At 36.5% G+C, this 57,527-nt stretch overlaps 6 protein-coding genes and 3 long non-coding RNA genes across 9 annotated transcripts in view; 3 read left to right on the top strand and 6 right to left on the bottom strand.

Moving 5' to 3' along the window:
- Positions 1 to 2,903, bottom strand: part of LOC136253080 (uncharacterized) — a 6,644-nt gene extending 3,741 nt beyond the window's left edge. Inside the window, exon 1 of the long non-coding RNA XR_010699943.1 lies at positions 2,713 to 2,903. This is a non-coding gene — a long non-coding RNA (uncharacterized lncRNA). The remainder of the gene's footprint in view (positions 1 to 2,712) is intronic.
- A 12,560-nt stretch (positions 2,904 to 15,463) lies between these two features.
- On the bottom strand, positions 15,464 to 15,994 carry LOC136252852 (fibrinogen-like protein A). Its single transcript, XM_066045428.1, has one exon. The coding sequence runs from the start codon at positions 15,992 to 15,994 to the stop codon at positions 15,464 to 15,466; it is 531 nt and encodes a 176-aa protein (XP_065901500.1).
- An 8,421-nt stretch (positions 15,995 to 24,415) lies between these two features.
- LOC136252851 (fibroleukin-like) lies at positions 24,416 to 25,213 on the bottom strand. The gene has a single exon (XM_066045427.1). The coding sequence runs from the start codon at positions 25,211 to 25,213 to the stop codon at positions 24,416 to 24,418; it is 798 nt and encodes a 265-aa protein (XP_065901499.1).
- A 1,153-nt stretch (positions 25,214 to 26,366) lies between these two features.
- LOC136252850 (fibroleukin-like) lies at positions 26,367 to 27,098 on the bottom strand. Its single transcript, XM_066045426.1, has one exon. The coding sequence runs from the start codon at positions 27,096 to 27,098 to the stop codon at positions 26,367 to 26,369; it is 732 nt and encodes a 243-aa protein (XP_065901498.1).
- A 3,973-nt stretch (positions 27,099 to 31,071) lies between these two features.
- Positions 31,072 to 33,409, bottom strand: LOC136252960 (TNF receptor-associated factor 4-like). Its single transcript, XM_066045543.1, has one exon. It carries the CDS (start codon positions 33,318 to 33,320, stop codon positions 31,629 to 31,631), a length of 1,692 nt encoding a protein of 563 aa, XP_065901615.1. The 5' UTR covers positions 33,321 to 33,409; the 3' UTR covers positions 31,072 to 31,628.
- A 67-nt stretch (positions 33,410 to 33,476) lies between these two features.
- On the top strand, positions 33,477 to 36,610 carry LOC136252959 (uncharacterized). Its single transcript, XR_010699879.1, has 3 exons — positions 33,477 to 33,586; positions 36,169 to 36,295; positions 36,355 to 36,610. It is a non-coding gene; the product is annotated as an uncharacterized lncRNA (long non-coding RNA).
- A 2,002-nt stretch (positions 36,611 to 38,612) lies between these two features.
- LOC136254004 (uncharacterized) lies at positions 38,613 to 40,822 on the bottom strand. Its single transcript, XR_010700239.1, has 3 exons — positions 40,315 to 40,822; positions 40,164 to 40,259; positions 38,613 to 38,944 (listed from the first exon to the last, which is right to left on the bottom strand). It is a non-coding gene; the product is annotated as an uncharacterized lncRNA (long non-coding RNA).
- A 622-nt stretch (positions 40,823 to 41,444) lies between these two features.
- LOC136253095 (uncharacterized) lies at positions 41,445 to 52,014 on the top strand. The gene is made up of 3 exons (XM_066045697.1): positions 41,445 to 41,839; positions 51,385 to 51,699; positions 51,752 to 52,014. The coding sequence occupies exons 1-3, from the start codon at positions 41,536 to 41,538 to the stop codon at positions 51,877 to 51,879; spliced, it is 747 nt and encodes a 248-aa protein (XP_065901769.1). The 5' UTR covers positions 41,445 to 41,535; the 3' UTR covers positions 51,880 to 52,014.
- LOC136253094 (protein NLRC3-like) lies at positions 51,870 to 54,971 on the top strand. The gene is made up of 5 exons (XM_066045696.1): positions 51,870 to 53,183; positions 53,988 to 54,125; positions 54,235 to 54,614; positions 54,659 to 54,703; positions 54,757 to 54,971. The coding sequence occupies exons 1-5, from the start codon at positions 51,977 to 51,979 to the stop codon at positions 54,793 to 54,795; spliced, it is 1,809 nt and encodes a 602-aa protein (XP_065901768.1). The 5' UTR covers positions 51,870 to 51,976; the 3' UTR covers positions 54,796 to 54,971.
- The last annotated feature ends 2,556 nt before the right edge of the window (positions 54,972 to 57,527 follow it).

The following is a 57,527-nucleotide window of genomic DNA, read 5'->3' as shown; positions in this document are numbered from 1 at the left end:
AAATTAAAGCACAAATTATAAAAAAGAGAACACACTTTTCCAGTTTGAAATTAGATGGAAGCAGCACACATTAAAGCAGGAGCGGATCCAGACTTATGGAAAGGGGGGTCAATATGAACTGAGGCACTACATTGTCTGGGGAGATCAAAAAAAGGTCACAGTCAGCTGACAATAGCTGACAATAGCTGCCCACCCCACCAACTATGCATTTATCGCTAACAAAGTACATAAAAATCCTTACATAGCTCGCTACACACTGCTCTGATACTGTGACTGCTTTATTATAGTGATGATTCTATTAGAGTATCTTGTACTAAATACCTTTGGAGGGGTTCAAAGGCCCCCCTTGACCCCCCCCCCCCCCCCCCCCCATATTCGCCTCTGCATTAAAGAAAGTATTGGGATTATGCGTGCTCCTGCAAATACAGTATAAGTACAGTAGGACCTCCATTATCTGAACAACTGTGTGCCAGCTGAATCACAAGTGTTCAGATAAGTGAATTTGTTCGGATAAATGAAGCCCATTGATTTATATACAGAGCTCTGTTGAACTACTCTAATAAAACATACAACCGTTGACAAAATACCCTAATAGAACAGTCACCACTACTGTTCGGATAATCGAGGTCCTACTGTACAGAGAATTGTGCAAGAAAGGAAGGAAGCATCAGCCATTTTAGCAATGGTAGGAAAGTTTTATCACAGTATGTGTCATTATACTTATGTGATTTGATTATCCATTACATGTAATGTTAAAAAATCAACTAGTGTATGCAAGGAAATTTTGATGTAAGAAAAATTTGACCAATTCATGCTTCAGCAGATTTGATGAATAAAATGTTGACAAATATCAAGAAATTGTAGGAAAAAACCTGTACTTTTAAAGGCGTTTAAAATTATTTGACAAATTTAAAATCAACGAATTAACCGATTTGTCAAATTTTCTGACGTAAAAATTTCCTTGTACACAGTACAAGTGTCATTTTATATTATTGCCAATAACCGTTTTTACAGTTAATAAGTAGGGATCCCTTCAAAACTTTCGTGTACCGCCCAAAATTCACCTTCAAAAATCACCTTAGAGACATTTTACACTATGAAAATCACCTTTACGGAATAGTACTAGTCCATATGATACATAATACAGCATTAAATATAACAAAACAGGCAGCTGGATACAGAATTTTAAATAAATTACCAAAAATTGAATTTTAGTCTCACTGACTGCCTCACTGACCACAGTCACAAGGCTAGAGGCCAAACGAAGCAGCGCATGGTCACCATTTTACGCCACAATAACAAACTCACCAGGGGGATGTGCCTTTGGGGTTCTGACGAGTATAGGCCCTCTGCGCCTTGTCTTTTCTTTCATCTTCAATCAGGCTGCTTGTCTTCTTCTTCATCCAACAAAAAAACCATATCGAGGCATTAATTTTCCGTATCAACACTTTCTTTCAGCAACATATTTAGATGCCACAGAATTATTTCAGAGCTGGATTTCAGAAGTGCTTCAGTCCTGGCACTACTACAAGAGGTATACTTGCTAGATATCTGCAACTTCATGATTGGGACCTGGTTTGCGATAGGTTTGCGACTACACCCACCAAATAAAGATCTAGGTGGACTAATAGCAAAAGAGTACAGAGATCCCACCTCTTAACAATCTAGCTATTTACTTAACAATTAGTACCTCAATCCTTATTGGTCTAGCTAGCTGCATACCCCTTAGCTGACTCGAGATATACTCTAATACAGCAATCACTCTAATACAACAGTCATGTATGATATAACAGTTACTAGTTACATTGTTCTGGTAAGACACATATAGCTATTTTTATAAAAAAAGAAACAAGCACAATATAAAATTAATATATTACATTATTGTTCTAAAGGAGACAGGTACCCCTCAGCAACAGCAAGGTTGACAGTTGGAGGCACAAAGGGACGCTTGGATCTAGAACGCGATCCCCTAATACACATTACTGAACAGTGCAGTAAGAAGAACCCCAAACTAGAGTGAAGCCTGCCCATAACCACAGAATATGGGGAACTCTACTTCTCACTAAGCAAATGGGCAAGATGTTTATAAGTGATGGTATCTGCCTTCCCCATACACCTACAGGTGTGGAAATACAAGTGGACTAATACTAGTTACATTGTAGTTGCTGTGCCACAATAAAAAAAATAAACAGATTAGTGCTTTTAAAAATTGTTAATTTAAAAATGAAGTAGGGATCTATACAATAAAAAGTAGTGAAACAAGAGATAAATGATGGTGTTACAGCATAGCTCAGTGGGAAAGTCCCTCCTTTGGATTATTTTGTTCAATGCCAAAGTAGGGACTTCCCACTGAGCTATGCTATAATACCATCATTCATCTCTTGTTTCACTACTTTTATTGCATAGATCCCTACTTCAGTATTAAATTAACAATTTTTAAAAGTACTATGTTAATTGAACTTTTGGCAAATTTGTTGAAGTTATAGTTCATGCATTAATTTACCATGATTACTACTCTCCATTTGTAGGTCATGATCATCAGTTTTGACCATGTCAAATCTGATAATAAGGTGTAACATAGTGTGCATGTATAGGAGAATACATATATATAACTGTATTATTACTGGTGATCAAACAGTTACACGTACTAAACTTTCCATACAAAAGCAAATTAGCACAATAAATTATTGAACACTCAAGACAATTGCTTACCTTCAAACCACCACACACCAGTTCGGCTTTTTGTGTTACCACAGAATACGGGACACGTATGCGTGTGTGAGACAGGTCAAACTGGACAAAGCAATCATGACTGCAATGCACATTCAGAAAATGATCACACTGGCAACTTTGCTGTATCATCACCATACCAGCTATATGAAGTATAACAACAAGTAATAGATGGGTGCCAAATGATACAATATTATTAGGGGCTGTGATAATGATCCTCGTAAAATGGTACAATAAGTGAACATGGTACAATATTATACTATAATGATTTTCATTCGTTTCATATGTGACTATACTTTAGAAAACCAATCCAAATCACGTCAGTAGTTTAACTTAAGCAAAAGATGAACTCATGATTCAAGATAATAAGTTTTAATCCTTAAAACTCGCAGCTGTGTTATAAAACGCAAGCACTGAAAACACACAATCCAGTAAACCGGATCATTCCCATGCTTTGTAAAACAAAATTCTATAACACAAAAACCGTTTAAGCTATCTAAAAACAACAAACACCATCTTACTCACTGTTAAATTTTGGTTTAAATGGTCTCATACTTTGTCACATCCATCCAACCCAGAGTTTCTCATTTTACTTTGAAAGAACACAAGAACTATCCCTCCATCTTCCTTCTTCACATAACAAAGTACAAAAGGCCATAACTCAGCCGTACTTCATCACATCGACTGATAGGCGGTGGAGGCAAGAGGGCCAGGGGACCATGACCCTTCCCTCCACTTATATTGGACAATTTTTGCAAGAGTAGATCGAGATACTCTAATAGAGCAGTCAAGATCTAGATACTCTAATAGAGCAGTCATAGTATGTATGTGTAGTTATAAATAAGGAGATATAGTTGGTGGAGGACAGTTATTTTCAGCAGGCAGTTACTTTTTTTTTTGGTCTTCAGCTTACAGCTGGCCTGGCCCCCTCACTCTTTGGCTTTCTCCACTGCCCCCGTATCGACTTTCTCTTGATCTTTTTGATGCCATGTTGCTCCTCACATGATGGCGATTCAGTTGATATATAGATATCACATGATTGATTAAATGTCAGATGAGCACAACGATGATACGAGGCAAAAGGATATGAAATGATTCAACACGTCATTGCAAAGTTTAATGGAGTGTAGCAGTATCATGAGTGTTCACAGTAGCTGAGGGTGGACACTGCCTAGTGTTCAAGATGGCTGTGATTGAAATCTGTGGACAAAATTTTAGGGCTGTGCTGGCTTTTTATAGTGGTGGTAAAGTAGTAGAATCAATATAGAAATAATCTGGCAAACTGTTTAAGGTCACACTACGTTACCACACTAATGTACTATGATTTATATGTTTACATTAGTCCACTCAGGGCAGTTGTAAAGATCAGAGATTATGTTATCACAAACTGTTATTAGAAAGGAATGGTGCTGTTCTAACATATTACTATAACTTTAATTTCACTTTTACGGTTCATATGAATGTGTATGCAACTATAGTCATAATTGAAGTTGTGACAGGTTAGAATATGCATGAAAGCATGAAAATTAATTCACATGCAGTATAATAGGATTTCAGAAAGGGGAGTAAGGATGGAGTCCACTGTCGCGTCATGGAATATATAGTTTACAGTCTTTATTGGTGATATAACAAAGGCAATGAATACATGCAGGTACAATACAACTCTATAATTTTATACTATAACATGAATACATATAGATAAACATGTTAACAAAAGTGTTAGTAGGTATATTACAAAAACAATTGTGTTTACCTATCCATAAAAATAATGTGTTAATGCATATGTAAATTAAACCAATAACAGTGTGTACTGCAGGCTTCTATCTACTTAGTGTGTGCGTTATGTCGCATCCACCACAAGTTACAGTGGGGTAAATTATTGTGAAAATTAGCTTCCTGAGATTAAATTTATCTAGTTCCAAGTTTGATGATAGAAAAAGCATATGCATTGTGAGTTACTTCATGCTTATCATTAACAGTCTCTGCATCATCATCTTCTAGCAGTGGTACTGCATGTGGCACAGTATAAAGGCCTCAGCATGGTTTATGATTTGAAATTAGATTTTAGAGGGTTGGGGGTGCAACAGCCAGAAACTGTAATATTTTTAAGTATACACTGAAAACACTATTGAAAAATGCTACCAGTGGCCAACAAAGACAATCCATGTTACAACTGTTCTTTCATTTTACTCATAGATTTTTGTCTGGCTTCATACTATAACATACACAGGTTTAAGGTTCTCCAACAGCTATCAGTGGTCTTAGTTATTTTCTCTCAGAACTAGAATAAATACTGCAAGCAAAACTGAAATTGAAGGTGTACAGGGGTGTACAAAGTATACCATAAGCTTGCACAATTGGTGAAAAACAATGTACAGAGAGAGATTTAGAGGGTTTAGGAAACTAGTGTATATTCAGGCAAGATTTCGCACTGATTTGCAAAGGTATCAAAGGTTCAATTAAGTTGAAACACTCTAATAGAGCAGTCAACTACCCTAATAGGACAGTCAAATGTTAAAGTTATTTAGTATACATGTACCAGCATGTTTAAAAAATAGTCTAAAATCATATCTTAGGGTATTTAACACGTTACATTTTTCCTGGGGCATGTCCCCAACCCTTATGCTTCACATAGCTTCACCTCTTAATCTTTAGATACTATGCCACAGAAGGAAATATAAGCAACCAATATCAATAAATTAAATTTCTTAGATATGTTTAAAATGTCAGCTTTAAAGATTTGTTTTTGGGAAAAAAAATTGTTATTAGAGCACATCGATGTGGGGAAGGTCCTGCACTCCTACATACACTGGTGAGAGAGCTTGAAATGGTTCTCCTTTTGTATTCATTCCAAGGGAGGCTCCAGGAATTTTAGTGACAGGTTTCAAATTTTCTATTGCATGCACACTTTAATCTATCTATTATTACATTATATTTTATTACATCATTCTTATAGCTTGTGAATGTTCTATAAGAGTGGTTGATTGTTCTATTACAGTCTAATTATTTTTGCTTATTTTTGTTAAGAAATTATTTCTCGAGTTCCTTTGGCTTTTCTTTGTCTATGCTTAGCATGTAATTACACCCATAGCTTCTACAAATAAATTTAGCATCCCAAGCGCCCCTACTGAAACTGCTCTGCTTACAGTGTTCTATACTTAAAGTACACAATGAATGCATGCTCATGATACCATAGCCTTGCATGGACAAACCTGTGATTCTTTTAATTATTGTCATAAGCATACCAGATGAAAATAAGTCTACTGAAGCTGTTCTATTTACAGTGTTCTACATGGACAATACAAAAGCCTTAGACAATCTGATGAACAAGAATGCTATTGCTTTGGGCAATACTGTTTTGCTATCTCACCTAGCTGTGTGTGATGCATATCAAGGGTTTTGGATACCGAAACCAATTAAAAGCTTGCCACATCTTTGCAATCTATCTAATATTATTTGCCACTGAAACAGCTGCTAAATGCGTACTTCATGTCTTTTTTCAGTTTTTTTGCATATACATCTTGTATCACAGCAAAAAGCGACAAAACAATTCTGAAGGAAAATAAAATCTATACAGAAGCTATGTTGCTTACATCCTCAGAGTGATGCATCTATTGACAACAAGCCATTATTTGGAATAAAAGAAGTACATATCTTACTGATGATGAACAGAGCCTGTAATTCTTACTGTCATAAGCACACCAGGTGACACTGACTGACTCACTGAGATTCATAAAGTCACTGATATAATAACATAACAATTCCAAGTAATCTTATAATGTATATAGCCATGTATGCTTCATTTACACTAAAGGTTGGTACCTATTGAGAAGTTGCATGGGTCAAACTGTAGAGTTAGTGCTGATCTGTACACTTGGCAGAAGAACTATTGTTTCAGTAATCAGTACTACTGACAATAATGTGTCCTATTGGAGAGTGTCTTACTGACAATATTGTGTCCTATTGGAGAGTGTCTTACTGACAATATTGTGTACTATTGGAGAGTGTCCTACTGACAATAATGTGTACTAACACAGTGGCTCTTTAGTCACATGATATTACCTCAGCTTATTGCTAATAGTAGAAGTTTAGATAATGCTTTATTCTGAGAACATGCTCACTCAAAGTTTCTCTGCTTGACATGCTCCCAGACCACTCTAGATAAGGTGATTGCATGCTAGTGTCATTTCTACATAATTTTAGTTTTAACTGATGTGCTAAGTATTAGGTACTGGCATCACTAAAAAATCTGGACTGGAAACCTGTCAACTACCCATCATATTGAGCTTATATTAGTAGCTAAACTTATAGCTAGTACCTTTAAAACATTTTTGTACAAAACCTTGTCTACCTTAAGGTGACTAAATTAAGTGATATACTAAATTTAGCAATTTTGTATATTGGAGAAATTAGTGCATACAAAATTTAGTACTTTTATGAATTTGTGAATTGATGTAATTAATTGACAAACATTTTGCAGGTTTGGCGTGTACTAAATTTAGCGAAAAAACCAAAATCACTAAATTTGGTATATTGCTAAATTTAGTCACTTTAAGGTACATTATGTATATCATTAAATGCTTGTTTTGGCTTTTTTGCTTTCAATAATAACAATGTCATACAATATAACAACACCTGTAGGTATAATTGACCTCTATTTACTATTGAACATAGTATTATATTATTTGAAACTGAAACCATGTTATAGTAGCTAACGCTATGTTGCTTTTATACACATAGCTAGCTGCAGAAACTTGTTCATGTTTATTGGTACACAGCTGCAGCTATTGTTGTTTTAGCTGATAATTATTTGCAATAACAGCATACATGTAAGTTACAATTAACCTACCATAACTATGCTAACTGGATCACATCAGTTGTTTGTAGTTGATTAATGCAGTATGTATTGTACTTTGTGTGTTTTGTATAATTATTTAGTATGTATTAGCTATAAGGACTAGAGGAGTAGACTTTTTACTACAAAATGACATATATATTTATAACAGTGTATTAATAAATAAATACTTTCTGGACTGAGGAGAACATTTGATTCAAAAGAAAGTTGCAACATGAATTAGGTCAAGTTCTCTATTTTGTACATACTTTACAGTATCACCACATGACAAATGATGTGTGCTAGGACCCCCAATGTTGTCGTTTTTGCATGTAAAAAGTAGATACAATTACAATGACGTATTATTATTTTGCTACAGCCACTTATATTTGGGAACAATGTGGTTATTACTTCTACTGTTGATGAAGTTGAACATTACAACTGGTAATGTCTACAATGTGACACCTGATGATCACTACTATCCTAACACTACATGTCATCATTGTCATAACCTACAACACTACCTGCTCAATACGACCAAATATTTCACCTCTAACACTCAACTACTCTTCCTACCAGGACTACATCACCTTCACACTGATCTCATCATACAAAATGTTCACAACATTTCACTCATTGGTAGTACAACTAATGGTATAACACCAGACACAGTCATCCAGTGTAACTCATCAGTTGGTATTGTAATGACTAATATTACTAACTTGATAGTAACTAATATAACAGTTAGGAGCTGCTTGGGTAATGAATATAACAATGCTACAGTCTTGATCAAACAATGTACAAATGTTCAACTGAGACATGTAGTGATAGAGGAGAGCCATAACTCATATGGTTTAGTTAGCATCAACATTTTAGGTGACTCACACTTCTCCTATGTTACAAACAATGTCTTACATATTATTTACAAGGACACTATAGTGGATATGGAGAATCATAGTCTTTCTATAGACCACTATCATATAAATGATGTTGATAGATGCTTTGAACAAAAAGTGAAATTTGAACTCAAACAGCATACCTACAGAGTAAAGATGCAAATATTCTATTCATCTTTTCAACAGCTCAAAAATAGCATTGCAATTTCCATCAATTTTAATAGTAAGAGCGTAGGACAAAACATTCTGTTGGTGAAACATTGTCAGTTTTCCAACAGTAACATGTCTTTTATTAATAGCACACTTATAAATATGCAGGTCTACAAAGGACAGCAAGATGACAGTGTATGGCTTCAGAATTGTGAGTTTTTTAATAATCAAATACCAGAAGGAATTGTTCATGTAATAGCAGGCCCAGCTCTACATGTAAGTCATTGTAGATTTCATCACAATGACTATTCTCAAGCTCTGAGAAGAAAAAGATACGATTTTAATTTAAAAATAAAAATTATCATTAGCAATACAACATTTTCATCTTCTACACATGGTATGAATCATCATTTTGTAAGGTTATACTCAGTTGATTTGTACTTGCAAGGTCCAGTAATATTTTGTAACATCGGCAATGTTGATAGCATTATTAGATTACACAATGGTACTATAACATTCTCAAACCACATTGAATTTGTGAACATCACAGCAGGAAGAACTATCCTTCACAACTCGTTCTTTTTAAGTGGCTATGAAACTATTCATGTATTTGTAATGGAAGGTACTATTATCAATGTTACTCATAGTAAGTTTGAAACTTTTGCACACAGTGAAGAACGTGCAATGTCATATGGGATGCGTGACTACCCATATTGTTATTTTCAATATTTGAGTGATGCAAAATCCAGTTCTAAAGGGAAATATGGCAACTACTCCATAAGATTTGATAACAATGCTGAACGTTTAACACCGAAATTTGCATACAAAAATCTTCCTCTTATTCACTGCAGATGGTTACCACAGTCAGCATTCAATACTACAATGCCACTGGAGGTAAACAAGAAATACATTAAATATATAAACAAATCAGGTACATTTGATATGTTACCAAAACATATTCGACAAAAGACCTTGTGCTATTGTGATACAAACAATCATTATGATTGTAATAAGGAGCTACTTGATCCTATATATCCTGGACAAACAATGATACTCAATATTTACACAAATGTGATAGACTTCAAGTCATTTGATACAACAATCACAGTTATAAATGATATCACTTGGTTACCACCTACTGCTTGTGTTATCACTAATTCTTCTGAAATGGTACAGATCATCAAAACCAAAAATTGCAGTGCAACTGTAAATTACACTATTGCATTTCCTGCAGAAAAGTGGTGTGAACTGTTTTTAAAAGGGTCTCGTGATGGTACTGACAAAATAGACATTTATTACATCAAGGAAAGGCCTTGTCCATCTGGTTTCACTAAGATCAATGGAATATGTCAATGTTACCAGTTTCTCAGACAGTTTGGTATTAATTGTAATATTAATGGTCAAATTATACTACGTCCTGCTAATTATTGGATTTCACCATTACTTCAGAACAGTTCGTGTGCCTACAGTCTTTCACTACATTGTCCATTCCACTACTGTCTACCTGATTCATCACATCTTAACTTCTCTGCTCCTAATTCACAGTGTCAGTTTAGCAGATCTGGCATATTGTGTGGACATTGTCAACAAGGTCTCAGTACTGTATTTGGTTCCTCTCACTGTCAACAATGTTCAAATATCTACCTGTTATTAATTGTACCCATTGCAATAGCAGGTCTTGTGTTGGTCTTACTACTCTTTATTCTCAACCTCACAGTAACTGATGGAACTGTCAATGCATTTATATTATATGTTAACATAGTTAGTATTAACACTCCAGTGTTCTTTCCTGAATCAGACAAACTTACACCAACTTACACTTTCATTTCACTAGCTAATCTTGATTTGGGTATTCAAACATGTTTTTACAATGGTATGGATGACTATGCTAAGATGTGGCTACAATTAGCGTTTCCCTTCTACCTCATCTTCATTGCTACATTGCTCATCATAACAAGCCGTTACTCCACTACAATACAGAGGCTCACTGCATCTCGAGCACTACCAGTACTTGCTACACTCTTCCTATTGTCGTATACTAAAATACTTCTTATAGTGTCCAGTGTCTTGTTCTCTTACTCTGTCATTGTTCATCTACCAAGTAGGGATACTGCAATTGTGTGGTCTATTGATGCTAATGTCTCTTTACTTGGGGTCAGATTTATCACTTTGTTTACAGTGTGTTTCATCCTATTTCTTGTACTAGTCCCATTTAATTTCATCCTTCTGTTTACACGGTCATTATTAAGATTTAATATAATTACAAAATTTAAGCCACTACTAGATGCTTATCAAGGACCCTACAAAGACAAAATGTATTACTGGGTTGGATTACAACTTGTGTTAAGGGTTGTACTGTTTGCAGTGTCATCATTGGATAGGAACATCAACCTTCTTATTGGTATTGTACTGTTTAGTTTAATGGAAGGAATTCATGGAGCTGTGAGACCTTTCAAGGAAAAGCTCAAGAACTACCATGAACAAATGCTTATCAAAAACCTTCTAATCTTGTTTGTAATAGCTATGTACAGCCAAGATACTCCGAACATGATTGCTGTCAATGTAATGATTGGATTGGCTATGGTTCACTTCAGTGTGATCATTTTTTATCACATAATTAAATATGTGTTAAGTGAAGTGACTAGAAACACATTACAGCTACACATTAATACATTCATTGGATGGATAACAAGAAAAGAACACGTAATTTCAGACCTGCAGTTTGAGATGCAAAATTATTTAAAAAATGAAATACCAGAAGCCACTGAACACGATGGGTACCGAGAACCTTTAATATTCCAAGATTAAATTGTTATTGTATAGTTTCACATACAAAGTAAAGTTATACAGTAGTTACAAACATAATAACATACATACATAATAATGAGCATGTAACACACACACACACGCACGCACGCACGCACGCACGCACGCACGCACACACACACACACACACTATTTAGTATGTATTATTTTGAGTAGATTGTCATATTATAAATGGAGTACAAATTTTTCTAACTTCTGCACAAAAAGTAATAAGCCTCGAAGAAGAGTATAAAGGTAACTACCATTTTGTTTCATATGGTTTTTAGTACATACATATGTGCAAAGCTTGCACACACAGCAGAGTCTAGTATGTACATTCTTATTGCTATTCCATATGTATGCCTATATTAGTTAATATGACCACAGCTGCATGAGCATTATGTGACTTAAACAATGCCATTTTAATCCAATTTTCAAGAGAAAATTTTCTCCTGAGAAAAACCCACCATACTGCATGCACTTATAGTGATGTAGACAAGCTAGTATAACAGTCAGTGGTATAGTATGTAACTAACTTAAAAATTAGTTAGTGTGTGTGTGTGTGTGTGTGTGTGTGTGTGTGTGTGTGTGTGTGTGTGTGTGTGTGTGTGTGTGTGTGTGTGTGTGTGTGTGTGTGTGTGTGTGTGTGTGTGTGTGTGTGTGTGTGTGTGTGTGTGTGTGTGTGTGTGTGTGTGTGTGTGTGTGTGTGTGTGTGTGTGTGTGTGTGTGTGTGTGTGTGTGTGTGTGTGTGTGTGTGTGTGTGTGTGTGTGTGTGTGTGTGTGTGTGTGTGTGTGTGTGTGTGTGTGTGTGTGTGTGTGTGTGTGTGTGTGTGTGTGTGTGTGTGTGTGTGTGTGTGTGTGTGTGTGTGTGTGTGTGTGTGTGTGTGTGTGTGTGTGTGTGTGTGTGTGTGTGTGTGTGTGTGTGTGTGTGACACTGTGTGTGTGTGTCTACATTGTATTTTTGTTCCAAATGAACTTCTGTGACATCCAGCAAGAGCACACACATTTTCAACACTATGCCATCATAGACTCTTGCCATCTCATAACACAGTTCTTTGTTTGTTGTTTCTACACTTTCCCACAGTATACACAATGATAGCTCTTGTTCACATGTTCCATTATCCATTCATCTTTCAACGCACCTTTCATGATTTTGAAATGCTGTACAGATGGTCTTTTTTCAACTACTCTTCTCTCATATATAACGTAATGGTTTTACCATAAATTTCCAAATCAAATCTCCATTTTTAAAATTCTACATCACTCTGATCGAAAGTGCTAGCTATTAGCATATAATTTTCAGGTAATGTACCGTATTTCTATACGTAATTATAGACCGTTCTTTGCTGCAGTCTTTAAAAAACAAAGGTCTCCCTGATCCTAGGAGAGAGGGGTTCGTCTCGCTTCGTCTATTCCGCTGCACATTGGTAATGATGCCATTCCGTGATAGACAGCTACTACAGGACACATTAAATAAAGTATATTTATGTAAAAATGTGCAAGTTGCATGGAATGAGCTTCTACCACTCCAGTCCATTGCTTGATTTGTGACGGACAACTTCTAAATCTGGGGCGCAGCCTCCATGGAACGGAGATGCCACACTTCAGTTTCGCTGCTTGTCATTCTGGTTCTCAAAAAATGGCCGTATAGAATTAATAAAGTTACGTAATTCATTGTTAAAAAAATTTTCGTCGCTTGAGGAACCGATGAAAATTTTTTAACACGAAAATTTATCTCGTGAAAAATTCTCGCAGCTTATATTTATAGAAATACGGTATTTAAATCAATTGATAAAATCACTTAACATGTGCACCAAATTGCAAGTGTTTTCAAACATTTAAGGGGTGGGGGACTGCTGTCTTGTCACCTCAATAAACCCATTTTTACAAAAAATTGTCAATTCAATAGCAGGATATCCTACACTATTATTAATATGATCACATGTGGTAAAAGGGAAAAGTTACACAGGCAGTTTTTGATTGCTGCTTTAGTAACTATAAGTTATAAACCAGGCGATTTATGTAGAAACACTAAAGTGGAATCAATCGCCACACAAATGCATGGATCCATATTCTAGTATACAAAAAACGTGTGGGGTTCTGAAAGACTGTTTAAAATGTTCTTAAAGTTTCAATGTATAGTATAATTATAAGAATAGCTACCATGGCCAGCATCATGACTTTTGTCACACGATAATGGTCCAGTCATGGATTTTTTCTCCTTTCTACAACTTTTCAAACTTACTCAATATAACATCTTTAGCCATGTTAGGTAGGACCAAGTGTCCTACAGACCTTCAGTATGCACTTCTGGTGTAAAGCCTTAATAAATAAAATTTAGTTAATGCTTTGCCACCACACATACCATTACTGTGCTTAATGAGTCTCAAATTATAAACACAAGATGGAATATTTATTATGTGCAGTGCAGTTCATCTACTGGATACAAATATTAAACTGTGTATAACTACAATTACCTAATACGCTTACTGATACAAAAGTTGTGGTGTATTATGCAAATAAAATATTCATAATGAAGTGGTTAAACATTTGGGTTGATACTATAACAGCTGAAAACCATTTACATCTATAGATGCTATAGATGCATAGAGCTGTGCAATACTATTGATACTCCCCAGTATCATGATACCAAGTGACAATACTCTACTCCAAGATTTGATATAGTATAGGTATCGATTTTGCAATATAACTAGATTGTTGATGATGTTGGGTCACATTTTCAATTGATTCAAGTTAAACTTTTTATAGGATCCTATTAATTTGATACATTGTTTGCATCAAATTATGAAAAGGCCAAAGTTTATGTACACATTAGCTTGGTTATCTCATGTAAGTCACACACATCATGTGTAATATTGATACCTAATGGTGATACCCCAAATATTGTATCATGAATTTTGTGATACGTAAATCTAAGGTGGTATCCCACAGCTCTAAATCATTGTAATTATCTACATATATAAAGGTAAGCACAGTCTGATTCATTTCCTCCAGTAAAATCTCCTCTTATCTGTATGCCCTCTATAGCTATGATATTGTGACAATGTTTTTTATTATTTGTTTCATAATCCACCCTCCATCAGCAGTGGTCTTGTCACAGTAGACATTAGCAGTACCAAATGCTCCTGTACTCATCTTGTACACTCCAGATGGTACTCTTACTAGCATATGGATAGATTCTGAGGTCACAACAGCTTTAGATTGGTACAATGGATGCAATGGATTAGAGGTATTTTGGTTATGATGGACATTGCACTATTGATCATCCTGTGCATTCCAAGTGTCATTAAAATACATTTTACTCAAGTTGTACAATCTTATCTACTACTGTACTTCTTGCCCTTGCATGGTGGCTAATAATATTATTTTACTAAAGCACAAAGTTCATGCTATAAAAATTGTGGCTGAGGTATATCATTTATACCATAAAAATGAAATAATTAGATATCAATGATGTGTCCAGGAAATGTGGTAGCATCATAACAAACATCAGCAAATTATTTAGCGTTCTTACCATAAATATTTTTCAAGGAGCTTGTTGATCACATGATGCTTGCCTGTACATACAGTGTATTTAGTAACTATTTGTGTGACTTGACCATAATGTTCCTTCAGTTTATAACTACAATCGTATGCTTATTACTATATACACAATACATTAAGTTGTGGTTTAATACATATTTGGTCCAACAAAATTTTGTGTGCCCACCTATGATACTTGCTTATGACACGCACTTTCTTGCACATGTATTATGGGGTAAGTGTTGTCTTCAGTTGCCTGGTGAAGCTACATACTACATTGTGTTTAATACATGCTGCGTTAGAACCACCTAAGCAGAATGCTATCCATGCTACTTAAAGCCACCATTGTACTCATGTAGCTACAGTACAATTAGTGCTTTCACATTTTGTACAATTAATTATACAAATAAACTTGTTAAGGCAACTCAATCAAATTTACAGCAATAATGATGCACTGTATAAACACAAAAACTAAATAGTATAGAGTTAGTATGGATCACACTGGCTAGACACAAGTGATGCAATCTTTAAGGCGAATCTTCATTTCCATTACTTCAGCAGTGTTAGGCCAATTATAATAAGGTTTTGGTGCATTAGGGTTAATATCAACACAGCTGTGGAACCACCATCCACTTCGGTAAGATGTATGCACTGCACAATTATCATGTGAAAGATCATTATCATTATCAAAAGTTGTAAACATTTTACTATTTGCAGGCTCATTTCCTCCAGCAAAATAATCACCATCTCCACCAGTGTACCCCCCAACTGTTAATTTGTACCTTTCACCTGCACTTCCAACCTTGAACTGATTATAGTGGATGTAAGACCAAGAACCATCTTGTTTTTTGAAGTCCACCCTCATCTCCCATTGGTCACTCTGTGTCAGTATATGCATTAGTTTAAGGCCAGCCCAAAAATCTTTGCTAATATCTCCAAAACCATCTTCATACTCTCTCCAATTCCTGAAGAAGCTGACAGGACTATCCTTAATCTTTCTTTGTATCACAATCCATCCTCCATCAGCAGTGGTCATGTCGCAGTGGTCATGTCACAGTAGACATTAGCAGTACCAAATGTTCCCATACTCATCTTGTACACTCCAGATGGTACTCTAGCAGGTGGGTAGATCCTGAGGTCACAGCAGCTCTTGATCAGGACAATGGATGGATTAGTAGTGTAGTGATTGGGTAGACCATCATCACCATTGACCAGTAGCAGTGACTGTCAGTATAGCAACTCCATAGATTATCCCCATGATTTCTACTCTGCTGTTGTATGAAACAGTCCAAATGCTGTATAGTGCCAACTGCACAGGTTAAAGATACATACAGCTTATATAGGCAGTCACACTCTGCTATGAAATAGCATAGTCATTGTGGTCAGTACAAATTTTCAGATAAACATTTCCCACTCTGCTGATTCAGCACTACACACATCATACAGTGTAAGCAATTTTGTTGCTGGCCTGGTAACTACAATGATTGTTGATTGTTATCATCATGTTTTACCATAGCAACAGATAAACCTGCGCACTCATCAGTTGTAGTGATAAACTTTTTAACCATAGGTATGTCAGTAGTTCTATATGCTGCTAAAGAAGCATCATAATATTATATTGTTGTATTATGGGTCCACAATAATAGCCAAAAACATAGTTGTCATGCAGTAGAAAGTAAAAGTCTACAAATCATATAGTAGGTACTTTTACTGTTGTAATCATTTCTTATGTGAATGAATTAATAACATAATATGAAATAAGATGCTTAAAGCTAACATATTTTAGGTGAATGCGGCAAAGGCACCAATCTTTCCCTATATGTATGTGTGTAGTATTAGTTTTTTGATAGGATCTATCTCATTCTAAAATGAACACTTTTAATGGAACTGAATGGGGCTTTAATGAGCCACTATCTTGTTCTCTTGCATGAACGAGGTAAGTACGTAGCTAACACATTGTGTAGGGTTGTAATACAGTAAGTACAATACACAATAAACTAAGACCTGATCATGATAAGCAGTAATATTAATCCTGAAATCTTTATTTAATGCAGACAAACATTTTTGTTTCATTTCATGGTGGGCTACTAATTTAGTATAAATTTCATATACAATTTTCAGATTGTTTACCTGTGTTTTTATACTCCATGTGAGGTTTTTCACAGTTATAAATAAGTATAATAATCACAACATGTTTTATTGCTGCATGACAAAAGTGTTTATCTAAAATAATTTTTTTTTGATCACATGCCTGATCAAAGCATTAAGGTTCGCTTGTGAACTTCTAGAACCATTAGCAACATAGGTACAGTATAAAGTATATTTAAAGTTAATTAAGGTATGGTTGTTTTATTATTATTAACAATATGTGTGTAGAATCAATTGTTTGGAAATTCCAATAAGGTTGCAAACATCAAACAATGAAATAGCTATGTAATAACATGATCTCATGGGTACTTTTAGCTATGTAGCCTGCTTACAAATCAAATTTACTTGGTCCTTTGTATGTCATTCTATTTTGACAATTTACTTTATGCTCATCACTCAAATCATGACTGTCACCGATCCCCACATGCTCCTGTTGATCATTGTAGACCACTTTGAAGGTTTACTTTGATTTAGATATTTGTGCATAAAACTACTCAACAACAAAAAATTTAGTCCTGAGTCATATAAAATACCGTTAGGTTCTGGCGGCTGAGCCCCCCAAGACTACCTACTTTATATAGCTATCCTGTTCATGGTGCATCCCCCTTGTCAAGCCTTGGATCCACCCCTGGAGGGGTTCCACACTCTATTATCATAATTATTGTTGCAATACCCAAATTTGGGAGCTAGTGTTCTCACCAGTTCTTATTTTGCAGTTTAACAGGACGAGACTTTGTATCTGCTTTCTATGGAGATTAGCATGAGAGGTATACACTCTTTCCTATACATGCATAGCACTCCATGTATCCTCATACTGAATTAAATGTTGAGTTTGTACATTTGCACTGAGCTTTTAATGCATAATCAAATTAAGCCAGACTTGTCAGGAATAAACAATGCTTGGAACTCTAGGATGCTACGTATGCTGTGACATGCAAAACATTTAACTTCAGCATATAGTGGAAGGATTTTTCACAAAGGTTTTACTTTTTTGTGAGAGCTGTAAGATGCGAAAGGTTTACCAAGTAGTATTTTCCTAGGCAGCTATACTGTTAAGTTTGTAAATGACTGAGAAGCACCCAACTATATGCTACCACTGCCTGACTTGTATGGTACTGTATCTCCAGCTATTGTTACTTAGTTTTAAAATTTTACCAGATTCAAACTGCAGAAGCATTTCAAACTTATTTAATCATGGGCAACAAAAGAACAATAATTTGTATTACCAAGGAAACCCTCTTTGTGCAAGATCATGTGAAAGCACATGTTTATACACGTTATGGTTAACCACTTGTTATTTGTACGTAGTAAAAGTGTTCATTAGAATATTGATACAAATTCGTTGTTTCTTTGTGATCTTGTTGTATATGTAACAACTGCTACACCATACATTTGCATCCCCAACAACAGTCTCAATGATGTTTTTATTCCTCGGTTACTGTCAACTGAAATCATCTGTGTATCACCTAACTATAATTAATGTACATCAGTATGTCCAAGTGTATAAAGTGAATAAGTTGTCAGGCATGCAATGTCTACTTGCTGAGATATAATCAGATAGAGTTGCTTTATGGTACGGGCGACTAGTATTATACTCTTAAGATGTCAGCATATGGACTGCTGTATATACTACAACTGTGCTGTCTAATGTAATCCTTATCAAAGCCATAGTAGCCACTGGAATGATATCATCTGTGTTGCCTATGACAGTAAAACTTCAATCATATCATGTTAGTTGGTTTTTTTTAACTTGAGAGACATCAAGCTGATGATATGTTTATTAGGCCACTATTTACTGTTTTCATCAGCACCCACATGTTTTATTTACTGCCACACGTATTATTTGTGGAAATTACTAGGGATAATGGATAATGGTAATGACCCACCCTCCTGCACTCTACATTTGGAAAATTCTGATGAAAAACAGAAAATCACCAAAATAAATAGTGGCCTTATACAGTGCAAAAAACCTTTATTTTTGTGCACATTTGGAAACTAAGATGATTGCACAGACCTGAGACTTCAAGCAAGAGATGGCCATATCCAAAAGCTCATCAAGGGATCGGAGGTGTCCATCCAGGTCATTCGCTTTGCAATGTTAAGAAGTACAGAAGGTCAAGGTATGCAAAGCCATAGATGTGGAATGTAAATCTTTTGGATTGTACCTGTAATTTTTACACAGAAATATTGGCTCCTTAAAAGTGTTTAAACTTTAAAAGAATTTTCTGGTTGCACTTGTAAATTTGAAATACAATTCATGCTATTTAAGCAAAAACAAAGATTTTGAATGCACTTGTAGCTAATAGATATAGGCTTATAACTTAGTTTAAAGTTACATGCCCTATGGCAATGATTTTGACATGGCACCGTATCTCAGTATACTTCCACAGAAAATTTGGTGCTTTTATCACAATGTGTGAATGATTTCATCATAATCTGTCACTTAGCCACTTTACTATAATTATAAAGGTCAATGGTAAATAACTTTCAATACACATAATGAAAATACTTTATAATAGGGAAAGATTTAGAAATTTAGAAGGCGTGTTACAGTTTGGCTCTAATAGAAAATGACAAGTTTTTATAGTGTCGTATACATACAAGAACGGGAAGTGTATTTTAATGTAAAGATAAAAGCTACACAAGTACAATTGTACATTTCAGGCCATAGGAAGGAGGGCTCTAAAGAACCGTCCTCTTGGAAAAATGTCCACAATTTCACTGAGTAGAAAGGCCCACAATTTTAGCACAATAGGCCAAATTTTCAGTAACAAAAGTCCATTAGCTACTATACAGTTGACGAAGTAAATAATTTAATAAATATAAATAAAAAGATTAAATTAAGTGCTCCAAGTTGCTTATTCAATACTTGTAATGTAAAGTGGAGATACCCTAATAGAGCAGTCAACCACTCTAATAGAACAGTAATGCACTTTAATAGCTGTATGTAATAAATTTATTTACAAAAACATAGTGAGATCATCTAAAATACACTCAGAGTTTTCAGTTACAGCACTCAGGTTTTCACAACCATATATTCACTGTGATGTTCCAATACATTTAGACATAGATGGTATACTTGCAGTAGCAGTAAAATATACTTTTGCTAGATGTCATCCATATAGCTGGTCTTGAGCTTGAAAATGCTGTCTAGTAAATTGTGTTGGCTGAAATGTCACTAAATCTAACCTTTTAGCATCCATTTTCTGAATTTTTTCCTTCCCCCAGTCCCTCCTATAGTTTCAACATGCAGTCACACACCCTAATATAATCTTGCATCATGCCCCACAAAAAGGTTCACTTTTTCTTCTAAAAGAGCATACCCAGATGATTCTGGCTACAGCCCTGCATTGTTAGTAAATAGACTTAATAAGTTAGTAATCTTGGGATGTTGTATATCTGTAATGAACACACACACACACACACACACACACACACACACACACACACACACACACACACACACACACACACACACACACACACACACACACACACACACACACACACACACACACACACACACACACACACACACACACACACACACAATGTGTATGCATGCACACGCGGTGTTAACTAGCTCACAGGTTAATGTGCTTCACATGTACAGAATCACCAATTACCATGCATGGACATTCTAGCCTCACTGGTCTCAATCAATACAACTCCTTATAAAGAAAACAAAATTAATGTCAATACCACGTAACCACAATGGTATGGTTTCTGTGCAGTTATTTCAATATGATGAAAATACATAATCCATATGCTGCTTTGAACTTTTTACAGAACCACTTCATATCAAACAATACATGCTAATTTGTTACATGACTTGTGATCATCTCCAAATCTACCCAAAACATAATCATGACAATAACCTACAGTGCTTGAACTAGTAACTACATAGCTCACAACAACTGAGGCTTAAAATAGCTCGACAAATTTTAGCAGATACACTTTCATCATTGACAATTTTAATGCATTCATGCATCCAAAGTATCCTTGCCATTGTACATAGCTACAATGTAACATGCAATTCATTATCACATTGTACCTCAGAGGTACATATATCACCCAGAAATTTCCAGTGAAGCCATTTCACAACGTGCCATGCTTGTACATCGTCACATCATCCTGATAAGTTTTAACAACTAGTAACTATGGCTTGTTAGGGTGGTAATTCCAGCTGTTGTATCATGTAACACTTTCACCATGTATGACATCCTTTGTATTATGACATGTACAGTAGCTATTAAATTTTATCTCAACTCTCAGCCTTAGGAGTATTAATACCGGTAATAAAAGGTGTTCCCTACAAGTGTTACAGCTAAATTAAGTATTATATAGTCAAATAAATAGTTGATGCATGGATATTTGTATATATATGTGTAAGTTTTCTAATAGTGGATATTTGTGTGCTGTATTAATGGCAGTAGCAAAATATCATTTTTGAAGTGGAAATTTAGCAATGACCACAAAATAATTTAAAAGTGCACAAATGATTGAAAATAATAATGGAACTAACTATATACTGAACACAAAATCAGAGCCTAAAAGATTGGAATTGGAGATGTTTTTACTAGACACAGATGATAGAAGCTACTCTAAAGCACAATTTTTAGGGCGTATCTTTATTTCAATGTTGATAGCAATATTAAGCCGATCATACCAAGGTTGCTGTCTGTTTGGATTAATCTCATCACAATTTTCACTGAACCACCATCCAGACCTTGTGATTACTGCACAGTTTACTGCTGTATGCAGATCATTGGTACTAACCAAAATTGTAAACATTCTATTATTAGAAGATTGTTTTCCTTCAGTGAAATTATCACCATCTACTCCAGTGTATCCTCCAACAGTTAATTTGTATGGTTCACTGGCACTTCCCACCTTGAACTGTTTGTAGTGGATGTAAGATGAAGACCCATTTTCTTTAGTAAACTCGACTCTTATCTCCCATCTGCTATTCTGTGATAGAATGTGGATTGCTTTAAGCCAGTACCAGAATTCTCCAGTCAGGTATCCAAATCCATCTTCATATTCTCTCCAGTTCCTATTAAAGCTTACTGAGCTACCATTTCTATTTCTTTGTATCACAATCCATCCTCCATCACCAGTGGTCATGTCACAGTAGACATTAACAGTACCAAATGTTCCCATACTCATCTTGTACACCCAGATGGTACTCTAGCAGGTGGGTAAGCTCTGAGATCACAACAGTTCTTGATTGCTGCGATGTTTAGATCAGCATTTACCATGACCAGTACTAGCATCACTGTCAGCATTAGTACAACCAAATTCATAAACTTCATAGCTTCAAATATATGTCATACATTTAAAAAATAAAATAATGGACTGGTAGTTCACATTTTAAGTACTGTATGCATGTAGCATTGTTTATGGACTAGTTTAGTATTCCAAAAAAATGTACGTAGGTTGAATGAACTGCAATTACATTCAAATAATACATTGGTTATTTTCAATGCACACACCCAAGTATCATGACTACATAGGTGTGACATCAACGTAACACGATACATTACCACCATCATACCAACTATTGATATAGTTTAATTGATAATTACAATTTGTAGCTTCATAAGTCTTGAAAACATCAATACTAACACGGTATACCCATATATGCTTTACAAGTGTCATGCAGGTGTAGTGTGTAGTCAATAATGATGACTGGAAATTAGAACATCTGCCAAGGCAGCAAAAATTCGTGAGGTGAGTGATACAAGCAAATACATTGACATTCCTACTCATGTAAAAATATGCATAGTTTTTTGTTATTTATTGTGGATTGCATTGGATCATTAACCAGGTGGTTAAAACTACAAGATCAAAAAGTCATCACTTGCCAGTTCATACCATTTCCCTTTCTGTGGTAGAAAAACAAACCATCTAATTCTGTGATGCTGTAGTTGATAGCATGTAAAACACACTTAATAGGCAATATACTTAGCTACCTGAAACAGTAAAGACTGTTGCTCTATCAATTTCCTATGTTGCCTACTACATCTTTTACACACTGCATACACTAAATGTGCATAGTGTACATAAACACAATTCATCCACTGTGAACACACATGCACATGCATGCCTGAACACACACAAAACTCTACCTAAAGCCAGTGCATATGTACAGCGGCTCTATATGTATCACAAACCCATAGAAATGCATGGATCGAAAACAGACTCAGTAGCAGCCTGTATTACAGCAATTGTGTCATCCTCTTTATATTTCCAAGGGCACAATGCAAATATTATACCATAGTCCACTTGCCTACAGAGCACTAATCACATTACACAGATCAACTGCTAGAGTCCACTGAACACCTCTGCCAAACTCTGATAGGTGAAAGTATAGCTTGCACACATACACACTACACATTACAGACATGCACACACTAGAGACACACATACACACTACATCCAACATACCATACACATACACACGCAACATGCACAACACACAGAAAACACACACAATGTAGCCCTCACATTGACTCAAAAATACATATATTGTTCAAACTAATGTTGTTTTTAGATATAGAAACTGAAATGTCAATACTTCAATGCAGTCATAAAAGTACAATTGCATATTAATTGCTGATGACATACATCTACAGTAGCTGGTACTTTGGTAAATTCCCTATGCACAAATATATATCTACGGAGAGAGGATTCAACAAGGTTATAATTTGTAGTTAAGATTCACCAGTATACCGCAGCTGCTGCTACAGATAATAAATACATACCAAAATGAAATGATGATATTGGACAAAGACAGACCTCCATTAATTTTGTTCTTCAACTCTTCACCTACTGTGAATACACATGTTACATGCTTGTACCACTATTAAAAAAACAACAACAACAACAACAACAACAACAATAAAATGGACACAGGAACAATGCTGCACTTCAGTCAAATAATCATTATGTTAGTGCTATAGTAAATATATACCAGCTACAATGTACTTATAATGTATATACCTCTACTCATTAGTCAATTGAATTGCTGCCATTGTTGTATATATGCATTTAGTAGCCAAGTGAAATATATTCATAGATTAGAAATATCAGCAAGTATGTATCAATATTGAAAGCTAAACATACAGAAAGAAAATGCTAAAATGCACCCTACATACTATTATTCTGTAAAGCATAAAAATTTTTATGCTTCTGTTTTTGGATGGAAAGAGATATACGTATGCAGTATATTATGTCTTGTGAAAAAGTTTCATGCTATGCATGAATGAGTGTGACAAGCAGTAACACTTGGTATAAAGTATATCAGCTATTCTATGATACAGTCTTTTTGGCGTATCTTGATCTCAATGTGAGTTGCGATATGGGGGTAATTGTAGCGAGGAGGTTGGATGTTAGGGTTGATATCATGACAGCTGTGGAACCACCATCCACTCTTCCAGTATATGGCACAATTGTCATCATTCCACAAGTCATTGTCATTGTCCAGAGTTGTAAACATTGTACAGTTTGGTGGCTCATTTCCTGTTGTGAAATAGTCACCATCTCCGCTAATGTACCCTTTAACTGTCAATTTGTATTTCTCAATGGCACTAGCCACCTTGAACTGGTTGTAGTGGATGTAAGACACAATTCCACCTTCTTTTTTGAAATCAACTCTCATTTCCCATTGGCTACTTTGTGTTAATGAATGCATTGCTTTAAGTCCGTACCAAAATTCTGTACCAAGGTCCCCAAATCCATCTTCATATTCTCTCCAGTTCTTAATAAAGCTAACAGCACCATTTTTCCTATTTCTTTGTATCACAGTCCATCCTCCATCAGCAGTGGTCATGTCACAGTAGACATTAGCACTACCAAATGTTCCCATACTCATCTTGTACACTCCAGATGGTACTCTAGCAGGTGGGTAGATCCTGAGGTCACAGCAGCTCTTGATCGGGACAATGGATGGATTAGTAGTGTAGTGATTGGGTAACTCATCATCACCATTGACCAGTAGCAGTGACAATGTCAGCAAGGCAAGTTCTAAAATCTTGTTCATTGCTTTGTACATATAACCGCTAGCAACCGAAGCTTCGAAACTCGACGGATTGACAGTTCGCATAAATTCTAAACACTGAACCTGTGTAGCAATTTTTATAGATAATTTCATTTGCCATATATAGGCAATTTTGATTAATAGAGTGTAATTAAATTCCTATATGTAGCTTAGGTGTAATGGATATGCACACACACTTCCAAAAATGTCACCAGGGTGTGATGTATCCACTTACATCATGACCATATGAATATCTGTAACAACCACCAGAAATTAATTGAGCGTATACATGTAGGTCAACATTTGGTGGAACTAGAAAACTGTAAACCGATGATTAATCATGGTATAGGACCTGTTTGTGTGTTTGTATGGTTTATTCCCTGAGTAGAAAAATACCTGTATATGCCCATTCATAAATTCAGTATACATGTACGTAGATATAGATTCACTACTGAGCACTGAAAAAGAGAACAGCTATTGATTTTAAAACATCCTTAACAGCACAATGGAGATTGTGGGGCCAGCATCACAGTTGGTGTGGGATATTACCACAGAAAAGTCCCTACCAATTTGGGGTGAAATAAAAATTATAGTGGTTTGTACATATGCATCCGCTGGAGTGAGTCAATATTCTTGAGTTTTGATAACCTTAATTAAGACTACACGGGTGTGTTTGTTTGGATCTTGTTTGTGGGCTACTAATTAAGGTAAACTTAATTTGGGTGTATGCAGAAATAGACTAAAAATACCCCAGGATGCATATACACCTGTATCTCCATGTAAGGCATATTAAACTACATTGTTACACTTAAGAGTAGTTTTGCATGGCATTGCAAAAGATTTGTAATGTAACAGTGACTAAAATTATGTGGTGCAGCTTTGCACTGTACTAAGGCAAAGGTAAATTCTACACAATTATGTGAATTTGCATTGAGGAATTTGTCATTGGCATAGTGGGGTTATTGTGTATATGTTGAAGCCATTTTCATGTGAAAATATTATCAAAAAGTAAGATCCAGACTGTAAAATTTTGAATATAATACTGTTACAGTATCAAAAAGCAAAATATGTACTTGTATAAATAATGTGGACTTGAGAGTTTCAGTCTTGTAGCTTTTGTTACTAGCATTCAGCTGTGCAAGAGAACTATTGTTACAGTATCAATGTGTACAGTAATGTGATGTGCAGATAATGTAAAGCAGACAGAGTCCTACTTGTATTAACAAATAATGCAATCTTTAGGACGTATCTTGATGTCAATCATAAGTGCAACACGGGGGTGATTGTAGTAGGGTGGCTGCAAATTTGGATTGATGTTAAAACAGCTATCAAACCACCATCCACTCTTAAACCTTATGGCACAGTTGCTGTTCCAAGCATCATTATCATTATCCAGAGTAGTAAACATTCTGCTATTAGCAGGCTCACTTCCCCCAGTAAAGTAGTCACCATCTCCATCAGTGTACTCTTTAACCGTCAGTTTATACCTCTCACTAGCACATCCCACCTTGAACTGATCATAGTGGATGTAAGCCAAAGATCCATCTTTCTTTTTAAAATCTACTCTCATTTCCCATTGGCCAGTTTGTGTTAAAGCATGCATTAGTTTAAGTCCATACCAAAATTCTGTAGTAAGGTCTCCGAATCCATCTTCATATTCTCTCCAGTTCCTATTGAAGCTTGCAAAGCTACCATTTCTATTTCTTTGTATCACAATCCATCCTCCATCAGCAGTGGTCATGTCACAGTAGACATTAGCACTACCAAATGTTCCCATACTCATCTTGTACACTCCAGATGGTACTCTAGCAGGTACATAGATCCTGAGGTCACAACAGCTCTTGATCAGGACAATGGATGGATTAGTAGTGTAGTGATTGGGTAGCCCATCATCACCATTGACCAGTAGCAACGGCAGTATCACTGTGACAAGTTGCAGAACAGTTTTCATGGCTGACACTGGCTATAATTTCACTGCATAGAACAATACTACTTTAGCCGCTACTGCTGGGACAAACTAACAATCTGCTCAAGGGTATACCTTTTATACCTTCATGGTTGTTGTATGTATACAATGATTTTGAAGGGTGGATGTTTGTTAAGTGAGTTACTGTACAACCCTACTGATTGCAGTGTATGCTTGGTACCAAAAATTAGAAACCTCACATGATAAGTTAGTACATCATTTTTGCATACCAATTGATACAAATTATGTACCCAAGCAAGCATTGTTGTTGTGCATGCACCAGAGGCTGCAGTGTATTCCATGAAAATGTTATGATTTTGAAGTACATACTGCATACGTACATGTGTTCTCAGAGATAACCAAATGTTTGATATCATGCATACAGTGAGTGTTCAAGTTATACAGAATAATTTACTTATATTCAGCAAGATTTACTAATACATTTGCAACACACACCCACAATGTGTGATTACTCAGTATATTTGGAAAAGCTACATACGATGAAACAGTGGTGACAGAGACCAGCAAAAGGAGTGGTATAGAAGCCATGTATTTTGCTGTCAGCAGGATACAACTACTAGACACCACTAATACATATATAGAAGACCACACACACAATTACGCTATTGATAATTATACACAGGATGATTGCACAAGTGCTGATGCTACAGTAAAACTGATAATATGGATGCACTGGGAGTATGTAGCTACATACTGTATTAATTGTGTACCACATCGAACTTTCTTACGTGCACCACATGTCATGATGTACAGTACTATTATTATAACTGGCAATAAAATTTGTCACATAAGATGTGCGCCACAAACTTGCATATAAAATTACAATTGTCAAGAGTCCACAATATATCATTTAGTTTACATAAACAACTCACATGAAAATGTAACTTCACAAGTGTTGCGTCCGTGTACAGGAAGGCATAAACTTTAACATTACAATGAATCACTACACTAAACAGTGTCGTGGCACTGAGGTGCATACCCCAATTGGGACCCATGAGAAAGCTAAAGTCTGTAAAAGTAGCAGCAAGTCAAATTTTTAATAATGAAATGCATGCAGCTAGGATGGCTCAGATTATCACACTTGAAATTTCATGCATGTGATTGTGATGAACAGCAGCTCTCATGGAAATGTAATGAGAGTAAAATAGATACTAATAATTAGGGTTAGTGTATGTATGTATACAAATTAGGCTTTTAATTTTAACCAGGTTTAATTGTTCGTTTAAGTGAGTTACTGTACTGGCATGGCTGCCCCTTCAATTAGATATTATACTACACTAATTAAAATACACTGCACGATTGCAGTGCTTGCCTAGTAACAAAAAATTAGAAACCATACATGCATACACATTTTTATATTTTCTATTAAGACTTTACAACACAAGTGCTGAAGGTCTGTAGGTCCTACAGCCTGTTTAAAGTTGTTATATAAAGTATGTTTGAATAGGTGCACGAAGTAGTCAAAATCCATGATTGGACCTGATAAGTTAGCACATCTTTGTTTCCTTATTTTGACTTAATTATGTACACAAGCCAGTGTGCAAACAGCCAGAGGCTGCAATATTAATCTGCATTCCCAGAGCTGATATATATATTATAGTGATAGACGCAGTGCTCAATATCATACATAAGTATGCATTGCTCTACAAGAATCATTTTGTATGTCTTCAGATACCGTGATCCACCACTTGTATACAGAGAAAATTAATAGCCTAACACTAGGCCTGAGTCAAATATGCTCAAAGTTTTTCCCAAAATACTTTCAGGAATTTCCCACTTATTATGCTCTTTCAATGGTCCAATTATGCTTACATTATACTCCTAGATTAGCAGCATTCCTAACTATTATCTTGGAACATTTCAATCAGTGAATGTTCCATTGTAGTATTTCACTACAAGTGACCATTCCATTAGAGATTATTGATCCTAGGAGCTGTGTACAATGTAGTTGAGTGCTCTACTGCAGTTTGTAGTTTCTATTGACTGCTCTATTAGGGAGTATCAGCATAATTTTTATTTTCATGGAATTAAGTTCCATAGTTTGAAATATCCACCTAATATGCTAGCATTATGCTGACATAGTATTATGCATTAATTTATGATGCTGGCATAATTGATGCAGGCCTACCTCTATGAGTCTTAAATTTTTCTGGTGGTATAGGTATGTCCTCAGCTCACTCAAAATGCCATTCAGATCTGGTGTGTGCTCCAAACTAATAACTGTTATTTTTATTGCCAAACTTGCTTTCTCTTCACTTGCTCCACCACTTCTGGTTACGTTGACTTGATCACTGACTTCAAATGGCTCTAGTGTAGATACTCATACTGTAGGTGTGCAGCATACTAAGTAAGATGTTAAACAAGCAGCCAATGCAATACATGGATGTAGGATGCACAGTTTATGTTTACAGTTCTCACAATACTACACTGTAAAAAAATATTAGTGAATTTCACTACTAATTTCTGCCGCAATATTCACTATTATATTTTGTGTAATAAAGTTCACTACTTTTGTAGTGATCCTCAATAAATAGTATATAGTGAGGGTCGCTACATAGTATACGGTCATTACAAAATCAAAATTAACATCACTACACAAAAGCAGTGAGTATTGTGGCAGACATTAGTAGTGACCTTCACTAGCTTGTTTTTACTGTACTAAATAACTATTGAAAATGCCTGTCATAGAGTACATTACATTTACTATACCAACAACATTCATGCCAAATCCTCATGGTTGACTGCTTGTACAGTAGCCACCATTTATTATAAATAGATAAAAATGTTATAAATACTGTGTACCATGAACATTTGAAGGTTTTAGTGAGCATGTGTCATTGCAAAATTTCATACAGCCATACACAGTCTATGGGTAGCTACAAAATTAATGAAATGTGGTGAGAGCTGCTCATCAAAACCACATGAAATTGTGATTATAGTTTGAGCCAACCTAGCTACATACCTGTATTAATACAGTGGTAAGATTTGACTTACTACAGTACTTTACAGTTTAGTATCATAAACACATGCTACTTCTGCAGGACAGGACCGAAGATTCTCATTTAGAGGAGTAGAAACCAAATAATTAATCTGCAGACATATTAGATGAGATGCCAAATACCTGACTCATGTTATGTATATACTGTATACGTATACTGTATATCAGATTTTTGTGAGTAAGGGTTTCCCACATGCAAAAACGTACGCTTACATTATTCACAACTATACAGATTGGAAAAAGCAGCTATTCAAAGTTTGTCCACAGATTGAATGCAACACAGGATAACTACTGTTGGAGTTTGCAAATGCATTGACATAAAATTTCTTTCAAGTGCATTTTCAGTATAAAGTGCTAACTGTCCGCCTTGAGAATTCCATTTGTGTGGAGAGCCTTTTCTTAGGTAGATATTTAAATAGGGATACATACCTGCACATGCACCCTATAATAATAATGCTGTATATAAAATTAATTATGAAGAAAATAACCATACAACTACATGTATTTGGCTTATTGACTTTTGAAGCATTCCTTATTCTATATATGTTGCTCCTGCATTATGGTCTATAATAATAATATAAATTAGCTTATTATGGCATGAGGTTATTGCAGACAATATTGGCCTTTTATACTGATATTCCATTTGCAGGTCAGCCAGTAATTAAACTTTCTATTTTGATAACCCCTCATCACAAAGAAATTTAGATTAGGTGGGTTATGAAGGGTGGTATATACGTAGTTAACTGATTGATACATGTTTCATAGTGTGCAAGGCACACTCTACATGCTCGTTCTAGGACAGTCTGGAAATGTTCCCATGGGAAATTTTGGAAAAAAATAGCTTTGCATGTTATAAATCAGCAATCTATTATAACTCAATTCCTTAAAAACATTATCAGTTCTGAAATCATTGATTTATTCTGTGAAACAAACGCAATACTTTTTGACATCCAATATTACTTTCAAACATAATACGTTATAACTATGTATGCCAAACCACAGCAAATAACATACTGTTACAACTAATTAAAATAATCTGAAAAAGAAGTCACTTACTCTAATATAACAGTCAGAAAATATTGATACTAACAGTCTTCTCTCAACCACAATCTTGAATTAGTTTTAAATTACTTGATGTATGAGCATTGATCAAAAGCAAGATAAGTTATTTCAAAACAAATTGTTTTAAGTTTAATTTGACACCAAGTATTTTTGTGTGGATTTTAATCATGAATAATCTGATCGAGACGAAAGAAAAAGGATGAATTTTTGAGATTAAAATTGGGTCAGTATAAAGGTCATGATATGAACCAATGATGATCAAATCTGGTATGAGGTGTCTCTCTATCCTGAAATAACCTGTTATTATTATCTACCCTGATGGCTGTTCACCATTTTTAATAATATTGTGACAATAATAATATACTCGTTTATTGTATGGTGTAACATTTAGTTATACCGCTTGCAATTCTACAATAATATTATGGCATATCTGTTTACAATTTCTGAACTTGGAGGAAGATACAATCATCTTTGAGGTACTGGCATGTGGGAGCCACCTTGTGAAGGTCGTCATTAGAAACAAACTCCTGGCTTCCCCATCCTTTAGTTTTTTCATGATCTGTTACTCTAACAGCGCAGTCATCAGTTCCATCCTCATAGTAATCTATCGTACTTGAATAATGCTCACAGTCACTGATCTGGTTCAACAGTTTCACTTCAAACTTTTCCCTCAGTGGAAATGTTAGCTCATCATCATGTGGACCCTTCATGAGGCACAGGAACACTGACAGGTGAGTACCTTTACCATCACCATTACCAGCAGGGTAAACAGATAAGCACATCTTGTACCCCTTATTATAAGCAAAGAAAGAGTCACTGTACCATTCAACATGATTTACCTTCTTTGTGTTGAATTTAGTGATATTCAAAATCACTGGACAAATTTGATTACCAGATTTTCCCGTTGCTGTCAAAGCTCGCAACTTGGCCCACCACTGTGCAGCTGATGACATTGATGCCGCACCACCATTGTAGATGGTTTGCCTTTGAGTAACGGCTGACTGGTGCATCAATATCATAAGGGTGTTGATTTGCTCAAATGCATTATCAAGCCGTGATTTAGTATTGGTTAATTCACAATCCTTCAATGCCAATTGCTGCTCAACATCAGCTAGCCTTTGTCTAGTGATACTCTGCTCTTGGGTACTGATAAGAATTTCAGATTTAATCATTGATAGGTGATCTTGTATCTTATCACTATTGTGCTGCTCCAAATCCTTACGCATCATCCTCTCCTCACACCCCACATTGTGATACTCACACTGGACCATCTCAAGAGGACACTCTTTGTTGTGTGTTTCCATGTCCTTACGAAAGACTGTGCCTACCTCACACCTGTTGGGACAGGGTAGGGGAAGCATAGGACATTCTTCCTTGTAGTGTTGACCATAAATGACCTGATGTTCATCTGTGGTTTGACAATACCGACAGACAACCTTACGACATGGACACTCAATCTCAAGATGCTTAGCTAGATCCTGTCGTTTTAACATTTTCCCACATTCAAAGGAGCATTTAATTTCCTCAAGTGGACACTCATTTTTGTGTGTTTCCATGTCTTCACAAGGGACACTTCCTACATCACATTTGTTGGGACAGGGAAGGGGAAGTTTGGGACATTGTTCCTTGTGTTCTCCCTCAATAAACTGATGTTCTCCTGTAATGTGGCAGTACTGACAGTCAACCTTACGACATAGACACTCAGTCTCAACATGACTGGTCAGATATCGTCGTTGTAACACCTTCCCACACTCATTGGAACAATTCACATCCTCAAACTGACAACCATCACTGTTTCTAAGGTGATTGTTGATGTCATTCAGTTCACCCTGCCATTCACAACCTTTCTCCTTGTTAATACACATCATATGAAGACTCCTAATCTCTCGATCAACTTGCTTGTTGGGAAATGTAATAAACTTTTCATCTCGACAAAATGGGCAAGAAAAAACATTGGCTTTCTTGGCATTTTCTAAACAAGAGCTACAAAAAGTGTGTCCACAACACACGCTGAGATAGGGATCTAGACTAGTAAGGTGACATATTTTACAAATAAGTCGGTCTGGAGGGGAATCTACAAATTTGTAGTCGTATCCCCCTATGTCAGTGGGCTCACGTGCATCCATCAGTATCGCTAAGCCACGTAGCGTGGAGCCGTAGACTATCAATACTTTATTTCTACCTTTTCGAGGGAGTTCTAGTCCGTCCTACTAGTCTCACACTTCACTATTTCAAATCTCACGTGTGCCCTGGCGCTTAGTTAAGCACTAGGCACCAGCGAAATTAATTATATAGGCGTGGACCCCTCTTATAATTATGTCACTCGACTCTGACATTGCCGTTGCAAAAGCGGAACAGTCACGGCAGGCACAGCAAGCCCCCCATAGTACAGGTAAGTTAATCCATAGAGTAATGTTGATAATTTGATTGTAGTCGTTAGCCCCATCTCGGCCCCATCCCACTATGAGTGTACATATTCGAGTACATATTCAGGGGCGAAGGGAGGGGGGGTTCCGGGGGGTTCAGGAACCCCCCTGTAAAATTTAGACTTCTGCAAGCAGGATCCTAACACACCATTTAGTGTGGCAGGACAAGTTGATAAAACTTACATTCATCTCTCAGGGAAGGATTTACAGAGGTAACATGAGCCCTTTCTACAAAACTTGTTAAAAAGATCGATATACTATAATAGAGCAGTCAGGTATATACTCTAATAGAGCAGTCAGGTATACTCTAATAGAACATGCATGTAAATATCCATGTCCATATGAAGTTTTCAGACATTCCAACATTAAATGCAAAACTTAGCATGACCTTATACTGCTATAGCTTTGGTGTGCAGTGTTTAAAGATATAGAGCTCCAGTAATTTATCACTTTTGTTATGCAAAATTAATTCATGTTATGCATATTTGTATAGTTAGTTATATTGTTTTGATTGTCATTTGTATCAGTGGATTCATGGCTCCTATACCACAGTGAGATATAACCATCACTTACAGATTACTATATGTGTCTCTATGTGTTATGCTGTCTGTTTCCACTAGGAGACTTTATCTAGTACTACCTTCATCCCTGGGGCACTTAATGCATCATAATTAATATACTTTTTTGCATAAAATATAGTAATTTGCTGAGTTTGATTTATTAAAATATTGAAAGTCTCTCAGCGGCTGGGGGCTGTGACCCCAGACCCCTGCTTCTAGTAACTCAATGCTGGTGCTGGAACCCCCCTTCAAAAAATCCTGGCTACGCCCCTGATCTCCACCAAACAAGACATACCAGACAGTATCACCCCCAACATTTCATTATTCCAAATTCATCTACTGTAACGTATCAACAAAGCTTCTACTCAAATGAATGGAACAACTTACCCACTGCAATAATTGATCATGATGATTTAAACTTATTTACTAGCTAATAACTTACTAACATTGTTATAGACCCTTAAATCATTGTGTGTAAATCTTTGTAAATTCTTTTTTTCCTGGGCACATCAGAGCTGCCTGCCCAGTAATAATAAATAAATAAATAAATAAATTGAAGAGCCTTTCTAAGATGATTACTCCCCATCTGTACAGCGATTTTCAAAGCATTACTCCAAGCGGCTTTTCTGGTAGGCCTGGCAAATATTCGTGTTTTTTTATCGGAGTGGCTATTCGCACAGTCACGTACTAATAGCTTCGTGCTATTCGCACGGCAGTCACGTGATGTTATTATTTTACGGATAGTACACGGTTCATTCATCTCAGAAAACTACACGTGGCTTTGAGCGGGGTTTTTTCTTTCTGAACCTTTCTCTGTGGTCTTTCGTCACATGCCCGATGTTTTGTATAGGAGACGAGTTCGAGAGTTACGATGATCTTAAAGAGACAGTCTCTGCTTTTGAAAGAACGGAATTTGTCCAATTAAACGTTCAACGATCAACGTCGATCAAATTCAGCAGCAAAACGTGCACCATCAAAGGTATACAATGAAAATTTGAGGTATAGAGAAATAAATTTTCTTTGTGCACACGGAGGAAATGTTCGGACTGCATTTAAGGGTGATCGGCTGTGGAGGATACTGGGAGGGGACAAGGTAGCATACCAAGATCGAGGTACTCTAATAGAGCAGTCACTCTTATAAAGCAGTCATAGTATTAGAACAGTGTGTAGCGAGCTTCTTAAGGATTTTTATGTTCTTTTTCAGGAAGTGATAAATGCACAGTTGCGTTTTAGGGTGGGCAGCAGGCTGTGACCTTTTTTCACTGGTCTCACCTTACCAAACCAGACAATGTAGCATGCCATTTCATTGGCAGATCTAGGATTTTTAAAATGGGATTTCTGAAAGTTTGTATAACTGAATAAGGAATCTGATAACATTTCTCCAGAAATCTTTGAGATTTTAGAAGCACTGAAATTGGATTTTAGGCTATACCTGTAGTTAGCAACTACAATAAATCTGTTGCTTTAAACTGTAAACACTAGCTGTAACTAGGCAAAGATGGTAACTATAAGCCGAGCTATAAGCTGTAGCTTTGGTTGTTCTATTAGAGTAGTTACTTGACTGCTCTATTAGAGTATCTCGATCGCTTTTAATGCAGTGGGGGATGAAAAGTAAAATGTGCATGAGGGTTTTTTAATAGCTATGAATGGTGTTAGTTAAGTACAACTGCATGCATACTACTGAAATACAGTGGTATATAGTTTGCTATGACAAAATGTCAGTACAACAATGTTTATGTATTTAGACTGTCATTGAGCTAAATTTAAAAGGGGGTTTCTGTCGAAACCCCCAGAAACCCATCTGGATCCACCACTGCATTTTGACCCCTTTCCAAAAGTCTGCATGGTTCATCCCCTGGTGTACGCTACTTTTGCTATCACATTATAGGCTCAATTGTCTTGACATTGTGATTTGACAATTAATGCCCAGTGAATCCTAGTGCTGACTCCTGCTTGTCAGGTATTACAGAAAATTTTTCCTATTTTAGAATTGAATTCTGTCCATTAAATTGTCATGATTCCTCAGAGTTGTAGACCCCCTAGCCACAGTTCAATAGCTAAACAAGGGGATGCTACTTGTTCTACTGGAGAAACAATGTATGTGATGTAATTAAGGTAAATTTCAGCCTTGTCTATATTTGTATGCTAATGATGAATTTCTTTGTTTACTGTAGGATGGCATCACTCTTGTGTTCACATCACTTTGGAAGAGGCCAAGAGAATGAATGATGTTGGAGAAATGTGGTTTTGTAACTATAAGGGATGCGAGGATGCATTTTTGGCATTGTTTTTGACTCTGACTGCATGACTCCTATTGGATTATCTAATTAATCTGCTACTTTAGTGTGTGGTATTTTTTGTAAATCTCTACTTATTAATTTTACCACATCATTTTATAAACCCTGACTAATTGATTATGAACTTCATAACAGCATGCATTTTACTATTCATGCAGTTGGTTATAGCTATGAGTGTGTCTAACATAGATACATGCTTGCATATTTTACAACGATGACTATAATATGTAAGTACACAACCCACAGCTAGCAGTCCATAGTAGAGAAAATGCATGTGCATGTATGGTAAACTCACATGACCAATTGGTGACGTATCCACTATACTTCCCACATGCACGTACACACCCCGAAGATGTATGCCATAGTAAGGATCTATGTGTACACACATGCCAACTGCATCTGTGTTCTCTTAGTAACCGTGCGAATAGCTCTGAACGAGGTTCTGTGCTATTCGCACGGTCACGTACGAATGAGCTTTATCCGAAATTACACCAGACATAAAAATGGCCGCTGTAGTGTGGGGACATTCGTAACTGAAATTTGTATGGGCGACTTTGAACGGCAATATCTCAGCCAAAAAGGAAGATATCGAACTGGGCTTTGCTAATTAACAATAATAATAATAATAATAACTCTAACTAGCAAGTATGGCTATAAGACATTACAATAAGTACGTAAAATCGATTTCCGGTTGATTTTCAAAACAACGCTAAATTCCTATTCTTTCAGCTAATTTATAACCATACCTGCTGGTTAGAGCTCGATATCTTCCATCTTCGCTGAGATATCACCGTTCGAAAATTTTGTTCCCATAGTGGCCCATACAAATTTTACAAACGTCCCCACACTACAGCGGCCCTTTTATGTGTGTGACGTAATTTCGGATAAGGCTCATAGCTCCGTGCTATTCACACGTGACCGTGCGAATAGCAACTGCCTTTTTTTATTGTAGCCATGCAATCTCGATTACGTAATTGTTACACACTGCTGGTTTTTTCGCTGTATCTTCGTGGTTTTTAGTACGATTTCGTAAAGGTTTGAGGTTCAATAGGTAACTTATTCACCCACCGATTATCAGCTTCTTCCTATAAGCGATTTACTCTGTAGGCGTGACAACATATTGGTGTTATTTTCGTGAATAACTGCTAATAAATCCATGAGTGTTTATCGTATTTCAGCCAAAGTATGTACCAAGATCATTCTCCAACAAGACCTAGATCAAATCTCACATTGGGTCAAAATATGGCAGCTTAGACTAAATGTTACAAAAATGTACACTAATTCGATGTAGCATATCCCTAACACCAATAGTTCATCACTATACACTTAATAATTCTTTCCTAAAAGAAACTGACCAGCATCTCTACATGGGGATCATGTTGAATAAGACATTGTCATGGTCGTCACACATATCAAACATAGCTAAGAAAGCATCTAATACTTTAAATTTTATAAAGCGTAATCTGAGTGATTGTTCAAGAGAAGTAAAAGCACAAGCATATCTTACCATGGTAAGACCCCAAATGAAGTTTGCCTCAGTTGTTTGGGACCCCTGTTATAATGTTGATGTTGGAAAAAATCCAGCATAGATCAGCCAGGTGGGTCATCAGTGATTACAATAGAACTAGCTTCGTGACACAATATTAAATCAACTATCCTGGCCTACCCTACAGACACGACGAAAGATATCTAGACTGCAACAGCTCCACATAATCCTCCATCAAGACATATACAAACAATCAACACCACATTAGTTAGTATATATCAGTGATGTCATTGTTGGATGCTTTTATTGTCCTCCCCACTCAACTGACACAGTTCTTGAGGACTTGCAATCTTCTATAGTGTCCATAAAGCAGAAATATCCTCATGCCCGTATCATCCTCGGTGGTGATTTTAACTGCCCTGGTACTGATTGGGAACATGGTACTCTAACTGAATCATATAATTCATGTCATTTCCGTCAAAAACTTATTACACTAGCACATGATACCCAGATGTCACAGCTAGTCACCTTTCCTACAAGAGCCCATAATACATTAGACCTATTGTTTACTACTCATCCTGACTTTGTACTATCCTGTCATCCAGCACCAGGGTTAAGTGATCATGGTGCAGTATTAGCAACCATTCAAATTCCCTATCATATTTCGAAGAAACCTTCCCGAACAATCTACCTTTACAAATTGGCAGATTGGGACACAATCAGAGAAAAACTATGCAACCTTTCTCATACCTATTTTGAATTAAATCGCATGTCATCTCCAAGCTTGGAAGAAAACTGGACCTTTTTATGCAGAATCTTCAGCAAATTATTGAAGACCACACTCCTACCAAAACATCAAGTACTAGAACTCACTTACCATGGATGTCTAACACTTTGAAACGGCTAATCCGAAAGAAGCAAAGACTGTATAATCGAGCCAGGCGCTATCATCGTGACACTGATTGGTCCGAATACAAATTGCTGCAGAAAGAGGTAAACTTTAAACTTAAACACCAGCACTAAACATATGTGACAAATCTTGTATCATTATCACACAACAGAAAATCTCTTTGGCACTACCTGAAAACCCATAAGCAAGATAACAATGGCATTGGTACATTAATACATCCCGAAAATGGCAATGCTTTAATACACCCAATTGAAAAGGCAACTGTTTTAAATGATCATTTCAAATCTGTATTCACAACTGATGATGACAGCAGTACCATTCCTGACAAAGGTCCTTCATTACATCCATCTCTACCAGCATTTGAAATCACTGAACAAGGAGTATACAACATTGTAACCAACTGTGATCCATCAAAATCTCCTGGTCCAGACTCCATACATCCACTTGTACTAAAGACAACAGCAGCTGAAATTTCTCCTATGCTTACTCACATATTTAAACAATCGCTAGAAACTGGAACTGTACCATCCCAATGGAAACATGCCTATGTCAGTCCAATATTCAAGAAAGGCCAAAAATCTGACCCAAAAAACTATCGCCCCACCTCATTAACATCAGTAATATGCAAATCAATGGAACACATTATAGTAAGTCAAATAATGAAGCATCTGGAAGATCAAAATATTCTTTCTGACAGACAGTTCGGATTTAGGTCTAAGCACTCTTGTGAGTCACAATTATTTATCACCATCAACGACATTGCCAAACAAATAGACACAAATTTACAAGTTGATGCTGCAATACTAGATTTTTCTAAAGCTTTTGATAAAGTATCTCACTCAAGACTCCTCTACAAACTAAGGCACTATGGAATATATAAGAGGGAATGTATTACACTGGCTTGAATCCTTTCTTCATGGCCGCACACAGCAAGTTATAGTAGAAGGTTCTAAATCATCCACTTGTGATGTAACATCTGGTGTTCCCCAAGGGTCTGTTCTTGGACCAGTTCTATTCTTGATTTATATCAATGACATCATTGCCAACATCCAAAGTGAGATCCGTCTTTCTGCAGATGATATCCTTATTTACAAAACCATTAAAACACCTCAAGACCATAAAATACTTCAAGATGATTTAAACTCACTGACAAGTTGGGCAACTGACTGGATGATGGAATTCAACATCTCCAAATGTAAAATTTTACAGATAACAACACACCATAACAAGAGTACTTTCACATACAAAACGTCCGACATTCCACTGGCTACAGTATTAGAACACAATTACCTTGGAATCCGTCTCCACCACAAATTATCATGGGATCCTCACATCAATTACATCTGTAACAAGGCAAATCGACTCCTTGGATTCTTAAAAAGAAATCTCCACAATGCACCATCAGAAATTAAAGAACACGTCTAAAAACAATTGCTCTTACCATCATTAGAATACTGCTCAACCATCTGGGACCCCTATCATCACACTAGTATTAGTAAACTAGAAATGATTCAACACCGCGCTGCTCGTTTCGTTTTGAACAAACCCTGGCACAGATCTAACCAAAACCATGATAGCATCACAGACATGTTAACCAGTCTTGAATGGCCTACACTTCAAAACAGAAGAACAATTGCTAGACTCACCTTCCTATTCAAGATTGTCAGGAACTTACTAGCAATACCTGATCATTGCTTACCGTTACCAACTCCAGTGTCCTCCACCCGTGCTCAACATCCTCTCAAGCTAACTCAATTGCAAACAAGAGTTGATGTGTACAAATACTCCTTCCTCCCTCAAACAATTATTCAATGGAACTCCCCTCAAATTCCTAACATCGACACAATAGATCTTGAAACATTTAAGAACGCTGTAAGTAATATAATATAATATGTGATTGTAATGCTCATTAGCGTGTTGCCCCTAGTGGGCTTTGCTAATTAACAATAATAATAATAATAATAATAATAATTGTACCTAATACTGTGATTCCCTTTTTTTTCCTGGGCACACCAGCTGTGCTGACTGCCCAGTAATCATAAATAAATAAATAAATAAATAAATAAATGCGCCTTTATACCCACCTTCTGTGTACCAGGCAATCAGATATGGCATTCGCGTTTTATGGCAGTTTTTGTATTAAAGTGTGCGAAAAGAGGAAGAAAATAAGAAGAGAAGAAACTATAACTAATTTGCGAAGTAGCATATCTCGAGAACGCTTGAAGCAAATTCGCTCAAATTAATTCGGTTATGTGGAGTACTGAAGTTGGCGGGCGTGTCCACAGCAAAATTCGTCTTGTTTTGTAAAGGCAGCACAGACCTACGGAAATGCGAAAATCGCGTTTTCTTTATTCCCGTCAACATACTCATGGGTGTTGCGTACTAGCTTCTTCGCCGGAAACATAAAATCAACAATAAGTGGGATAGTACATACGTAGCTGCGGCAACACAGAAGTGCATAGTGTCCTTAGAAGGAAGCATCACGATGATGACCTGATGATGCATTTGACCACACCCTGCATGGATTTCATGCATTGACCATAGAAGGATATTTAGGAATCATAACGTAGCTAGCTACACGAGTATCAGAGGACAGAGGGGCAGAATAGTGGCTTGTCGTAGCTAGTTCTGAGAGTTTCGCAGCAACCGTCTAGTTGGCACGATGGCTAGCAATCAAATGACTCGAGAAATGAGTTTTCAGGAGCAGAAGAAAGTGTTGGCTAACTCTAGGCAATTCATCGTTGATAATCTGGACGCTGACGACGTGATTGACGAGCTTATTCAAGCGAAGATTTTGGGCCGTTATGCCGCGCAAAAGGTACAACTGGTGGGGATGACTAGAGTGGACAAGAATCGAATTATTGTTGATCAACTAAGCATTGCAGGACCAGGTTCGCTGGATAAGTTTTGTGAGATTTTGAGGAGGAACAAGAGACAAACGTTCATAGCAGAAGACTTGGAAAAACGTAAGGAAATTGAATCGCCTATAGTTAGCTATAGAATAGCTCTCTCGCGATCGATTGTTGTCTTTCGTTTTTCATCAGCAAACAAGCAATAAAACCATAAACAAGTTAAATTACAGTAGCTCTAGTCCAACACTGGGTCTGGGATGTTTTTTCAGCTACATGTTTCTGACTTCAGGCTTTAAGCCTTCTCACAGGTCCCTAGTGGGATCACCAAAAACACGACTAACAAGACAATACCACCATCTTCACTATATCTTACCTACCTCATCCACCACAGCATACCAAAACAGCTATTTCTCAAGAGCAATAAACGACTGGAACATACTACCAACTGATACAATTGAAATTGCAGATACTGATCTATTTACGACTAGACTCCAATCATATTATTGTGCCTAATGTATTTGTGTTTATGTGATTTCTGAGCACACCAGCAGGGCTGACTGCTCAGTAAACAATAATAATAATAATAATAACATTCACAGAATAATCCACATGCATATGAAACTTTTATGAGCTTGTGAAGACCGAGGCCCTGCCATTGTATGGTTCTCATGGGTAGCTAGGATGTCATAGAAGACACAAAGAAAACAGCATTCTAGCAATTCAGAAAATCATGCAGTCTTGTTTCTGTACAAATTTTGCATTTTTAAGAATTTAAAAGGATGGTTTCAGGGCAATGTTTCTAAAATCTCTAAGCCTTAAGCATTTTAAAGCGAAATTACATCATGAAATATTACAGCTAGCTATATAGTTATTAGCTACTGTACATATAAATTTTTTTAATCATGCAGGTAGCTATAGCTAATTCCTAGATCTATGCTATGCACCCTATGTAATATGACTATGCTAATATTTACAGTAGTAGCAAGAGTACATAATATATATGAACTCTTGGTAGTAGCTATAGCTATTATATCTGAGTGGTTATCAGGAATATAATGACAATTTGTCAAGCTATAAAATGAAAACAAGTTTGGTGGCTTGTCATATCAGTTTATGGACGCATTCCTGTTTATTAGACTGCTTATAGGATTTCTTGGTATGCTGTCTTACTGTACTATGTGTTGCTCTGAAGTGCTTAAGTCACAATGTGGATAATTGCTTTATTCTGGCTGATTGGTGTTTACATTGAAGAGCATGTAGTGCAGTAAGGTGAACTCTTACCTTGATAATATCCTATGGAAAGCCATAAAAATGTACTATCCATTATGACAAACTTGTAGTAAAACCAAACCACACATGTCTATTTTCGACACCTGTACTGTCACCACTGATGATCTGGTTGGCTGAAATGTTAATTCTCCTGAGAAAAAATCCACTTTATACTTTTAGCTGTTTTTTTTTTCAGGATCCAGCTCAAATTGTGCTGCTAACTGTCTTACTGACCACCTAACACCAGAGTAGTCCTTGCCTGTACATCATGTGTTAATTAAATCCACACAAAACAGCCAAGCTGTGAAGAGTGGTGCAGCCTTAAAAAGCTTGGGTAAAAATAAAGTTGAAAGGTGGCAGCCAAGAAATGAATACAGAATTGACTCAATTGAACATTGGGAAGAAGATCTAGAGACTAGAGCAATGCATGATAGTTGATCCTTCTACAATATCATACAGCAAGATAATCTTTAAAAGTTCTGGCTATACAGGGTACCAAGTAAATGGATATGAGTATATGGGCATACACTGTAAAAGTATAAGTATAGGGCAAGATAGTGACTGTAAATGCTGCCAATGTTGCATGTGACAGCATGTCCCTATATTTAATTGAATTGAAATTACTTTAGCTAGCCGGTACAACATTTACTAGAAATATTGTTCTTATAGCGTTAATAGATTGCTGACTCAGTTCCATCTCCAAATGAAACCATATACAGCTATTCAAACAAAGATACCACATGGCTTGACTGTTGTGTCTGAGTACATAATATAGTTAATTACAGATAAACCATGTGGGTCTTCAGTATACATGCTACATGATGATTCATTGCTGCAAGCAAGCACGTATATATGTACATAGATATACGTATAAGATGAATGATGATACGTACGTATGTATATACTTATGTACAGATGTATATATGTGTATACATATACAATTATGTGTATGTATGTAAGGTAACCTTGCCACGTTTCTAAAGATACCACCTGATTTGATGCCTCTTCACAAAGATAAATTTTAAAAACTTGGAGAAGTTAACCTAAACAATCGCTATACAAATATACAAAATTTAGGTTGCTAGGGACAACTGCACATGTCTTTATTTTTATGTCATTGAGGAGTTCTTCTATAATTCTGACTTACAATAAGGATGACTCTCCAAAATTCAGTCACCTTTATTAATAGTTATATTTTATAACTTGCTATTGCAACAAAAGGTCCCTTAAAACAAAATTTTATTCTTTAAAAGATTGCTTTCAAACCATGTCATTACTATAAACTTGCATAGTGCGTTCTAAAATCCAGCAATAATTACTTCCAGATCTTAATCATTTATATCAAATTGCTACCAGATTCAATCACATCGCAAAATGTTTCAACAATTGAACATACCCATTGCCCTCCCTATGTGGCAAAATCACCATTCAGCATACCCCTTCACTGTCATTTTAATTTGTTTTAATTTGCATATAGTATGCCCTCTCTTCACTTAAACTGTTTAGGCAATAATGATAACAAAATATATAATTATTTCAAACATAAAACATGCACCTCCCCTCCCCATTCTCAGGTTAGGCTAATTGTAAAAACATGGCTTTTTAGCCAGTATGAAATTTAACATAATTATGTTACATGGACCGACAAATTAAACCAGTGTTATATACATATCCTTCCAGATATCCAAGCTTGGTAACGGTGTCTTGTAATTTCCCATGTATATGCCTTTGCATCAGGCTTAAATAGCTACTGTATATACAAGACACATTATGAGCTGTCAGGTTGTGCCGTTCGAAAGGCTGTACTGGTTTTGTCAGACTGGATCATGCACCTGAAACAATTAGAATTTTTGAAACTAGCATGGTGCTGTTAATAGCAGAAAACACTTTTCAAATATTTCTAAATTTTTTTTGTAATTCAAGGTATCTATGGTTTATTCTACCCTTAATGGGTAGGAATAATTTAACTCATAATGCTGTGTTTCAGAACTAAAATTAATATTTAATGTGTTGAATGTACCCATAAAAGTGATTTTCCAAAATTCAGTCGCAAGAGGACTATATATAGGTTGACCATAAGGCAATTTGGGGGGATTTTTTTTTGAAAAAAAAACAAAAAAAAAACTCAAGATACAGTACGTGGGGCCCTGAGGTATACTTTTAGTTAGTCAATTCTCGATCTCTAAAAAGATGTAAGGTGTACACATACTGTAGTCTGTACATATACATTTCTGTTCTGTGGTGTAGCTCACTATTTTAGTCTGACTTTTTACTACTAGTCCAATCACTAGTATTACAGCATAAGTAGCTCAGTGGGAAAATCTCTACTTTGGCATTGAAAAAGTAACTAACGTGCCGATGTATCATCACCCATATACATCTCCTGTTTCACTACTTCTTATTGCTTATATCCCGATTTTCATTTAAAATTAATGTAGCAGTTGTGCAATGTGATAATGCATGCATTCAGTATGTATGCTCCTTTACATAACATTACTGTACTATTTATTTCCATATATCTTTTGAAGAAAGTATAGCTATAATTATATCTAATCAAAAACAGCCAAGCTGTAAAAAAAGGAGTGCGGCCCTTGAAAAGGCTACGGTGAAAAAAGATGTGAAATCCAAGGTGGCGGCCAAGAAATGGCTGTGATGGTAGGTTAATGGTAAAAATTTTAATAACAACAATTCAGGTGAATTTGGTGCTGCTTGGTCAATTGGTACAAAATTCACCTGAATTGTCGTTATTAAAATTTTTACCATTAACCTACCATCACAGCCATTTCTTGGCCGCCACCTTGGATTTCACATCTTTTTTCACCATAGCCTTTTCAAGGGCTGCACTCATTTTTTTACAGCTTGGCTGTTTTTGATTAGATTTCACTTCTTTTTGTATTTGTATACCCAAAGCCGGCCTATGGCCAGCTTTGGGGCTTTTTAACCTATATTTTTTCTTTACCACAGGAAAAAAAGATGAAGCAGATTTTATAAATACTTTAACTCATTCTGATTTTATCAGTAAATGTACAAATTATATATACAGTATAATGCATATATCAAGAGTTCATAATATAAAAAGAGAGCATATATTTATTACATGTCAATTAATCCCCACAGGATAATTTGTAGCTGATCTCTCTACTGGGTGACTTGAAATGTAGCTGAACTCTCTACAGGGTGATCTGCTTGTACGTAGATGAACTCTTTACAGAATTCTCTCTACAGGGTGACTTGACTCTAGCTGAACTCTCTGCAGGGTTATCTGTTTGTAGTTGAATTATCTACAGGGTGATTTGTTTGCAGCTGAACTCTCTACAAGGTAACTTCTTCTAGCTGATCTGTCTACAGGGTGGCTTGTTTCTAGCTGGTCTCTCTACAGGGCGATTTGTTTGTAGCTGAATTCTCTACAGGGTGATGTGTTTGCAGCTGAACTCTCTACATGGTGGTTGCTTTGTAGCTGAACTCTCTAAAAGGTGACTTCTTCTAGCTGAACTCTCTACAGGGTGATCTTTTCATAGCTGAACTCTCTACAGGATGATTTGTTTGCAGCTGAACTCTCTACATGATGATTTCTCTGTAGCTGAACTCTCTACAGGGTGATTTGTTTGTAGCTGAAATCCCTACAAGGTAACTTCTTCTAGCTGATCTTTCTACAGGGCGATTTGTTTGTAGCTGAGTTCTCTACAGGGATTTTGTTTGCAGCTGAATTCTCTACATGGTGGTTTCTTTATAGCTGAACTCTCTACAAGGTGACTTCTTCAAGCTGATCTCTCTACAGGGTGATTTGTTTGTAGCTGAACTCTCTCAAGGTGGTGATCTCTCTACAGGATGACTTGTTTCTAACTGAACTCTCAACAGGGTGATCTGTTCATAGCTGAACTTTCTACTGGGTGATTTGTTTGCAGCTGAACTCTCTACATGGTGGTTTCTTTGTAGCTGAACTCTCTACAAGGTAATTTCTTCTATCTGAACTCTCTACAGGGTGACTTGTTTCTAGCTGATCTCTCTACAGGGTGATCTGCTCATAGCTGAACTTTCTACAGGGTGATTTGTTTGCAGCTGAACTCTCTACATGGTAGGTTCTTTGTAGCAGAACTCTCTACAATGTGACTTCTTCTAGCTGAACTCTCTACAAGGTGACTTGTTTCTAGCTGATCTCTCTACAGGGTGACTTGTTTCTAGCTGAACTCTCTACAGGTGATTTGTTTGTAGCTGAACTCTTTACATGGTGGTTTCGTTGTAGCTGAACTCTCTACAAGGTAACTTCTTCTAGCTGATCTTTTTACAGGGAATATTTGTTTGTAGCTGAGTTCTCTACAGGGTGATTTGTTTGCAGGTGAACTCTCTACATGGGAGTTTCATCGTAGCTGAACTCACTACAATGTGACTTCTTCAGGCTGAACTCTCTACAGGGTGACTTGTTTCTAGCTGATCTCTCTGCAGGGTGACTTGTTTCTAGCTGAACTCTCTACAGGTGATTTGTTTGCAGCTGAACTCTCTACATGGTAGGTTCTTTGTAGCAGAACTCTCTACAATGTGACTTCTTCTAGCTGAACTCTCTACAAGGTGACTTGTTTCTAGCTGATCTCTCTACAGGGTGACTTGTTTCTAGCTGAACTCTCTACAGGTGATTTGTTTGTAGCTGAACTCTTTACATGGTGGTTTCGTTGTAGCTGAACTCTCTACAAGGTAACTTCTTCTAGCTGATCTTTTTACAGGGAATATTTGTTTGTAGCTGAGTTCTCTACAGGGTGATTTGTTTGCAGGTGAACTCTCTACATGGGAGTTTCATCGTAGCTGAACTCACTACAATGTGACTTCTTCAGGCTGAACTCTCTACAGGGTGACTTGTTTCTAGCTGATCTCTCTGCAGGGTGACTTGTTTCTAGCTGAACTCTCTACAGGTGATTTGTTTGCAGCTGAACTCTCTACATGGTAGGTTCTTTGTAGCAGAACTCTCTACAATGTGACTTCTTCTAGCTGAACTCTCTACAAGGTGACTTGTTTCTAGCTGATCTCTCTACAGGGTGACTTGTTTCTAGCTGAACTCTCTACAGGTGATTTGTTTGTAGCTGAACTCTTTACATGGTGGTTTCGTTGTAGCTGAACTCTCTACAAGGTAACTTCTTCTAGCTGAACTTTTTACAGAGAATATTTGTTTGTAGCTGAGTTCTCTACAGGGTGATTTGTTTGCAGGTGAACTCTCTACATGGGAGTTTCATCGTAGCTGAACTCACTACAATGTGACTTCTTCAGGCTGAACTCTCTACAGGGTGACTTGTTTCTAGCTGATCTCTCTGCAGGGTGACTTGTTTCTAGCTGAACTCTCTACAGGTGATTTGTTTGCAGCTGAACTCTCTACATGGTAGGTTCTTTGTAGCAGAACTCTCTACAATGTGACTTCTTCTAGCTGAACTCTCTACAAGGTGACTTGTTTCTAGCTGATCTCTCTACAAGGTGACTTGTTTCTAGCTGAACTCTCTACAGGTGATTTGTTTGTAGCTGAACTCTTTACATGGTGGTTTCGTTGTAGCTGAACTCTCTACAAGGTAACTTCTTCTAGCTGATCTTTTTACAGGGAATATTTGTTTGTAGCTGAGTTCTCTACAGGGTGATTTGTTTGCAGCTGAACTCTCTACATGGGAGTTTCATCGTAGCTGAACTCACTACAATGTGACTTCTTCAGGCTGAACTCTCTACAGGGTGACTTGTTTCTAGCTGATCTCTCTGCAGGGTGACTTGTTTCTAGCTGAACTCTCTACAGGTGATTTGTTTGCAGCTGAACTCTCTACATGGTAGGTTCTTTGTAGCAGAACTCTCTACAATGTGACTTCTTCTAGCTGAACTCTCTACAAGGTGACTTGTTTCTAGCTGATCTCTCTACAGGGTGACTTGATTCTAGCTGAACTCTCTACAGGTGATTTGTTTGTAGCTGAACTCTTTACATGGTGGTTTCGTTGTAGCTGAACTCTCTACAAGGTAACTTCTTCTAGCTGATCTTTTTACAGGGAATATTTGTTTGTAGCTGAGTTCTCTACAGGGTGATTTGTTTGCAGGTGAACTCTCTACATGGGAGTTTCATCGTAGCTGAACTCACTACCATGTGACTTCTTCTGGCTGAACTCTCTACAGGGTGACTTGTTTCTAGCTGATCTCTCTGCAGGGTGACTTGTTTCTAGCTGAACTCTCTACAGGTGATTTGTTTGCAGCTGAACTCTCTACATGGTGGTTTCTTTGTAGCTGAACGCTCTACAAGGTAACTTCTTCTAGCTGATATTTCTACAGGGTGATTTGTTTGTAGCTGAATTCTCTATAGGGTGATGTGTTTGCAGCTGAACTCTCTACATGATGGTTGCTTTGTAGCTGAACTCTCTATAAGGTGACTTCTTCTAGCTGAACTCTCTACAGGGTGATCTTTTCATAGCTGAACTCTCTACAGGATGATTTGTTCGCAGCTGAACTCTCCACATGATGATTTCTTTGTAGCTGAACTCTCTACAGGGTGATTTGTTTGTAGCTGAACTCCCTACAAGGTAACTTCTTCTAGCTGATCTATCTACAGGGCGATTTGTTTGTAGCTGAGTTCTCTACAGGGTTTTTGTTTGCAGCTGATCTCTCTACAGGGTGACTTGTTTCTAGCTGAACTCTCTACAGGTGATTTGTTTGCAGCTGAACTCTCTACATGGTGGTTTCTTTGTAGCTGAACTCTCTACAAGGTAACTTCTTCTAGCTGATCTTTCTACAGGGTGATTTGTTTGTAGCTGAATTCTCTACAGGGTGATTTATTTGCAGCTGAACTCTCTACAAGGTGACTTCTTCTAGCTGAACTCTCTACAGAGTGATTGATTTTTTTTGCAGCTGAACTCTCTACATGGTGGTTTCTTTGTAACTGAACTCTCTACAGGGTGATTTGTTTGTAGCTGAACTCTCTACAGGGTGATCTGTTCATAGCTGAACTCCCTACAAGGTAACTTCTTCTAGCTGATCTTTCTACAGGGTGATTTGTTTGTAGCTGAGTTCTCTACAGGGTGATTTCTTTGTAGCTTAACTCTCTACATGATGGTTTCTTTGTAGCTGAACTCTCTACAAGGTGACTTCTTCTAGCTGATACAGGGTGACTTGTTTCTAGATGAATTCTCTACAGGGTGACTTGTATGTAGCTGAATTGTCTATCAGATTTACTGTTTGTAGCTGAATTCCGTACAGAATATCCTGCAATGTAATATAATTCTGTAATGGAATAAGTTATAAACGTAGCTGAATGCTCTATTAGGGTGACTGTTCTATTAGAGTATCTCGATCTCGCATTTGCTACACGTACTTGCCTTTCGAATCATAACTCAGTGGTTTGTAATCCGATTCTTCTGTACTACTGCAAGGCCTTTCTATGACGATTATTCCAGCTACATACTGATTTTTAGCTCATTGCTCTAAGCGTTTGCCTGATAGACACGAAAACTAATAGTATTTTTATTCATAAAAATCGATCGCGTAATTTTGACACGGGTCGGGTTTTGTGTCATATCTCCATGGTCTTTATCCCGATTCCTTTCAAACCACAAAAAGGCACTCCTACGATGGTTGCTCCATCTACATAGCAATTTTCAACTGATTCCTCAAAGGAGTTTACCCTGTAGGCGTGACAGACCTTCGACCTTATTTTACGCAAATAATTCCGTGAATGTTCATCGGATTCCTACCAAAGTGTTTTTTTATTTACTTTTTTTTTTATTCCTACCAAAGTTGGTACTGGGATCCGCATTAATCAGCCCTTTAAGTGTGCCAAATTTCAGCCCGATCCGAGCACGCATTCGTGATTTATGGCGGATTTTGCGAAGTGTGCGAAATGAAGAAGTAGAAGAAGAAAAAAACGAAGAAATTAAAACGAACTTTTGTTCGCTCGTATCTCGGAAATGGCTAGAGCGATGTTCTTTAAATTTGGTGTGTAGACTCCCCTTGTTGTTCGGCACCTCTCTAGCAAATTTGGTTCCAATCGGATAAGAGATCACAGAGCTACATAGGTGTGAAAATTGCGTTTTCTTTCTTCCTGTTAATATACTCACGGGTGGCACGCCGGCTTCTTGGGCCGCACGACACACTACCGTGTGTCTTGATGCAGTCTCTATCATCCTTAGACATTCAATATATAAATGCAATATTCAATAGTGTATTTTCCAAAGATAAAGAAGAATCCATTTTGTATTTCATGCCATGATTTAGTGAAAGGGAATAAGACTAAGACAAAAATAATTCTGATATATGTATAATGGGCTCTACATCTTTGGCAGATTCATTATAACACAGTGTTAAATCATATTGCAAGTTGTACACAGCTAGTAGAGGCTCTGCACTTCAAAAATGCTTTAATGTGTGTAATTTGTACTTTGCAGGTGCCCATTCAACTACTAGCCTAAAATATGAATGTTCTACTGTGAAATACAGTCCAAGAGATGTTAGGAGGTTACAGGCCAGGTACCTCAGATATTTGTCCACAGACTGGCCACACTATTATGTTCGATTGGCTCTGGTGAAAGGAGAAAAGATTACAAGAGCAGATAAGAACTTGGAAGAGATAACAAGACTAACATTACAAGGACAAGTTGATGAAATTTTGTTGAAGAAAGAGCAACTTAGTGATCTGAGGGATATCTTTCACTACCAGAATAAACCTTGTCCTCGACTGATATTAGTAATGGGAGCTCCAGGTATTTTTTGAAGTACTAGTAGATTATTGTAATATCTAATGTGAGTTTGCAGGTATAGGCAAGACCACCCTTGCTAATGAAATCTGTGTGAAATGGGCTAAGGGGAATGGGTTTCTAGCTGAGGACTTTGATATTGTAATCCTAATTCCATTAAGGTCAGTCCGGGAAAGGTCAAATTGAAGAAGAGATTATAGAGCATATTGGAGAGGAAACATACAAACATGTGAATAAGTCAGCAGGTAGCAGATGTCTGCTGATTCTGGAGGGATTGGATGAAATGTCAGCCGAATGTCAAGAGAGTGATCCTTTTTTGATGCAAGTAATAAAGTGTACGTTATTGGAAGAAGCCACAATATTGATTACATCAAGACCACATGCTTGTGAGATGCTGGATGCAGGCAGGAGAGTAGAAGTGGTGGGATTCGTTAAAGAAGATATCCGGGAGTTTGTAGAGAAATCATTTCCTAATGATGGGAAAAGTGTTGAGGAGTTTTCAAAGCAGCTTAAGGAGTATCCTCATTTAGAGAGTTTGTCATATGTGCCTATGAATTTAAAGATGATAATTGATATATTTGAGTGCAGTGAGAGGAAACTTCCATCCACCATCACAGAACTGTATAAATTATTCATTGCAATGACTCTAGATAGACAAGTTAAGAAGGAGAATCACAGAGAGCATGTGTGTTCAGCTGTAGCAACAGCTAACAATGTTGAGAAATTATATGATGTGTTAAGAGGTATCCCAAAAGAGGCAGTGAAGACATTTTTACTACTGTGCAGGTTAGCCTATCGTGGCTTTTTTGACTGGCACTCCAATAGAGGATGGAAAGAGAAGGATCCAAAAATTATTTTTACTGCAGCAGACCTGAAGGAGTGTGGTATAGAAGTGACAGCTCAATGGGATGGGTATGGCCTTTTGAAAGCTACACACACGCACCAGTTACCTACAGACACTGTCACATACAATTTTTCTCATCTAACTATCCAGGAGTTTTTGTGTGCTGTTTATATTGCAACATTATCACAAGAAGAGCAGCAACATCTATTAAGTGAACAATTTAGATACTATTCAAATGTTTTCATATTTTTGTGTGGGTTAACAAGATTAACATCCAGTAAAATGTTCCAGATGGTATTCTCCAGGTTATTAGGACATTTTGTTAGTGATGTAACAGCACTGAAGTGTTTGTATGAGAGTCAACAGCTAGTCCCACCTCAACCAATCAAACCAATTATGTTGTGGATGAATATGACCAACAATTTACTACCTTATGATTGTTTGTGCATCTCCCATTTGTTATCATTTTGTCCTGTTTCAAAGTTGATCATGGACTGGTGTCATTTTGGTGACAAAGGTGCTGAATTTTTAGTAAAGTATTACCCAAGCAAAACCACTATCAGTCAACCACTGACTGAGTTAAGCCTCACATACAATGATCTCACTATTGATGGATTAGGACACATAATGAAGATTATGAAAACAAGTAAGCCTTGTATACTGTCAGCTGTGGATGTTATGGCTGTACTGATACCAATACCAATGCCAGGTATTGGTGTCAAGCCTATTAGATCATTACCAATAGTAATTTAAGTACTAACATAAATCCTGTTACATTTCAAGTTAGATATAGAGTGATTTGGTGGGTGAGCTCCAGCTGGGTAGTGTTTGTGTTGTGTGTCTGTGTCTGTGTGTGTCTATGCAGATGCAGATGCAGATGAAAACATCTCTTGAACACTGCTAGCATAAAACTGAAATAAAAGATCAAGATCCTCTAATAGAGCATTCACCTACCTTAATAAAGCAGCACTCAACTGTAATGCTTGCTAGTTATTGTCTCTACAGTTGCAGAAGAAAGCAGATGTAATTAGCTGTATTGGTGACCAGATCTGAAAAAGGGGCTTTCCAAATTCCAAATCCTAACTATACCCTATCACCCTCATATAGCACCAAATAATAGTGCTATGCTAGGGCTAGTATTTGACCAAATTTCAAACTGGAACCGTTTTCCCAAATCAAGTTATGTGCTGCCAAGTACATGCAAATAGAAAGGCTATAAGACCCCACATTTGCAGATTTGATCACATTTTGAGATTCACTCCAGGACATTTATCTTTAGGGAATAATCTCAGGAATAATTTCAGGAAAAATAGATGAAGAACAAACGAATTGCTAGAAAAGATAATAGGGTGACTTAAAAGCATGTTCCATAGGTTTCTGTACATTATATTATATTATATTATAGCTATATGCATTTATGATGACTTTAGACAGTCTGTAATCATTATAGGCAGTACCTCATTAGAAGTGCTAGGTTTCAGCCATAATCAAATTGGTGATGATGGGATGTCATTAATATCAAGCGAACTCCAATATAATATCGTCCTAAAAAGTCTAAGAGTGGCAGGGTGTGGTTTATCAGTAAAAGGTACTCTAGCATGTAAATACTTGTGTTAGTAGATAACCATAACACCCTTTGCTATGCATGTTGTCAATTGATTGTGTTATAATGTATAATTATTATGATCATCATACAGGTGCTATGTCTATTAGCAAAGTATTTATGGTAAAATCTTCACTGCAAGTCTTTAACATATCATCCAATAACATTGGTGATGACGGTATCACTGCCATTGCAGGAGCACTTGGTAATAGTCAAATTAGTGAACTGTATGTTAGAGGGTGTGGCATTACTTTTACTGGAGTCAAGGTACTTAGACAAGAATTTCTAGCCAACAAAAGTGTCAAAATATTAGATGTAAGGGATAACCCCATACAGTTGGATGGAGTTCATTTGTTACTACAAGCATCTGTAGACAATGGAGTCTGTCAAGTAGTATACATTGATGAGGAATGCAATAATAATTATGAAGTGAAGAAGATGAAGATTATATTAAGGGAGAGGAAGAGACAAGAGGTAAATAGAACATTGCATCATAATGGTTAATATGTTAATAACAGGAGTTACAACTTCAAGAGATCAAGAGTAGAAAAGCATACATCCAGGTATATTTCACGGTTATCATGCATGCAATTACTATATATTATTATGGTGACAGGATCAGAGTATTCATCAAAGGAAGTGTAACATTATGTGATACATACATTAGACTGCTGAGCTACTGTATACAATTTATTTCAGCAACTAAAGACTTTAAATTTAGATTTGGAACTAGCTAACACTGTCACATGCACTAAGGTTGGCAGTGCTGCAGTAAATCAGTGCAGATAAGATATTTTTATATGGAATGAGTAACATCATACAATATAACAAAATCAGAACACAAAAAATATAACTTATATTCATTATTCAGGGAAGGACCCATAGACTTCCATGGTAACTGCTCCATTAGAGTACCTAGGTCTTTTATGGAAACTCATGAAGATTATTGCACAATACATCTGGATCATATGACTCTCAAAGAAATTTCAGACCTATTTCTGTAGTTCCAATTGTGGCAAAAATTTTTGAGAAAATTGTTGTTCTTCAGCCCAGTTCGTATTTTGAAACTAGCCAACTTTACAGTGCTTACCAAGGTGCTTACCATAAAGGAAAATCCACAGAACAGCTTTTGATGGTGGCATGCACAGTTGACACTATTATTAATGCTTTGGACAAAAAGCTAGTTGCCTGTGTAGCATTCTTAGATTTTCATAATGCATTGGACTCTCTAGACAATGTGATCTTGTTGTAACATCTAAACAAGCTTGGTGTATATATGTATTAGTACTGGTTACTGACTACCTGACTTCTTGTTTACAACATATCAAATTTAACCATGATTATTCTGAATGGGGCCCAATAAGTGGTGAAATCCCACAGGGAAGTGCAATAGGGCCACTTCTAGTTTACATGAATGATATGCCATCACAAATTGTGACCATATTTTGGAAAACCATACATTTGGGCACATGAAAAATTTGTGGGAATGCTTGAAAATTTTAGCAAATTTTTAAAATTTATTTTTCGCATAATCTGATAAAGCAACTATTAAGCCTTCTTACTGTGATATTTCACACCCATTGCTTCTCTATTCTAGGAGATATACTCAATCAGACCATGTAGTAGTTTCACAATGTGTGGGACAGTAATTAACTTGCAAATTGGGTGATTTGTTCATTCCCAAAACCAAACATTTACTTGCCTTTAGACAATAATACAAGTGATAGACATGATTAAACTCTCAAGGATCTCTTTTCATCCATTTTAGATTGTAAAAATGGAGATCTTTGTCAACAAAGTGATTTATCATCAATTTGTCACACCTAATCACTATGCAGTACTATAAACTGATAATCTAAAGTTAGTTTGTTGTGTATTAGGTAGTAAATTAATAATATCTTTGGAATGCTTCATTGTATCATCACAAAATTTTCACACAAGGTAGATGCTTCATTTTAGCTATAAAAAGAAAATTGGCCAATGTTCCCAAATGTATGGTTTTCTAAAATAGGGTCACAATTTGTTTTGGTAAATTACTGCAATATGCTGATGACACTACCTTTATCTGTACTGGTGTTGACTATTCTGAAGTGCTAAAATAGCTAAGCGAGGATTTGAGATTACTTTCTGAATGGTTTACATCACGTAGAATGCAGTTAAATGTTGCAAAATCAAGTGTTATGTGGTTTAAGCTCCTTTGGAGCAACTCCAGCAGTGTACATTGATAACACCCTTCTGAAAGGAACTTCTACCCAAAATTACCTAGGTGTCCATATTGAAAGTCAACTTAATTGGACTGCTCATGTTTCTGCTGTGTGCAAAAAGCTTTCCTATTACCTATTTTAGATCAATGCCCATAGCAGATGTTTATCATTTTCTATTATTAAAATGTTGGTTGACTCCCTTGTTCTATCTTGTATGGATTACGCTATACTTGTTTGGGGTACAGCATTATTTCAATATTCTATGCAACATCTGCAACATCTCCAAAACTGGGCTGTCCGTATCACCATGTCCCTTTGCAAATATGATCATGTATCACAGCATGTATCACAACATCTATCACAGCATCGCTTTGCTCTTGGTTAGTTATCCATTACCTCCTAATTGAAATCTCGTTCACTTTGTGCTATGCACCACCAATATAGGCATCCTCATGGCATTTCACTGGACCTCCTATATTGTTTGGACTACAGCAATCATACAGAACTCACTGTCCTTCTCATTTTGCCAACTTACCGAGGTGTCCACTGTCTGTCACACAGAAGTTCTTTTGTTATAGCACATTGAATATCATTGTGGTGGAATAACCTATCACTCAACCTACCTTCTGGTCCAATTCACACATTTTCATCACTGCTTCATGACCATCTCCTGAATAACATATTATAGTTTGTAATTAATGCTTATGTTCGTCCTTTGTAACTTTGTTTTTGTGAATTTGTATGTTACCTTTATGTACTTGTTACTGTTCGTGTATGTTTGTTTGGTCACTGTTCGTCTATGGAAGAACAGTTTTTACCACATAGTACAAGAATAAAATAAAAATCAAATCAGAGATTTTTAAAAAATGCATTACAATATTAGTGATTTTAGCACTTCAGATCATATTTACACTATATTGTACATGTAGTGTTCAGTTTCCTTATGAGTACATTAATAGGCATACAGTAGCTATTCATTAACCTGAAATTTCACTTATATTGAGCTGCTGTATAGTTGTTGCTTGTAGCCTGATAGTGAGTATATCAATAAACAGAGTTAAGCTAGAGTTTGTGCTTTTGGTGATCCTGATCCCAGTGGTATGTGCATATTATAAGCATGTAGTTAGCTGATACTCCCAGGAAGATATATACATTCAACCATCCAAAATTTGTAAACTGTGGA

Source organism: Dysidea avara, chromosome 4 (genome assembly GCF_963678975.1).
Source record: "Dysidea avara chromosome 4, odDysAvar1.4, whole genome shotgun sequence".
NCBI classification, from domain to species: Eukaryota; Metazoa; Porifera; class Demospongiae; order Dictyoceratida; family Dysideidae; genus Dysidea; species Dysidea avara.
The sequence above is the reverse complement of the archived record's forward strand: the minus strand, read 5'-3'. Positions and strand labels throughout refer to the sequence as shown.

Coding starts and splice junctions, on each gene's coding strand:
- LOC136252852 (XM_066045428.1), bottom strand. CDS start 15,994: ATGACCACTGCTGATGGAGGATGGATTGTGATACAAAGAAAGATTAAG.
- LOC136252851 (XM_066045427.1), bottom strand. CDS start 25,213: ATGCGAACTGTCAATCCGTCGAGTTTCGAAGCTTCGGTTGCTAGCGGT.
- LOC136252850 (XM_066045426.1), bottom strand. CDS start 27,098: ATGAAAACTGTTCTGCAACTTGTCACAGTGATACTGCCGTTGCTACTG.
- LOC136252960 (XM_066045543.1), bottom strand. CDS start 33,320: ATGGATGCACGTGAGCCCACTGACATAGGGGGATACGACTACAAATTT.
- LOC136253095 (XM_066045697.1), top strand. CDS start 41,536: ATGGCTAGCAATCAAATGACTCGAGAAATGAGTTTTCAGGAGCAGAAG. Junction 41,840..51,384: donor AGCAGAAGACTTGGAAAAAC/GTAAGGAAATTG, acceptor TGTACTTTGCAG/GTGCCCATTCAACTACTAGC. Junction 51,700..51,751: donor ATTAGTAATGGGAGCTCCAG/GTATTTTTTGAA, acceptor GTGAGTTTGCAG/GTATAGGCAAGACCACCCTT.
- LOC136253094 (XM_066045696.1), top strand. CDS start 51,977: ATGTCAGCCGAATGTCAAGAGAGTGATCCTTTTTTGATGCAAGTAATA. Junction 54,126..54,234: donor GTGTGGTTTATCAGTAAAAG/GTACTCTAGCAT, acceptor ATCATCATACAG/GTGCTATGTCTATTAGCAAA. Junction 54,615..54,658: donor GGGAGAGGAAGAGACAAGAG/GTAAATAGAACA, acceptor TGTTAATAACAG/GAGTTACAACTTCAAGAGAT.